The 72,089-nt window shown below is 32.4% G+C and overlaps 1 protein-coding gene across 11 annotated transcripts; it reads left to right on the top strand.

Annotated features, from left to right (window-relative positions):
- Window positions 1–25,613: 25,613 nt before the first annotated feature.
- LOC129288092 (pentatricopeptide repeat-containing protein At2g17033) lies at window positions 25,614–37,198 on the top strand. Of its 11 annotated transcripts, none has more exons than XR_008587926.1 (5): window positions 25,654–25,995; window positions 28,793–28,865; window positions 33,030–35,122; window positions 35,646–35,909; window positions 35,996–36,135. XR_008587926.1 is itself a non-coding variant. In XM_054924453.1 (4 exons), the coding sequence occupies exons 1-4, from the start codon at window positions 25,614–25,616 to the stop codon at window positions 37,099–37,101; spliced, it is 1,608 nt and encodes a 535-aa protein (XP_054780428.1). In that variant the 3' UTR covers window positions 37,102–37,198. The 11 variants fall into 11 exon arrangements, 6 of the variants coding, with proteins under 6 accessions (XP_054780428.1, XP_054780434.1, XP_054780432.1 ...); XR_008587927.1 differs by having other exon boundaries at window positions 25,726–25,745; XR_008587924.1 differs by lacking the exon at window positions 28,793–28,865 and having other exon boundaries at window positions 25,729–25,745; window positions 25,873–25,995.
- The last annotated feature ends 34,891 nt before the right edge of the window (window positions 37,199–72,089 follow it).

A 72,089-nucleotide genomic window follows, 5' to 3' on the forward strand; every position in this document is an offset into this window, starting at 1 on the left:
GAAGAGTTTAAGGGAACAAAATGACCCACATACCCTATGAGAAAACTTTGAGAGTAAAGATGACTTTAAAAGCCTTCTTTGATTTCTCTTTTTGCACATACAATCAAGCATCGTTACAGGCACACAAAAAAGATGACTTTTGGTCATAAATTCTTGGGGAATGATAAGGCCAAAACCCTTTGTTCTTTGATATATTTTTTGTATGAGTCGACTTAAATCATACTTATGATCTAAGAAAAACATTTCAAAATAGTCCACCTAATAAGTGCATAAATTATAAAAAATAAAGTAAATCCTTAAATGAACTAACCAGTAACTTCCCAAGCAATCCAAGATGATTTCTTCTCCTTTTACCCATATGAAAAAAAATTAATATTGGATTTAGATGGATAAAAAGTTATATAAATCCCTTAAGAAATTTGGATTGTAGTATTCCTTGATATATAAAATGAACTCACAATATTTAATCCAGTTGGCAATGATTTGACCTAAAATCTATAAGGTCGTTAGTTCAAATTTTATGGTCAATGTAATGACTTTGTTAATTGGTAGGCGATCTATGAGTACCTCTATAAGTGCTCATTGAGCTTGCAAGCATGCCTTGGTGAGCCCCTGGGATTCAACTCACCTAACTTTATTTGTATATATATATATAAAGAATTCACACTCGATTGAAAAAAAAATAAGTTTTAGTAGACAAGTTTTCTCTTGCCTATTTCTCTTTTAGCTACTAACTTCTCCATAATTAATTAGAGCACTAATTATTTTTTGTATTAGCATATATAATCTAACATTATTATGCCTTTTATTTCCTCTTTTTGTTTAGTGAGTCCAACATGATAAGTCAAATTGATGTAAGATTTGAATCCTTCATGAATTGAATACTATTTAGTTCTCTCCAAGTAAGTTGTGGAAAAGGAATAAAAACATAGAGGTATATATATTGGGTGTAATCTCCCCCAATATCCACTTGATATTAGGAGGGGTTAACCAAATCACCACATACAAAACCAAACTAAATCAATTAAGTTTATTTGAAAATGGCCTGGGACCCAAGGCTACATTTTTAAAATCATCAAAACTCTTTATACTTCAAACAATGAACAACGAATGATAGACACATGAATTTATCACTTCTAAGTCATGGTTTAAAATCAAGGAAACAAGGCCAAAAATGGAGCCATATGCCACAGGCTTTCCTTTCTATGCCATGCGCTGTGGTGTACATGACAAAATTTACTGTCAAATATCATTTCATAGAAGCAAACATTTGATGTGTGTCATTCCCAAATATGCCATTCGATTGAAGGAATTGAAGCACCTACATGAAGATTATTTCATAAGTAAGCTAATGAGACAAGTTCAGACATGATCCAATAGCCCGATTAAAATTTAAACACCTCAGTGTAAAAAGTCACTTTTTTAAAGAATTGGTGCACCAAAATGTTCAAATTTCACACTTTATCTCATTAAACTATTCTAGAGGTAGAACCAAGTCCAAAAGGACCTTATACACTTGATTGACCACACATCACATCATATACTCACATAAATCAACATTTGGCCATTCAACCACCCATTTTACAAGCAAAAGGGCTATATTTCACTATTAAACACAATAATATGTTCTTAGCCATTCTATCCATAATTTCTACACAAATTTACCACATATATTTACCACATATATTCACAACTAAATGTTAACCCTCATTCACATCATTCACATACAATAGGCTAAGATTCCACAAAAACCACTACAAATCACAACTCAAAACATGCATGTAAACCCTATAGCAACTTTTTATTTACAATGTTCATAAGAGACAAAGTCTATTACACAAACTCTAATTCACACGACTTTATCCACATTAAGCTTGTAACATCCTGGATTTCAAATACGGGAATTTTGTGTGTTTAGAAGGGTATAATGGTAAAATTAAGTTATTTTTTATCAATGCTATTTTTTGGAGACTAATATAGTTTTTAGATCCGTGGATAGCCTCAAAAGAGGGCTAGATTAGAGTTTGACCAAGTTGTGACATGGAGAAAGGCCCAAAACGGGTTTAGGGTTCTTTGTGCCATGTGTCGTAGTAGACTAGCTAATACACTGCGGTGCATGTGCAAAATTTACACTTATTAGTTTGTGAAATGAGACTGAAACTCAAAAAAAGGAAAGATAAAATGTGAAGAGACAACGAGCAACGACTGTTGGTACTAAGGATCGACCTTAGGATCACTTTAGAAGTATTTAGAGTAAGATTTAGCTTTGCGTAAGCTTTCTACACTTCTCCCTCTCCCTATATTCAAACTTTTCTAATGATTAAGGTATTATGAGGCTATGATTTCATGTTTTCTTGGATAATGATTGAATCCATTGCCTTAGCGAAGGTCTTAGGAAATCAAATAAAACCTTTAGAACCATATGTATGTGTGTGTGTATGATTTGATACATGCTTTATAATGCCACTTCACATACGCATAAACTGTTCTCACACATGAGTAGTTTGATTAGATTATTTGGTTATTGAGTCTTCGACTTATCTTGTGGTTACATTTTACAAGTAAAGGCTCCGATAAGGGTAAAGGAAAGGAAGGTGCATCAGTTCATCATAAGGACTAGCTAGTGTTTGTATAGTCCTATCTACTTTAGTTTGTAATGAATGAAATATGCATATGCCAACTTAGGTCATATATATTATTTTGTGATGCACTTGCATGATTCTTGTTGTAAACTATGAGTATCTCAACCTGATGTTGTATCTATATTGTAATGGCTATGAGAGGTTGAGATACTAGTATAAATGTTAGTTTTGTAATGACTTATGTGTTAGATTAGCCCTTAGATTGATTATGTGAGATTATTAGGTTTTGGTAGCCATTTCTTGTTTGGGTTGTTATTTTGTGATTTGAATGTTCGTACAGGTTGCTTATGGTCCATTTGATTTAGTTCAAGTGGTCTTATGGGTATTGGCACTTAGTTTAGAGTTTGGACACCTTGATGGTGGTTTTTGAAAGAAAATGTATCATTTTGAATTTAGGTGTCCAAATCTCATTTGACATAATCTTTGGGTATGAGACAGGTGCTAATAGCTAGATGGCTTTAAGAGCTACATGTGAATGTTTGAATCACTTGAATCAAACATCGGATGGTAAAATGGTATGCTCCAAAAGTTGGCCCGGTGAGCTATCATGATAGGGGATGTAGGCCACAGCGTATTATTCATTGCACCACAGTGTAAGGCACAAAGAGGGATGTTTTTTGTCTGAGCAGTTTGCCACGACGGACAGTGTACTATGCCTGTGTAGTTGAAAAAAAAATTTGTATATTATTTTTAAGCATAATGAATTTCCTACGCTTTCATTGTCTTATTTATTTTGTTTTAAACTATAGTTTAAGCTCAAATGATCTTTCAAAAAGGGTTTTCTTGGGATCCCATTTTCTTAAATACTCTTTTAACCCTTAGGTTATGATAATTATTTATGAGATTATTGTAATCTTAGCTATCATAATGTTATTCTGTGTTTGGTGTTTTTTAGGCTTGGTAATGTCAGAGCTGATGTTACAAAGCCAATCAGAGTCTTTCCCCTTACCTGGCTCACTACTTTGATAAGTAAAAATGTAATCACGAGGTGAGATAATCTCAATAATAGAATAACTTACTACTATTAACTATCACAAGTAACTATAAGTAAGTAATGCATAATATACATTTGAACATAGCATATAACATAAATTTCACTTCAAAACCATTTCACAACAAATCACTACAAATATTAGTATGATCACTACCATCCAAACCTCTAAATCACCACAATTGAAACCATAAGCTCTCATTAGGCCAAAGCATATTCTTTGACCTGAGTGTACCTTCAGTAGTAGAATTACCTAGCCAAAGGTGTTTTGTCTCACTTTCAGACTATGGTTTCCCCTTATCATGCACTAATCAAGTGTCATTACTCTAACACCACATTACACACATGGTAAGGAGCTCAAATCTCCAACACCGCACCTCAATAAACATTAAGGAGATGAAATTCTTTAACATCGCACTCCATTGGGCATTAAGGAAAATAATGCCATATGGAGTTTTCACTACTTCTCCTTATAGTTGAACTCCTACCCTCTATGATCATACTTCCATATAAAACCACAAGTTTGTATATAGAACCATATATGTACATATTTAAAATCAAAAAACTATACAATTTCACAAACTCTAATGTTTAGAAAATAATTTCATGCATTAAACATTCACTTAACAAATATGCACACTTTAAAACATTTTTGTGCAATAATATTCATACTCCGAAACAATTACGATAGATAATTAAATAGAGAAAGTTATTCAATTATTTCAACCCTTTTATCACAAGAAAGGTTACCCATGGATTCAACAATTACTAATGTGTCCCTACAAGACTCCTTTCTCACTCTACATGCAAATTATGCCAATCTACATACAATTAGCACTATTAGTCAACTAATCCAATTGATTAAAAACACTTAGCTACTACTCTAAGTCATTTTTAACCATCCATTGACTTCCATTTAGCCAATTGATGCTCATTACCATTCATTCACCACTTTCTATCACTTCTAGTGATTTCATTTCACATCTATTCAATTTCTACCTCTTTTTACCATTGATTTAGGGCTAATTTAAGCCTATAACTTTAAAGCTTTACCGTTCAACCCCAAACCAATCAAAAGCCTTAATTTAACTCCCAAGAACCTTTTCATTATGAAAGGATAAGAAATTAACCCCTTAAATTTCTCCAATTCAATTTTTCTATAATTTATTCCAAGAGAAATTATAGTAGAATTAAAGCTAAGGGCTATACAAAGCTTACCCGATAAGTTACAGGTCAAAAACTTCTCTTAATGCTTCAATACTTGATGCCCTAGCAGCCAAAACTCTCTTCTCCCTCTCTGTTTGTGCCTCACCTCCTTTTCCTTCTATTTCTCACAAGCTAACCATGACTTAATTAGCAAATTTCTATGCCATGCGTTGCAGCACATGGCATAGCGAGGAAAAATCCTCCTCATGTGTGCTTGCTCCATTCTGAAACACGGCTTTTCGACCTGTATCTATTCATTCAACATTCCAAAAAGTCAAATCATCAAGTTGTCATCCAAAATTCTAATCACTTACTAATTATTAATTTATTTTTAATTAGCAACTAATTTAAGGATTAGAAAACTAGGATGTTACATTAGGTCCCATTGAAATCCCTCTCTTTCTCTATTTAGAAAATTAAAGAGTAAATGAGCAAATTATTCCTTAAACTTTAGGTCTAGCAGTATCATAGACCTTAAATTTATTTATTACCTTATAAACAATGCAATATAGCCCCTGCTGTTAATAAAAGTTAACTTTGACCATTAATTAACAATAAAATGAAAGAAAATGACATCAAAATTATAGAAAATGATTAAAAAATTACAAAAAAGGATAAAAAAATTACAAACAAAAGGAGATAAGAAATTACAAAAAAGGACTAAAATTTTTTGTCCTTTTTTTATTTTTAAAGTCCTTTTATCTATTATTTTCTAGTCAACTAATAGTCAGTGTTAACTTATATTAATGGTAGGGGCTAAATTATATCATTTTCAAAAGTTAAGGGTACATTTTGCTCTTTACCCAAAATTAAAAGGGGTCCCTTTCTCATTTTCTCTATTTTTTTGGTGATATTTGGTATTCCAAGTCTTTTATAACATTTTGAAAATGAAACTCTTGACAATTAAATAATTAAGCATAAATAAGTGAAATTATGTGGTATGTGGTTAAAGGGGACTAGTGACTCATTTTTGGTGTGATTTCAGCCATAATTTTAGGTCTAAAGTGAAATGGAGTTACTTGAGCATCAAAGCAGGTGAAAAACAAAGGAAGAAGGTCTTTGCACCATATGCTGCAGCGTGTACGTGGTATGCCACAGGCTACTGAGCCAAAATACATAAAGATATCCCTTTTTATACCACATGCCATGACATGTGAAGACATGCGCTGCAGCATATGGTGTTCTTTCTGTAGAATTAGGTGTGTGACAAACTCAAAAAACCATGAGAGAAACCATAAGATTTGAAGGAGAGAACGAGAAAAATGAATAGAGCTTTGCTAGGGCACAATTTTGGGAAGGATTTGGGAGGGTTTGAAGCTCTCAATCACTAAGGTAAGTCTTCTCTATCCTTCCTCTTCTTCTCTACACTAGATTAAAGTTAGGGTTTATTAAATAAAGATTGATTTTCAGTCCATATAGGTTATGAGTCTAAAACCATTGACTTAAATGGAGTTAATAAGAGTTTTTTGATGTATTTGAACAAGTAATTGAGGGTTGTACACGTTTTTGGTGGGTGAACTCATTAATGTCTGGAAATAGGGCATTAAACTTGAGTTATGAGAGTTGTTGTGGTATTAATAACCTTATGTATGATTAATTATTGTTAGTTGGGGATGAATAGAAGTAATATACCTAATGGGAAGCCTAAACATAAGAGACAAGGGCTTTGGGTATTTTATGAATGAAAAGTGAAAGCTTGAAATGTGAATATAGTACTGTTAAGTTGGACTTGATTAATTATAGATTAATCATCCAGGCACCATATTTTGGCTTGGGAAAAAAATCTTGGAAGCCTATATTGAGGGGTAAACTTTTAACCTCTCAAAGATTTGAGGTAATTAGAGAAAACTTATCTTGGATAATTGTTTATTAATGGTATTATAATGTGAAAATGTGTTTATTTGATTGTATAATTGAGTTTGTATAGGTGAAAGCATGTTATAAACCCTATAATATTTTATTAACTTTGATTTGGCTAAAATGTGGAGTGGGACTCAAATGAATTTCAAATTTTGACATGTAATTAGATTAAGAAGTGTGTATTATGTGATGCAATGATTACATGGTTGTATTGACATATGAATACTATATTTGTGGTTAAAAGAGGATTTGAGATGTGTTATAGGATTGAAAGTTTAAGTTAAGAAGTTTTGTAAAAATAATATGGATGCTCACTTGGGTAACGTCATAGTATGAGCCTAATGTGTTATCATAGAGCATATAAAATTATGCAATGTGTAAGCATTATACATTGCATGATCATCTTGTAAGAGTTCATTTAGGGAGAGGAGTAGAAAAATTCATATAGTATTTATGGCTGCCTTTTGATGCAAGAAGGTATAGCTTTGTCCCACTATTTATCAAGGGACTATCTTATAGTTTGTTAAGGGACTAGAATCGAGCTATCTCCACCTATTTATCAAGGAGGCTAGCTTAAGGTATACAACACTCCAGAAATTTAAGAGTGGGGGAAGCTATGGTTTAAGAGTAAGTTGAAGCTGTGGTTCAAGAGTAAGTTATGTGATCTTTGACTAGGTCACATCTCACAATTGGTGAGCTTAGGCAGTTCAGTCATACAAATGGAACCATGTTTGATATTATAGCCCATGATTTCAATTGGAAGATATAAGGAGGGTATAAGGTGGAATTGATCATGCATATGTGTTTATCTAAGTGTCACATGGTTGTTTAAGTTTCCAGCAAGTCATGATAATAAATTGGGTCATTGTTACATGTTTGTGTGTCTGATGGCAATGTGTCATGTGATACGAGAAAAGAATTATGAAAATGAATTAAATTGAGAAATGAAAATTTGTGTTATAAGTAATAATATATATTTTGAGAAATCAACTCCATTCATGTTTATTTATTTAATTGATATACAATTACATAGGGTAGGTGTACCTTGGCTGCTAAGTGTCTAGACACCCCTCTATTTCAATATTTTACATGCTCTAACTCTAGTATGGAAAGGGAAAAGGCTTGGAGGCTTAGGAATTTGACTATTCCTATTGTAATGCTTCCTTACTTCATTTCTCTTTTGTAATGAACAAGTTTATTGCCAATTAAGTCACATTTTGCATACACTTGCACTTATAGAAGTTTATGATTTTTGAAATGTATTTTTGATCTTGGAATGTTGTATGTAAGTTTTTAAGGTATTGATAGTGTCAAAATATTAGTGCAAGTGTAGGAATGTTGATTTGATCATAACCGTGGATGTTGATTTTAAGATGTGATGCCAAAACCTCCCCCTTCTATTTTGTTATTAAAGGGATTAAGGAGTGAAAATTTGATATGATTGAGATTGTGTACTTATGGTATGTTGTATAGGTAGTCGTAAGTTCATTGAGTGTATTCTAGGTATTAGGAATGACTTTTGGCACATGTGTAAGGTTTTGGACACCCTTAGTTTTTGAGGAGTGAGAAAAGTTATGAAAACGTGTTTAGGTGTCGTATAGAAGTAAAACCCATACTATTAGTTAGATTATGAAAAGAACTTTCCGTGGACACCTAGATAACCTCATTTGGACATCAAACAAATAAATGAGGCACATCAAAAGCTGTCCCAAGATGCTATCAAAATGATAGCAGAATAGCTGTCAGAAAGATGAAATACACTGCTCTGCATAGTGCCTGTGCTATGGCACATGGCACAGAGTATAGCAGTTATGACGCATGTGCATAAGTCGCAATACACTGCTTTGTTTTTCACTCTTTAATATTTTTCACCTAATTTTAAATTTTTTCACTCCTATGAGGTATTCCATGCTTCTAAAATATTGTTTTATTCTTATTATAAGTTTAATAAATTATTTTGATTTATTTTGAAATATGAAAACTTAGAATTCTATTTCTTTAAGATTCAACTTGGTAATCCCATCAGGGTTAATATTTTGATTACCTTGGATTTAAGTATTAATTGTGTTTAGGAAGGGAGATATTACATCTTTGATCCAGACTAATTTTGTTGGCAATTTGTGAGCACTTCTTTATAGCCAATGCTCCCATCGAGAATTTAAATGTTGCTACATATTTAGAATCAAACTCAAAACCTCTGTTTAAGATGGATTAACTCTTTTATCAATGGATTCAAGTGCCTATTGATTTATTCTTATTTTCTTTCTCTATTTTTTTTTTGTTTATGAGGGCGAGCAAAGCTTGAGGAAGAGAAAAAGTTAGGTCCTACTAACCATGTCTATCGTAAAAGCAGTTAAAGTCATCCTTAATAAGACCTAATAACTATTAGGTATAGAAGGGATCAAAATAGTATCAAAACCATTCCTATGAGCTTCCTTGGCTAGGAAATCTGCACATTGAAGTGTTTCCTGCTTACTATAATGTATTTCAATCTCCCACTCATTATATAGCAGTGCTCTAACATCTTCAATCTCTAATCTAAGAGGATGATCCATACTACTATTCCTTGATAGGATTTTAAGTTATTAACAGCTTCAAGTGTATCAAAAAAATAAGTGAATCTTTGTGAAGTTATATCTTTTGCACACTTTAAGCCTTGTCTTAATGGCAAGAATCTCTACTATAGTAGGAGGGAGGAGTCCCAAATTTTTCTTAAAACCTAGGATCCACTCACCATTGATAAATCTTATGACTCCATTATAGGCCACTTGCATGTTGTGCCAGATAGAGCCATCAATGTCAACTCTCACGATGCCCAGAGGAGGAGGAAGCTAAAGGTTTAGTGAAGATAAAGGGTTGATAAAATAAAGATTTGATATTTAAATTTTTTGTTACAAACATCTTCCATGAGTCGATGAAGGCAAGTATAAACAATTTCATTTAGTCGTACACTCTTTCCTTTAAAAGCGTGTTTGTACCTTTCCATCCAAAGTAGCTAACATACATGGCTGAAGGTTTTATGTCATGGCCATCTACTAACACATTTGCTCCCTAGGTTATAAGTAGCATTCCAATAAATCCAATCCTACAAGTCAAAAGAGAAAAAAGCAGGTAAATGGTTAGAATTAATAAACACCTTCCAAATAGATTTTACTTGTTCACGATCTTGAAGTAAATGTATCACACTTTTCTCATTGTGACACTCAAAAGGGCATTCAATGGTGTTTGAGAATCCTCTCTTAGTTCTAAATGAGTTGGTAGGTAATCTCTCATGGACAATTTGCCATATAAACACTTTAACTTTTTCAAGGAGTTGCCAACTCCAGATTTTGCTCCACAAGGGATCAATATTGCTGTTGACACTATTAGTAATAAAAGAATAAGCAGATTTGACCGAGAACTGCCCATTAGATGCTTCTCTCCACCAAAATAAGTCCTCTATGGAATTAAATTATGTTTTTAGGTTTTTAGGTGATTGTATGATGTCCATAAGTAGGAATTAGCTTCATTCTTGTAGATTCCAATCTCCAGAAGGGAGAATAAAATGACTGACAACATCATTTGGATTGATGAATTCTAGATTTTTGTCAGTAAGGAGTACAAGAGGTTTGTCCAAAGGAGTCTATAGGTCACACCAAAAGTTGGTTTTATTTCCACTATTAATCTTTTTACCAACTTATAAAAGGAAGGAGTCCCAAACTTCCATGATTTTTTTAAATATTTGTACATATATATTAAAAAATAAAATTATATTTTAAAATTATGTTTAAATTTATTTCTAATAATTTATATTACCAAACCCTTTTAGTCATTATAAATATCATAAATATTAAAATTTTAAAATATTTTTAATATTTATAATTTTATTTTTTAAAACATAAGGACTAATATTTAAATGGTTGAAACTATAGGGACTGAGTTACAAGAGATGAAGTCAAGGATTTAGTTACAACTGAATTGAAACTATAAGAACTGAATTATAATGAATCAAAGTTTATAGACTGAGTTACAATTAAGTCAAAACTATAAAGACTAAATGATTAATGTCCCCTAAATTTAACATAAATTAACATGTAAAAAGTAACACTTTTTTTGTTTTTACCAAGATTGTTATTGAACCATTCAATCTCATCAACTAGCTTTGGTTGTGAAGATGACCAATTACCACGAACAATTTCCATTAGTTCAAGGTGGTCTAGCCATAGTAATTCAAATCTGAACTTTTTCTTAGCTTTGTCAATAAAAGGAGCCAACTCTAGGAGAATAGGTGAGTAGTCAGAGCCAATAGGTTCTAAAACTTAAAGAAGAGCATTATAGTGTTAAGTTCACCTTGATAGATTACAAACAACATGATCTAAACGTTTTCTGATAAAATCATGATCCTCCCTATTGTTAGCCCATGTGAATTTAGGGCCATTATAATGGATATCTATCATACCACAAGTATCTATGAAGAGATAGAATAGATAAGAGGATTTAGGGAGGGTGGGTCGACCTACTTCTTTCTCATGGCGATAAAGTAACTTGTTAAAATCTCCTATGCAGAGCCAAGGAAGGCGGTCACCAAGATTAAGTGTTCTAATTTGAGACCACCAAGCTTCTTTTAGATCATTATGTAGGGGTTCGTAAACAAAAGTACAGAGGCACTTCATCTGAAATAGGTGATTGCTCACTTCAACATGTAGCATGTTACAAGAAGAAATGAGCTTTTTAATAGTGCAGTTAGAATTCCACCACAGACAGAGACCACCAGAACGTCTAATCAGTTTAACTGAAAGACAATAATTGAACCTTAATTTTTTGTTAAGCTTACTCAACTTCCAATCCAACATTTTTGTTTCAAATAAGAAGACAATAGAGGGCTTATATTTATTAGTGAGGAATTTGAGATGTTTCTCAGTCAGGGAAGCCCCCAAACCCTGACAATTCTAAGCTAAGAGACTCATGGTTGATGGGTAGCCCTTGAAGGTGAGCCTCCAAGCCTCTAGATTGAGAAGAAGGATCCTGAGTAGAAAAGACTACCTTGTCCCATTAGATTCATTGGTTGTTCTTAGAGATAGGGACTTTGATGAGATTGTCAAAGTCTAGACGAGAGATCGCATGAGATCTGCATTTTTTACTCTTACCTTTTGTGGACTCTTTCCTTATGGAAGGAACTGGTGAGTTCAAAAGCTGATTTTGAAGGACTATCAGTGTTACTTGTCATTCTCTTTTGATGTTTAGCATTAGGAAAAGGCCATTTATCATCAGCCAACCTCTTCAAATTAACTTGATTTAACCTTTTACTAAGGTCTTCTTTAATGACAGTGGCCTATTTAATTGGGCTCAAAGCATATTCTTTGTCCTTATTGTCTTTTGAGGAGAGCTCCATAATATATTTAATGTTTATGGATTAAATTGTGTCTGAGAGGATAAGAATTTTACTCTAGGATTTTCCATTGGAGTTAAAGGAGTCATTAGGCCCAATAAGAACATCAAAGCTAATACTAGTAGACTAGGTAATAAGAGGAGTGGGCTGGGTTGCGGGGAATTATTGGTCCACAAGGGGGGGTGTAATTCTTGACAGTTGAGGACGTTATTTTATTTTTTAGGTTACACCATATCTTGTCTCCATACTCTGCAGAATCAATCGAGGCACGATTGTGCTTATCAATTAAGAGTGAGCTAGCATTAACAAAACTATCATCCGTTTTGAATTGCTCCTGTGGTGAAGTTACCACTCGCTTGCCTTTGGATAAAGACTCACACCCCGTCTCCTTTAGGCTAGCTTGTTCTGATTGCCAGTCCCCCAATTTAGTGATGTAGATGATTTTTTCCACTGGTTTTTGATAAACAACTCCTGTCTAACCACCATATCTTACCTTGGTCGGATCAGTTTCTAACATACTAGGTGGAAAATCATATGTGTGATTATCATGGCCCAAACAACCACAATTATAACAAAATAAATGGAGTTTCTCAAGTTTCACAGTTGCCCAGGAACTTTGCTAATTTAATCTTGCAAACCAAAAACCATCTACAAGGGGATTCTCCAGCTTTACGTTGACCTTGATGCATAAAAAGTGGTGATTGATACCACCAAAGCTATGGGGGCTTCATAAGCCAAAACATTGCCAACTCTACTATCCATAGTGATAATGTTATCATGAGTCATTCCCACTATTGGTGTGCCATGGATTTGAATCTAGAAAGGGCAAGAGTCAAAAATAACTTCATTAATAGTCATATCTAATTGTAGTTCTCAAATGCACAAAGCATAGCCTTAGATGATCCATGGTTGATCTCACAAACATGGAACAATTCATCTCTTCTTTCAAAGTTAAACAAATAATGATTATCAGAACTAGCATTTTGAAAAAAAAAAAAAACTTACCTCTAACAGCCCATGCTCGTTCTATAGTATTCTTAATAGTTGCTCTGTTTTGAGGCTTGAGGGCTATGAGTTTCCCCATAAGAGTTTTAACTTCTTCATCCATTTGCCATTGAAGTTGAATTTCATTATAGGGTCCTCCACCATAGGAGTTACTGCTATCAAACCGTTGCATTTCCTCTGTTTCCATGGATGGAAAATAGGGGAGAAAGAGTACTAAAAGGCAATGGAAGAAAACACCACGCACGCACACAGGAGCTTGAAAAACTCAAAACACACACAGATATAGAGCCAAAAGTTTTCATTCTGTGACATGCACTGTAGGGCAGATATCATATTTTGTTGTCAGTGACAACACACTGATACTAACTTCCAACGTGCGATGTTTGTTCAGACAGAGTCCGATTGAGGTGATTCAAGCATCCACATAAAACTTATTTGACAAGCTAAGTAATGACATATAATCTGATATTTCATTCAAAAATCAAACACCCAGATGCAAAATAACCACTATCATTGTCCATCCATTTGAGTGTCCTAAATTCAAACCACATGTCCTTAGCCATTTTCAAGGGTTTGACCACATCCAATGGGACATATTTCATCTGATTAAGCAATAAGACCAATGAAATCACATGTTCACACCAATTTGGCCATTAAACTGCCCTTTTCACACAATGAGGTTGTTTTCACAATTTTCTATATACAAAACATTCCTAGCCAAATTCCCACATGTTCACCATATTTACACATGCCACCATGCATTTACATCACTATCTTAGCTCATTGAATCACCATTCACCACATGTCATACATCACTATCTTAGCTCATTAAATCACCATTCACCACATGTCACACATTATCACACACTAAGGCTAAGATCCACACAAAACTATAGAAATTCATTAGATACTTTATGTTCATGCATTTCTATGGTAACTTAAATCATTTACAATTACATAAGGCAAATTCAATATACAAACTCTTATAGCACGATGGTAGCACCACTATGCTTATCTTAAGTCTTTTCCTTTGTCTCTTTCACTATTGGAACCTATAAAAATATAACTATAGGGTGAGATAAATATCTCAATAATAGAATAACTCATGTCTACCAATTAATAAGATTAATTATATACAAATAAAACTCATATGACACAACTAGTTCCATAAAACTATTTTCACACCAGCATGATCATTCCATCATTCGATCATCTGTATCATCTTGACTAAAACCATAGGCTTCCCTACTGGATTAATCACATTTGTACTAATTTGAGCACACCTTTATTGGTAAAATCACCCACCAAAGGTGTTCTATCCTATTTTCAAATTATGGTTTCCCCTATCACACACACGATCGAGGTGTCATCACTCTAACACTACATCACACAGATGCCTAGGAGAGAATCTCCAACACCATACCTAGATAGGCACTCAGGAGAAGAATTCTCCAACACCATAACCTGTTGAGCGCTGAGGAGAATATATGTCATATAGTCTTTTACTCCTTCCTACGAGTGAACTCCCACCTCTAACATGATCATGCTCACGTTGCCAAACACAATCCACACACACACACACACACTTTTCTACTTTTAATATTTCAAAACCATTTTCCCATAATAATAAGTCATATAATTCCAATTAATTCAACACAATTTATGCAAGTTTTCTAAATCATGTGAACGATTGTAAACATATATATTATACTATACAATTACTCATAAATAGTTAAAATCATTAATCAAACAAGGTGAATTATTCGATTACTTTAACCTCTCTGTCATTAGAAAGGTTACTCGTTGTATTCTCTTTAGCACAACATCACAACTTGCTTCTACTCTCTTAAGTTGCACACACAATACGTCAACTTACACAAATTAGTACTATTAGTCAATTTACAAATTGACCAAGAGTACTAATTATCATTTTTATCCACAATTAATTATTCATTTCCTTTCATTTAACCCTTTTTAGGTCTCAATCATCCTCTTTAATCTTTCTATCACTTCTATTAGCCTCATTACTTCTTACACCAAATTCTCACCCTTTTTAATTTACCCATTTTGTTCAAATTAAGCCTATCACTTAAAAGCTTAACAGTTAATTTCTAAATTAGTCACAAAATATTAGTTTGATTCCCAAGAATATTTTATTACCAAAGGGTAAGAAAACAACCCTTAAACTCCCAGATTTAATTTCTTTATAACTCAAACTAAAAGAAATTAAGGTAGAATTAGAGCTTAATGTGGTGCAAAACTTACCAGATAAGCAAATGGTCAAAAATGTCTCCCAAACCCTCAAAATTCCTTACCCTAGTAGATATTACCCCTCTCTTCCTCTCCTTCACACATTTCCCCTCCCTTTCTTTTTGAAATCCATAAGTTGTCCACGTATCAAAAGCAAATTTCTGTGCCAACCAAACAACATATATACCAAAATTTCAACACTCAACCCCTTGATTAGCAAAAACATAAAGACGAGTTAACTTTGCATGAATCAACATAACAATCTTCAATGTCAACCAATTACACAATACCTTACTTGCACTAGTATTTTGGCCATATTTAGCTTTACAACCACGTACCAATAGCCAAGGAACAAAATACACACATATAATTTCATCAATAGTGCAAGTAGTTAAAATTGAATTATATGATTATCACATCCCAAAATATGGGAGTGATCGGCATGAGGTGTGTGTACAAACACACATCCTTTAAGCCTTATTTCAATAAAAATTTTCATTTCTAAAATAGTGTTTATACTCGCATTGGATTTAGGATATTCTTAATAATTTTCCTTTTAACAAATGGCTTGATATCTTTATAACTTTTTTGGAAAAACTACACCTATAAATAGGACCTTTTGAAAATTCTACATTAAAATCTTCGAATAGAAAATCACAACAATTAGGAGCTTTGCTCCTTTTAGCTAACAAAAAAAGTATTTAACAAAATAAGGATCCTAACTATAGTTTATGCGAAGCATCTAATCATATTTTTCATGACATCATACATAAATTTCATATTTACATCAATAGGAGATATTTACACAGCAATTCTCCACTCATCTTCGCCAAAAGTCCCTTGATGGTCAGCATGACATACAACATCAACTACACTATCTGAGATCAAAATAACTTTTCAGTGAATAACATCCCGACTATAACATTTTGTAGAATCAGAATGAATAAAATATAATAATTATATAAATTAAATGAGAAAGCAATTTAATGTAAATAAATTTGTAAACTTGAAATAAGAATTCTACATACTTTTAATAATAAGAACATTTAAATCTATAATGACAAAGTAGCTTTAACATTTGATCTTGACAACATAAAATAATTAAATAAATAAATAAAAAACAATATTTATTAATTGAAAACCATTAAATAGGAAATCATCAATTAATTTAAAAATTCATATTTCTAGCGATTTATCAAAACAATTCACAAATATAGATAACTAACCAAATGTAACTTATGCCATGAAAACAAACGTAGACATATAGTACACGAGGGCAAGTAACCAAACACTGCTTGAGTCACGAAATAAATGTGAACACATAATCTATGAGGGTAATGCTAACCAAACGTAACTAGAAGCCATGAAAACAAACGCGAGTACGAGTCCCATGAATAACAAACATGAGAATAGAGCTCATGAAAATTAAACTAACTAGTCATTAACCATAGCATGCCAAGGGCTAACGAAACTAACATTAACAACCAATGTTTTGTATAAAATTCCTTTCAAATTCATTTTCAAACATGTAAGAAAATCATCACTATTGAAATATAACTTTCATTCTCATAATCAAACTCGCATGAATTGTTTTGAGCATTAAAAACTTGCCAAAATAAAATTTCATAAATAATGTCCATGTTTGACATTTATTGAGTAACCCAACAATTTCCAGAATGAATAAAAAATAATCTCATCAATGTTGAAAGTATCAGTCATAAGGAAAAACACATACACATGCCATAATTCAAAAACTCTCCACCATCTCTTTATAATTTCCCAAGATAAACATAATTTAATTAACAAAGTATTAAATTCTTAATATAATTGGTATTAAATAATATATGTAAAAGAAATATTCTAGTAAAAAAATTTTATTGATAACTTAATTGGGATGCTATCCACTTACTTGTCGAGTTCCCAAAACTCAATGATTTCTCCTTTCAACATTTATCAAGGTCCCCTTCTTCTACATACCCTATAAGAACATATATATACGTGGAATTTCAATCAACTTCCTATAACTATATAAAGTCCTTTTCACCACTAATGCAGTTCCCATCACTACAATCATTCAAATTCTAAAAAAATTAGGATTCATATCTTAAGGTTTCCTAAACACTACCACTTATTATCAATTTATCTCATATCACATTAGCTATAACTAACTATTTAAATTAGATATGATTTTCTTGTAGGCCTTATGTCAAACACCTCATGTACATAATTTCCAAACCATCCAACAAGGCTCTTTAACTTTCAAATCTCTCATCTAACAATTTATCACAACCCTATAATTCCCAAGAATTCAATTAGTTTCATATTTACTTCATAATCAAATTCCTTTGTAATGTTCAAGATAAAATTCAACTAAATAATATTTGAATCAACCTTGCCTTTTCACCATAACTAAGGGAATTTTACAAAATGCATAATCAAACAAAACTCTCCTAATGGCAATTTATCAAACACCCTATGGGCATTAATTTCCAAGTTTTAAGTTTAGGCTCTTCTCTTCCAATCTCATCCTAATAATTTTCCATAAATTCTCAAATTTTAGTATGTGAGCAGGCTTATCATTCATTCAATGTAAACAAATTTTAAATTTAGGAAGTAAATCCCCATCTTCCCCTTAGTCATAGCAACAGAGAAAAGAAGAGAAAATTCACTACCTCAACCCACAAATACATACGCATAGCAGCAAAAAATGGAGGATTAAATGTCCTCACCTCAAATCGTCCATAAGGCAGAAAGGAAAGGAAAGAAATAGACGAAATAAAGGAGATGTAAGTAATGGAGTTGTTTGAGCAAAAATGGAGGAAAGGACAACATCCTAATAGCCTATAATATTCAGCGTCGACGACAATAGTGAGGAACCCATCCACAATCACTGACCATCAGATGAAGAAAGGAGGATGTTATATGAAGCTTCTTGAACTCTCTCTCTCTCTCTCTCTCTCTCTCTCTCTCTCTCTTTCCTACTCAAAAAACTAAATAGAAAAAGGGACAAGAAAAAAGAAAAAAATAAAGATGAGTTGCCTAATGGGAAAAATGTTAATTTCGAGAAATTGAAGCAAAATTCAATTTTTTGCCCCTGCACCTTAGCATTTGAACTCAATACTTAAAAGGTAAACTACTTGCAAACTTTTTACTAAACTACCAATGTCTCTTATTATTTTATTCCAAAATTTATAAAAATAACTTTAAAATATGTTATTAATTAATAATAAATTAATTTTAATTTATTTTATTTTTTTTAGGGTCATTACAATGATATCTTAGTTGGCAAATAACAATTCAAAATACACATAATTTAAACTAAGAGGCCTACTAGTAGGATTATCCTCTGAATTTTAAGCCTTCAATCTTTTTTCCCTATCTTGATCAGATGAGCTAAGCCCTATAATATTAAAAAATGAGGGGTGAGCACAACCACTCGGTAACTAAAATCAATTTAACCTATACAATTGCATATCAATTAAGTATAGATGCAAATGGTAATTATAAAATTTTTCACAAACATCATATGCATATATTTTGAAGGTAGCCTTGACCACAAAACTAACAATCAAATGGCCTGGCATAAACGTATATCATCACATATGTTCAAAAATGCACATCTTGGGGTCTCAATAATAACAACTGTGCACCCCTAAAAATATGCCGAACCACAATAATAACAACATTTTGGCTAAAAATAAAAATGCATAATCAATGCCAACTTTATACTCTTTTAATACCTCTGATATGAAACTAATGGCCATTTAGTGGCTATGTCCATAACTCAAACTAACTCAATCTTCTACTCATGAGTAACTGCTTGGCCAAGGCTAACTCATTCACTTGTGATTCATGGTTTCCCTTAATACTAACAACCATAGGGTGCTGTAACCCTCATCTAGCCTCCTCATGAACTAATAAAAACTAGTTGGGTTCAAGTCCCTTGAAGAATAAGTGGGACAATCCCTAATCAACCGTAAGATAAGGGCTACCTCTTAATTCCAACGGTCATGCCAAGGCAAGTTTTTGATTTCAACAGTAAGTCACCCTTACCATATGGACTTACCAATCTACTCCTCTCCCTATTGGTGAACTCCCGCCATAACAATCATGCCATGCACACATTGACACATAGTATGCAAATGTAACAACAGTTATAACAACATGTCAAATTTATCACAAATTATCTACATTATACTCCCCACATCTCATTATCCATTTTCAAACACAAACATGCCTACTCAAGCTTCAAATAGACATGTTTAACATATATGTATTTTCACTTTATAAGAATTGCAATCGTCACATAATCATGCCAAAATTTGCATCCATAAGCTTACAACCATTCAATAAGTATCAATAATTTAGTTCAACAAATAATTAATTAACAAGAAATTATGCAAACTAAATCTTCCCCTAATTAACTTAAACTTTTAAGAGGTCAAAGGTTTTTTCCTCAAACACAAACTTCTAAAACTTCTCCTCAAGCTTGAATGATGCTAAAATATTTAATCTATAATTCAATCACAAGGATATCCATTAATATCCTCATTTGAATGTTTTTCACACTTTAATCACTCTTTCCAACTCACATAAAACACAATATCTTATTTCTCATCATACCCAATAGATTTACTAGGTTATAATAGCCCACATTATCATTAGTGAGCCATTAAACCACCATTAATGGCTTCAAAACAACTCCAACCTCCTCAATTGAATGTCATTTTTGGCCATTAATGGCCGTTACCAACCAGGGACTTGTAAAATTATTAATACTAGGTTTAAATAATACAAACAACTCTTATTAACTCTATTTTAGCTAATGAGTTTGGACCCATAACTTATATAAACTAAAAATCAACTCTCAAACGTAAATGCTAATTCAAAAGTTTAAGAAAATTGATTGGGAAGGAAGAAGAATAGGTTAGCAGACTTATTCTTAAGGTTTGCTAGCTTCAAAATGCCTTAAACCTTCTTAAAATCAAAACCCTAACAAAGTAAATATGAGTTCCTTCATTTTCTCCTTCTTTCTTTATGTTTTTCACATAAGTTTTACGTCTTATTTCTATAGAAAATGTACCATGTGTTGTGGCACTGTGGCATGTGGTATAGAGATGAATTTGTTTTTCACCATGGTATATGGCACAAAGCCATTCCACTTTGTTTTTTCTTACTTTTTGATACTCGGGTGGCCTAACTTTGCTTCTGAATCTTAGGGCTAAAAACACAACCCTAACCCTCCGTTAGCTCTCTATAACCACACACCAAATTAATCTTTAGTTTTCTTTAACCGCCAACTAACTTCATTTAACAAATTAAAATTAATTATCCTGTTAATTAACTACCTACCATTTTACCATTTATTTACCCTTAAATTCCAAGTTTAAAGTTTGAGGATATTGCACTTGACTTATTGGAACTGCTATACTTTAATGTGCTTTGATTATATTCTTGGTTACTAAGATTGTTTAATCTCACTCTGGTTACTAATTTCCTAATTTATGTTAGTCACCCACACCATAAATAGAGGACACCAATGGAAGAAAAGCACACATACCAGAATCGTTTCCCCTTCCCTCCCTTGCTTTCTTTTGAGTTGTATTTGTTGTTCCTCATAGAAAAGAAAATACTATAATAGTCCATTCTTTGTGTGGGTTTTTCATGTTAACTACCCCATACCTAAATCCAGTATGTCTCACCCCCAACCAGAGATAATCATATGGGTCGAGTTACATGAGTTAGCCCATATAACCTATTATAAGGGTCGGGGTTAGGTTGGAAAAATTGAGCCAACAAAAACAAATCTTTTATTGTCAAAACTAGATAACACATGAACCAAATGGGTTTAGGGTTAACTCGTTTAAACCCATATTATTTTTTAAAAAATAAAAAATAAAAAATTTTAAAATGGAGGGAGTTTTAGCACCGTAATCCCACAAGACAAGCAAATCTATAGTGAGTCATAATGAAATAGATCAATATCATAGATTGATGATGTGAATTTTTTTTTCCTACTTTCCCCAACCCATGTGATGCAAGTTGACCCATATTCTTAACTCTACTCCCAACTTTATTTAATTTATGAATATTTATTCATTTATTCTCTTGATGGATTTCATGTTTGTGAGCAACTTTCTCCTCCCTCTCTAGTCTTAGAATTTTTAATTTGAAGTATGGCAAGAAGTTGGTTACTATATCGGTTATTACTAAATCCTCTGTTCTTCATTGCTAGAGAAAAAAATACTAAACAGCTTTACTAATCCTTCCAGCAAATTGCTGGTCTAGGTGTTCAATGGATTTCATGTCATAAAACTTCTTTGGCATCCCTAACCTCTTTGAGCTTTGGGCCTATTTGGGCCAGCCCAAGTACTCGAATTGTTATAAAAAGGATGATGTGTAGTATTTGATTACTCTTGAGATGGATGAATTTGTCACTGAATGTTTTGTTACTCCCTCCAACATTAACTAAGATTAAAAGCATTATATAAGGCTTGGGTTATTTTGAGAGAGAGAGAGAGAGATTTCAAATAGGTTGTTGTCTAGATAGATTTTGCTTTTGCTAGCTACTATCAATTTAATATTGAGAGACAACATTAAGAATCATCGGGAATACAAGCCAAGCTTGAAAAGTTGCTCGCCATGTGACAATCAGACAAGTTTAGCACTTGCAATCCAAGATTTTTAAAACTTTTACAGATATATCTATATGGTTTAAAACATTTTTATATTAATAATTTAATGTCTTCAAGTATCATTAATGCTTTCATAAGGTTTGTTATTTTCCCAAAAAATAAAGTAAAAATCCCCATTTTTAAACAAATTTTAATTTTTTTACTTTAAAATTAATTATTTTTATTTGATAAAAAAATATAAACTATACTTTTTAGGACACTTAAAAATGTCGAAGACTTAATTTTTTTTTCAAAAACATGAGTCTTAAAGTTCAAAAGTCAAGATTAAAATGCATTTTAAATATTATTTTTGAGATATTTTATATACTAAAAATATCTAAAATATAATAATTTGAACAATTTTAATTTTTTTAAAGAAAACATCTATAATAATGAATTTAAATACGGGATTTCTTAGTTTAAAATAAACTAAACTTTAAAGTATTAAATAATATTTCATATATTATATGTATATTTTTTTCAAAAAATATCTTTTGGGTATTTGGGCCAAGCTTGAACATGATCAAGTTCGGCTTGAGTTTTTTCAGGCTTATTTAGGTCGCCTAAATAACATATAAAATTAGAAAAAAATATTTTACTAAATTCAGCCCTAATTTTTTTTGAATTTATTTTAACTTGCCTGTCATGTTTGGTCTAAAATACTGGTTCCAATTGGTAGGATAATTGATGGTTCTCTTGTGATTAAGAGAGTGTGTCAGAGAAGAAAAATTAACATGAATAATTGGGAAGCTAATCTCCTAGAAAAAAAAAAAAAAAAAAAAAGCAAATCCTCCAAAGCGACGCTTAATGCTCATATTGCCATCATTATTGGGGAAAAACAAAGAAAAAGATATTGCTCGCTGGATTTTCACAATCTGTAGCTAACAAAAAACATCCATCTTCCATTTACACAACAATTCCCAAAAATCATTCTAAAGCTTTTTGGGTCAAGAAAGGAAGGAAGAATTTCTCAAGGAAATGAGCTGCAGGAAAAACAAACCAAAGATGGGACATCTTTTTTAGATGAATCTGCATGCTCTAATATACAAAATTTTGTCTCTATTCCTGGGTTAAGTTGATGAATAACAAGAGATTTGTGAACACTTATAAAAAATGCCAGATAAAAAACTAAGAGAGGCACTGTTTGAACTCAAAGAAACAAAAGGATGTTTTTATCTTTTGAAGATTATATATTTGAGACATGTTTATTAAGAAAAATGCCGAAATTTTCAAGTGATCAAAATGATACAGCTGTTAAGCTCTGCTTTATTCTTAATGTTTCTTCTTATTCACTCCATTCTTCACCCTCCTTTGGTAATAAAAGACAACTTGAAATAACTTGCACTTTTGATCTTATATCTCTATCTTAAATCAATAAGAAAAAATCAATCCCTTATACTTTTATTTTATTTTTATAATTTAATATTTTAATGATATTTTTTTATAAAATATTAAATGTGGTAAGTCATGAAGAATATTAAATATGAATAATCTAAATTTCATTATATGATGGAAACAATAAGTGAAGATAAAGGTTAGTGAGGTAAATTTCATTTCAAATATTTTTCCTTCTGAATTCGCACTAAAAAAATCTTGAAAAATAAATTTTATTTTATATTATTTTAAAAATATATTCTTAAAAATGTTAGTTTGCCAGGTTTTTTTTTACATATAAATGAAAATTATATTAAAGATAAAAACGCTAATACATAAAACCCAATTAATCTAACAAGATAAATTAAGTGGGTCATTGCAAGCACACATAACCCATGAAACCTATGGCCCAATATAATCTCATCTCTGATCTTACTGGGGCCGCACATTTATACAGAAACAATAAGAACAGATAAGCAAACGGAAACGTACAAGCTTTTTTTTTTAAAAAAAAAAAACAGAAGCTTTTTGTCAAAAAATAAAAAAAAAAAGTAACAGAGACCAAGATCTTTAATAATATAATGAACCAATGTTTAAATTTTTATTGAAAGAGTTGTTCACATTTATTACTCCTACACCTCAAATATACTTGTCTTTGAAAAAAAAAATACTTATATGATCTTATTTATAGGGTAGAAAGAGAAAAACAAGTTTTATTCTATTTATAATGTATTTATCAATTTTTAATGCTTTTCTTTACATATTTTTTCTTATTAAATACTTTGAATAAAAATATCAATTATGATATTTAAGAGTATTCATTAGAGATAAAGGTAAAAACTTGTTACATTTTAAGATAAAGTTAATAATGTTTAAAATTTTTATTAATTCTTAAAAAACATAATTAAAAATAATTTATAAATAAAATCAGAGGCAATATTTGTCAAATCAAAATCTGGTAAAAGTTCACAGGACAATTTGCAAGTGAACCAAAGTAAAAGAGGGGGTTGCATGTTCCCTTATAAAATTAGAAATATTAAAACATTACTCAACATTTCAAAATAAGCATCTCCTGCCTCAAGTCGTATACATTAGCAAGAAAAATATCAATAAGAAACGTTTATAAACATTAAGGCTTTTACACGAGAAGCATTTCATTTCAAAGGAGAATACCGAACCCCAATAAATGCCAACTACTAAAATTGAACCAGTGCTATTTACATGAGAAGCATTTCGTTTTAAAGGAATCCAAAACTTTAAGCTGGGAAAATGACCAAGTGCTATTTTCCATTGTAACTTCAACTTGAAAAATTATTAATTTCTACCATAAACAAAAAATCCAACAACATCGATCCAACTTCAACATTTTAAGCTGACATTTCTAGCTAGCAAAGTTCTTATACTCGCTAAAATTGAAAACCACAACATACTACAAGTTTCAAACTTCATAGATAAAAATCCTCACCTTTGCAGCTGTGCGCAGTATAGGAGACCTCAAATGCAAGCAATGGTAGTTGAAGCTATGATAGAGAATGCGATGGAATAACACAGAGGGTGCAACACAAATGGGACCAATACTGGAGCTGACCTATCACCGGCGATTGCGCAACTTTAAAGCTAATATGGAGAACTCAAGGAACGACAAAGAACATGGAAGAACCATGACAAGAAGCAACTCAAGGCAGATGTCGAAACAGAGCAAATAGGGCTCTAGTGTGCGTGAGTATATTTGTTTTTTCTCTCAGGAGCATTTTTGACAGTTTAAATTGTTTTTATCCTAATTAAGGGTCCTTAATTGAGATTTTTATATTTTATAATCCTCAACTGGAATTAATATTTTTAAGAGGTCTTTAATTATTATTTTTTCTTTTAAATTTTTATTAATTTTTAAAAAATATATTAAAAATAATTTATAAATAAAATCAGAGGTAATATTTGTCAGATCAAAATTTGCGGTAGGGTTTTGAAACCTATTGCCACACCGTAGGAGACAATGATTGAAAAGACGGAACGGAAACGTGGTGGATGACACGGCTCGAAGAGATGGCTTTGACAAAAACATCAGAAATTTTTTAATCAAAAAAAAAAATCAGATATTTTTAAAGTCCTCCTATATCCTCCATTCGCATTATATCAATGCAAATAAGACATTTTAAATCTGACGGTCGTAATCTTCACCAAGATAACTATCTAATCCAACGATCCATAATCAATTCTCCTGCGGTTGAAGGTTACTTCAAAAAATGCAGATAAGAAAGAATAAGATAAGGCGAAAGACGCAGAGGAAAGAGACGGAGCGTGAGGAAAGAAGCCGAGAGAGGACAGAGAATTTGAAACAGAGACAGACCGGAGGACTCCACATTCGACGCCAACCGGTAATGGCTTCTCCTTTCCCCTTGTGAACCCTTTCTATCAACTTATTGTTTTGCTAACTCCGATTTAACTTAAAATCCCCAAAAAAACACTCCGATTAAACTTCAATTTGTGGAGCGAACCCTTTAGGAGGCTCACCAGCCAGGTTTTCTCTCTGGTTTTCACGGCGTCGTTTCAGTCTCATTCTTAAGAATTCATCCTGTACTACTCTTGCACAGTACAGATTTCAAATTGAAATTCCATCGGCAGCAGGTTCGTAACTGATTATTCTCTTCCTACTTGTCCTTCGCCTCCTGCACCGTCTCAACTTTTGTTTGACTTCTGTTGAAATATGAGAAAATAAGAAAGTCAATTATTTATTTTTACTGTAATGTAGAAAAATATGCCGCGATGATTTCTATATTTTTGTTATCCATTTCTATTTACTTAGAAAAAATAATAATAATTTTTTTTAAAATTATATAAGTAATTTTTAGCCCATGATATAATTTCATTAAAATTTTTAGATATTTTTTTATTAATAAATTTATATAAATGATTAAATTATTTTTGTTAAAAATAAAATGATTATAAATTTTGTTTAAATAATCATAATTTTTTTATATTCATAATACTGTAATAATAAATTATAATTTTGCATGTCAAATTTTTAATATTGCTATAAGTATTAAAAATAACAAATAATGATAATAGATTTTGTTTAAATAATCATAATTTTTTTTAAATTCGCAACAATACAACAGCAAATCAAAAATTTACATGTAAAATTTATGATATTACTTTAAGTATTGTAAATAATAAGTAATGATCACAAGTTCTATTTAAGTAATTACAACTTTACTTCTTATATTTGTAACAATACATATTAAATTTTTGATATTATTACAAGAGCAATTTGATCATTTATATAAATTTATTAATAATAGAAAAATTTTTAAAATTTTTTGTAGAATTATGATAGTTTGAGAGATTAAATTATTGTTTAGATAATTTAAAAAGATTTTATGTTTTTTTATTTACTTATTAGCTTTGCATATTTGAAGAAAAATAACCAGTGAGATCACCTGAAGTGGTCCCTATAAATTTACGTTTGCTAGCAGTTTTGAATATTATATTAATTGTTAAAATAAATTTTATAAAATAAATAGAATGTATTAGTTAGTTTAATTCTAAAACAAAAAAATAATTTGTTTTCAATACTCTAGTTCTCACTCTTTTTGTCTTTCGCTCTCGGTAATGATCAACAGCTAACAAACAGATGTTTAACTTTTAGTAGCATTTTGTTTTGGTATTAGAGGTATTAGAATAAGATATGTTTCTAATTTGTATTTTGTAGTGCATTAATTTAATACTCAGATTTTTCATTTTTTAAAAAATTATGTTGTAATTAAATAGAGAATAATTTTATTATTAGAAGTAATAAAAATTAAAAACCAAGAAGGAAAAGGAGAAATTAGAATGAGAGAATAAATGAAAACTTTCTTATATTTTAATAGGTAGAATGCAACCGAGATTCCCCTATTTATAAGCCTATGCTTATAATTCAAATTTAACAGTGTTTTGAAACCCATGCTGAAATGGTGAGCTGGTCGGATCAAGGTATGTAAAATCGGATCGGTCATTGAATCGATCACGACATTGGGTCACGGGTTAGTGGTTCAACCCCGTGTCAAACCGGTCATAATTAAAAGAATACAATTCAAATAAAAAGATATTAATTATACAAAAGTCAACCAAATCCAATCACTCAAAAGTCTAACAAAAATAAAATATAACACTTCAAATATCAATCTTTAATTCCTTACAATTACAACCCTTTAATCATTAAAAAGTCTAAAAGTCTAAAACTAATATTCACCAACACCAAAATCATCATTAACTTCATTCAAATCTTCGGGCATTAAGACATTAGGAGTTGAATGAGAAAAACCAGAACTACTAGCAACATCAGGCAAAGGTGGGGACTCTAAAACATTCATATATTCATCACCTACAATAAATAAAAATTAATACTAATGAATGGCATTTTAAGAAAGAAATTCATATGCTTGTATTAGACATGATAGTAGATTTAATAAACCTTTATAATCCCTCACAAGGGTTGATGGAGCAGCTATGGTTTCATTGTGAATGACACTTTCAAGACTTGCAACATCTTGAGAATCAAACTCAGGAGCTGGCTCTTCCTTTTTTTCAGCCACCCAAAAGTCAACTTTGTCAATTGATTCATAATCAATGAGATCATAACTTTTATTTTTCCTCAATTGACTCCTTGAAAAAAAATAAAGCAATTAAATATGATAAACAATAAAAAAAATACAGCATCATGAAACTGAGACGCACTCAAAACATATGAATATGTACATGCACATGTAATCCCTTCCCCGTGCATCATGCATTTTGAATTCGTTATGCTGTCCATCTCCCCATAATAGCACATAAAACCACATATTAAATGTTAAGATAATAATAATCTATCCATGCCATTAAAAATAAACTAATAAGAAGAAAAGAAAAGAAACATCACATATAAAAGCATTGCCATTCAAAACTCTAATTTTTACCTATGTTTCAATCACAAATTATAATTTGTAAAAACTAAATCATTCAATCTTTGATGTTGTAATCTATTTCGTCTTTTGGCATGGAAGCGTTTAAACAAACTTCAATTTCTTTCACAGTTAGAAGAAGAAGAAGTTTGGCTAAGAATGCGCATTGTAAGAGTTTGCAATTTTGGAACAAAACCTCTATAGAATGACCACCATTCATCTGTAAATAAAAAACATTTAGTTAGGTGTTAATCATATAATAACTAGAATTACCATGGATATGTTAAGTAATAAATATGAATACTCACAAGGATCTAATTTCTAGGCTGCTCTCTAACATGAAGTTTTGTCAAAAGACTCTTTACGATCACGATACAAACTCAACTGCCTCATCATCACAATATAATCAATTTCTTCACTTTCATTGGACTCAAACACATCAAGCATTGCATCCATTAACCTTCTCTTGTGAATAAAGTTCTCATCAGACAAGAATGCAGGATTCAACAAATACGTCGCTGCATGAAGATTTGTTTTAAAGTGCTTATCCCATCGAGCTTGAATAATGTTTGTGTAAGGCTTGTAATAATCTTTCTTATTGTTGAATGTTTTCTTGATTGCCTTTTTTGCCCTTTGCATGCCTTCATAAACATAAGGCAAAGAAAGCTTCTCATCTGAATCCACAATTCTCAACAATTTTATAAGAGAAGACACTACCTTCACAATTTCTAAGCAATCACCCCAAAAGCCATTTTCTAATATGATGGCAGTAACAATTATTCCAGCTTGAGTCTTTAACAATTTGTGATCTACAAAGTGCTTATCAGTCACCAAAGCTTGCAAGTCATGGTTATGCATATATATGCTATGCAACGTGATAAATGTAGTAGCAAATTTTGTTGCACCAGGACACACAATTTCTTTCCAACCTGGTCTTTTCCTAAGCCATGATAAGAAGATCATATAATTATAAACAAAAACAGTTATCTTTGATGCCTTAGTGGCAAGTGCTGACACATTGTCTAAACTTGCTATATCTTTTAAAGTAAGGTTCAAACAATGTGCAGCACAAGGTGACCAATAAATGTTTTTATATTTTTCTTTAATCAACTTGCCACATGCTACATAATTTGCAGCATTATCAATCACCACGTGAACAATATTCTTGGGACCAACCTACTCAATCACTTCACAGAACAACGAGAACAAAGTCCTAGCATCTTTTACCAAATTTGAAGTATTAACAGATTTCACAAAAACCATTCCATATGTAGAATAGACTAAAAAATTAGTCAAAGTTTGCTGCCTCACATCTGTCCAACCATCAGCCATGAGTGTACATCTAGTGTTTTTCCATTTAGCTCAATGACTCTCAATAAGTAATTGACATTCTTTTTTCCAATCTGTCAACAAATTGATTCTAAATTCATCTGGCCCAATTGAAGCAATAGCATCTATGGCTTTTTAAAATAAAAGGACAATCTAATGCATTAAATGGAATACAATTGACGATAGCCCATTCAGCAGTAGTCATTTTTGCATTGTACTGTGCTTCTTTTATTGCAAGCACACTCTTGATGCTAGGTTGGGAACCAGGAGTTGTCTTGGGGGCACAATAATTCTCAACTGAAGCAGTAGAAGCTTGCCTCTTATTGGCACTTCTCTCAGGGACTATCTTAAGTGAAGTAGAAGCAATTGGATCATTAGTTTCGAGGTCCCCAATGTCTACTCGTTCTTGTTCTTGTTCTTGTCTATCATCAACCTTCCTTTTTCTCCCACCTTTCAAAAACTCAACCATCCTGTGACGTACATCATGAGGAACTTTCTTACAAGAAGCTACTTGACTACTCACACCAGCAAGATGCTGCTTCATTCTGTTAATCCCACCTCCTCCATAACTTGATGCACAATAAAGGCAAGTATATATATTTTTCTTGCCCTCTTTTCTTAAGGCAACATGTGCCCAAGCAGGATCAGTTTTTCCACGCACAGATAGGGCCTCACATGTTGAGTCATTACCACTAGGAAGAGGATCATTGGAATTGGAAGTAAGATTCTCATTTCTATCACTAGGACTAGTTCCAATATCCATAATCAATACAATGATTATATTTTATTCTGCAAGCTAAAGACAAAGCTTCAATTTTATTTTTTAACACAAATGCAAAATTCAAATAACAAATTAGCAATAAAGTTGCATCGAGAAACAACTAGGCACAAGAAGAGGCAAGCTGAATCATATCTAAAAACAACAATAACAAAAAGAGACAACAATCACGAGCAAAATCTTTAAATCTGTTCTCAATCATACAATCATCTGTAGTATGTGTCATGGAGTCAGTGAGAAACCAATCACAACACCATAGGAAAACAAAGATAAAGGTGAAATGATATGCAAGGGCGACATAATCTGATACTTTACATTCAAAATTCAGAACTCAAATTTAGAATATCTTTAAATCTATTCTCAATCATACATTATTTTTATGTAAGACAAGCACATCTGATATCTCCCAGTGATCTGTTATGAAACAGATCCTACAGTGAAGCCTGACCAAACTACAAAAACTTCCAACAAATATAGTTCAAGAAAGCAATCAGCTTGCTTAACAGCAAAAGCAATATAGTTCAAGAAACAACAATCAGGTAAAGAAACAATAATCAGGAACTGAACCAAGAAATAAAAATAGAGTCCAGCACGAGATACAATGAAACTGACACTGACCTGATGCTGAAAGTCGAGCATGAGCTGCTGAACCACCGCAATGGGCTGAAGCTGAACGCTCAATGCTGTCGAAAAGAAGTGAAGAACTACGGATCGGGATGATGAAATGTGTCTCCTGTGTGTGCTTTGCCTCTGATTTCAGATCAATTAGAGAAGAGGAGAACTAGAGAAGAGACAGAGGTCGGAGACAGAGCGTGAGGGCGATTGAGTGAGTGGACGAGAGAGGAAGAGACGACGCAGATGATTGAGTGATTAGTGATCTGATATTCTGAGTCAGCAAAGTGGCGAAGGCGAGTGGGCGACTAAGTGATGCTGATGCTGATCTGAGTCTGATGCTCGTGCCGTGCCCTTTTTTTTCAAAGCCTCAACGAAGTGGCGACTGGTGAAGGCGAACCCTGTTCGGCTATTGCCTGTTCCTCATTTCTTGAGTCATTTTTCATTTCTTCAGGGTAGGGCTTGAAAAAAAAAATCCCTCAAAACGACGTCGTTTTGGAGGTTCAACTTGAAAAAAAATCAACCCGGTTAACCCAGTCAACCCATCGGGTTGTTCGGTTCATACCGGGTTAAACCTGGTCAAGCTCACATTGGTTTAGCCATAAACCCAAACCGGACAAGGGACCGGGTCGCTGGTTTCTGGGTTGACCTGGTCGATCCTGTTTGGGTTTCCAAACCATGGGTTAGATGGTCGACTGGACATATCAACAGTCCGTGTCTCACCTGAAAACCTTTTTTGAGGTCGAGCGGGACTGAACCAATTAGAACCAGCCTTGAACCCGGCCTAATTTTAGTGAACCGGATGGGTCTTGGGCTCTTGCATTTTTTGAAAGATGAGCTTTCTTAACACCAGAATTTATTTTTTTAAGGGGAAAAAAAAAAAGATGGAGGATGATGAGAGAGAATATCTGAGCAGAAAGAAAGTACATCTAAACAGATTTAAGGACCAAATGAAAATATTGAAAACATATTACTACTATCATTTTTCGGACACATTAAAACGCTGGCTTGTCTCTCTAAAGTCTAAATCACAGCTCTCCACAACAGTGCGGACAACAACTTCTGTTGTGGTTTTGTTTTTTGTTTTTTTTTCCTCCCGAGAAAGACGAAGAAGAAAGATGAAAGAGAAGTACACTTGAAAAAAGGGAGTGAGGAAAGGACAGAATGTGGAGGGAATAAATGAGTAGGGTGACTTTTAAACTAATCAAAATCTGCAAATTGATGATAATCTAATGAAAATATTATGGAATGATGTTGGCAAAAAAAAAAAATTATGCAATAATAAAGACATTGAAAAATAATGATGAGATAATGGATATTCATATAATATTATAATTATAAAATTTTCATTTTTATTTAAAAATCTTGTGGAAATTAATTCATCTCTAGCGCATATTTCTAAGTGTGGTTTTCTTTAAACAAACTTTTTTGTTACTAAAGATTAAAAAAAAAAAAATTATCATCAAGTGTGTGAAGTATGACGCTTAGCAAAGTGTACCTTCTTCCCGTTTTCCTCCATTATCACTCACACTCCCTTACTGCTATGTTTCTTTTCTTGCCACGAATTTTCATAAAGAATGAGAATCTGGGCCTGAGATTAATGACGTTTTTGTTTTTGGGTTTTGTAAAAAATCATGAAATATCTTTCTAAGGGAAAGACTGTGTACTACTTCTCCTAGATTGTTGTTTAATCTTAGTTGGAACTTGAAATTTGAGTTATTCATTTCTATGAGCCAAAGCTTTTAACGTTCTTTTCTCTAATGCCCTGCATATCTTGAATTTTTTTTTTTTTTTGTGGGCCTGAGATATCTTGAACTTGAAATGTAGCTTTTTATTTTTTACAGTTTCTCAAAAATAAAGTTTGTCATTTTGATATTTTTATTTTAAAAATAGTAAAGAAAATACAAAAAGGAATGCGGAGTTTTGTATTTTGTTTCTTGAATTGTGGAGTATCATAGAGTATGTTCTATAGCCGAAAAAGATTATGGATTTATAATAGTGTTTCTTATGTGTTCCAGGGCCTGAATTAGGAGCTTAAGTTGAAATCTCACGGTGAGAATTGGAAGCTCGATTTCGGAGCTTAATTTATGTTCAGACACTGTTTTGAAACTAGTCATTTTGAGGAGATAAAGTAGTTCTAGATCTGATATGGCCATATATCACTTTGAGCTATTAAAAGAAGTTCTAAATAAATGATCTTCCCGACAGCACAACTGACGTAGCTCATCAAATTTTGATTTATTGATGCTTGTGTGTGTCAATTCACGCCAGCCATGGAGTTCGATCACGCCAACCCTCATCATGCTTCAGAAATGCAGAACCATAGACGACGTGAATCAAATGCATGCGAGAGCGATCACAACTGGGCTAATCAACAACTCTTCTTTCACTACCAAACTAATCCTCACTTTTGTTTCTTCGCATCAAGAGCCTCTTGTTGAGTTCGCTCGCTACATCTTCTTCAAGCATCGTGCTCATCATAAGCCTCGAGAGCAAGACGACCCTTTTCTTTGGAATGCCATCCTCAAGTCCTACTCTCATGGTTGTTACCCAAGAGGGGCTCTGGCAATACTCTGTTTGATGCTTGAACTTGGAGTTTGTTTGGATAAGTTCTCATTTTCTCTGGTTTTGAAAGCTTGCTCTCGAGCAGGTTTGATGAAAGAAGGAACGCAGGTTCATGGATTGCTGTGTAAACTACGAATTGGGTCTGATATATATTTGCAAAATTGCTTGATTGCATGCTTTTTGAGATTTGGGTGTATTCAATTTGCCCGACGATTGTTTGACAGAATGACTTGTCGTGATTCTATCTCATATAACTCAATGATCGATGGGTATGTCAAATATGGGATGGTTGGAAGAGCACGTGAATTGTTTGACAATATGCCTCTGAAGGAGAAGAATTTGATTACATGGAATTCAATGATTGGAGGGTACTTGAGATCCAAAGATAGATTGAATTTTGCCTGGAATCTGTTTCTTAAAATGCCTGAAAGAGATTTGGTTTCATGGAACACAATGATTGATGGATGTGTAAAGCTTGGAAATATAGAAGATGCTCAGGTATTGTTTAACAAGATGCCAAAGCGAGATTTGGTTAGTTGGACTACCATGATAGATGGTTATGTTAAATCAGGTAATGTTCTTGTTGCAAGGAGATTGTTTGATGAAATGCCCGAAAGAAACACCATTTCTTGTAATACCATGATGGCTGGCTATGTTCAAAATGGTTATTGTGTTGAAGCTTTGAAGCTATTTCATGATATGAGAATAAAAGCACATACACAACCAGATGAGACCACCCTGTTGATTGTTCTTACAGCGATCACGCAGTTAGGACATATTGAAGTTGGAGCTGTCATACACCGATATTTAAAGGATAACAATAGCAAATCTTTGAGTGGTAAACTTGGTGTTGGCCTAATTGACATGTACTCCAAGTGTGGTAGCATGGTGAATGCTATCTCAGTATTCGAGAATATTGAAAAGAAAAGTGTTGATCATTGGAATGCTCTGATTGGCGGCTTAGCTATTCATGGTATGGGTGAAATGGCTATCAATTTTCTCTTCCAGATGGTAAAGGATTATGTCAAACCTGATGATATCACGTTCATTGGAGTGTTAAGTGCTTGTGGACATGCCGGTTTGCTGAAGGAGGGACTGATCTGTTTTGAGCTCATGCAAAGAGTTTACAAGGTCGAACCAAAGCTGCAACACTATGGATGCATGGTAGACATCCTTTGTCGAGCCGGGCATGTTGAAGCGGCCAAAAAACTTGTTGAGGCAATGCCTATTGAACCAAACGATGTGATTTGGAGGACTTTGCTTAGTTCTTGTCAAATCCATGAGAACTTCTCAGTAGGAAAGCCAGTTGCTGAGCAATTGATTGAGCTAAACTCTTTCAGTCCAAACTCCTACGTGCTTCTATCTAATGTTTATGCTAGTGTGGGCATGTGGGACAATGTTAAAATGGTCAGAACAGTAATGAAAGAGAGAAACCTGAAGAAAATTCCAGGCTGTAGTTGGATTGAATTGGAGGGAGTTGTTCATCAGTTCTTTGTACAAGACAAGTCACACCCTCAAGTTAAAGAGATTTATTCCATGTTAAGTGGTTTGTGAATTTCCCATTTAGAAACAGATAGTAACATTGCATGCAATATCTCTGTTTCTATGTTAAGTGGTTTGTAAATTCCCATCAAGTCTGGCTACTAAGCTTGTCGAATCAAAGGATCCATTGGCAGATATCCTTACCATGCCTCAGGGGTCCTCATAATATATATGTAACAAGCTTGGTACATATGATTTATATGCCCCCATTTTGACGGGGAGTGACGAGGAGTGTTATTATATATGTTAATATTTAGTTGGTAGATGGTAGTTAGGCAGTAAAAGCTTTTATTGCAATTTATATTTACTTCTTTGTCTATAAATAAGCCATTTGTATCCTTATTCAATGTAACATGCCGAAATTATTCACTCTGTTGCATTCTGTGTTGTGCATTTGGAAGTATTGTTTTCTATTATTGTACAATTATTCACTCTCCAGCTAACCCATTGTGTTTCATGAAGCTATGTGGAAGGACATGATTTTACTCTATATATTGATGATTGATATTGATACTTGTTACTGGTAGGATCTGACATTGAAGATGATGATGAGCAGCGTCCAACTATGGTGGAATCAACAACCAAACCTTGGACTTAAGGTTGAATGTGTGCTAACAAAACAAGGTCAGCGATTTCTAAAGAAGGTGATGACCTCTGGAGACCCCTCGGCCACAAACAACTTGATCCGAAGATTTGTACAAAATTCACCTAAATCAGTGTCTCTCACCACACTGTACCATCTCCTCTCTCCTTCTTCACTTCAACCCCATGTCTCCTCACTCGCCTTTCCAGTAAGTACTTTGTTCTCTCTCTCTCTCTCTCCCTCCCTCCCTCCCTCCCTCCCTCCCTCCCTGAATTGGTTATTACAGTCTCTTAGTCCTGCAAGTTTTGCAGCTTTATGCAAGAATTGCTGAAGCACCTTGGTACAGTTGGAACCCTAAGATTGTGGCTCAGCTTGCTGCTTTGCTGGATAAACAGGAACAATATGCAGCCTGGGAAACTCTAATTTCGGAAGCCAGTTCCAAATTAGAGTCTTGCTCTCGAGATCTGGCTCTCTTCTATTGTAAATTGTTAGAGTGTCACTCCAGGCAAAGTTCAGAAAGAGGTTTTGGGATTGCTTACTCTTACCTAAGCCAGCTTCTTCATATTTCATCGTCCTCTATGTACATTAAACGCCGTATTTATGAATGCATGGTCAGTAGTTTATGTTCAATGGACAGGCCTTGTGAGGCAGAGAATTTGGTCAAGGATATGAGAATCAAAGGACTTGAACCTTCACCATTTGAATTCAAGTCTATTATGTATGGTTATGGAAGATTGGGATTAATTCAAGACTTGGAGAGAATTTTGGTTCAAATGGAGAAAGAAGAGTTTGCCATTGATACAGTTTGTTCAAATATGGTTCTTTCAGCGTACGGAATTCATGGTGAGCGCACAAAGATGGCCTTGTGGCTTCAGAGGATGAGAAACTCATCGATTCCCTTCTCAATAAGGACATACAATTCTGTTTTGAATTCATGCGCCGTGATCATGAGAAAATTGGTGGACTTGAATGGCTTCCCATTGTCAATTGAAGAGTTGAACGCTAGTTTGGAAAGAGATGAAGCCATGGTGGTCCAAGAGCTAATGAGGTCAACTATGATTCTTGAGGAGGTCATGGTGTGGGGCTCTAAGCAAGCAAAGCTGGATTTACATGGTCTGCATTTAGGTTCATCCTATTTAATCATGTTACTCTGGTTGGAAGAGATGCGACGGAGGCTGAACGGTGACTCAAGTTATGCAATTCCTGCAGAAATTGTTGTGGTGTGTGGGTCTGGAAAGCATAGCAGTGTTAGGGGAGAATCTCCTGTGAAAATGTTGGTGAAAGAGATGATGGTGAAGATGAGAAGTCCACTGAGAATTGATAGGAAGAACAATGGTTGTTTTGTTGCCAAAGGTAAAGCTGTGAGAGATTGGTTATTGAGACATGAATTAAACCAATAGAATGGCCCATGCTAGACAGATTGATGTTAGGATCCTAATTCAAATGTTTACAGGTAGCTTTGATGCTAGTACAAGTCAACTTCAATTTCTTTGCTAATATTCTTCTAGCTTGATCTGGAATTTTTAATTTTATTTATGAATCATTTTTAACATATTTTGTGAAAACCAAGGAAAACTTTAAACATTATTAGTTTTATCTTAAAATTTGACTAGTTTTCACCCCTCTCCTGACAAAAATAAGAAGAATTATTTTTAATAATTTTTTTGGCATTTAATAAGGGCATAAATATAAAAATAAATATAGAAAATAGTGAAGTGTTTTATAAATAGAGTAAAAATTAATCTTCTTTTTTTATCCTATAAATTGAATCAAGGGAGTGACACTTGACAAAATATTGAATATTTAAGACGAGTCAAGTAGCCTTATGGTGTCATGACCTTCCAATATATATAAAGGTAAACCCAGCTTCTCTCCATTTTTTTCTTTCTCCATTTTTTCTCCACTTTCTATCTCAACTGTTAGATTTATTTTTGAATGATTGAGATTTGATGTTTCATAAAATTATTATTATATTCATTTTTTTATAAAATTTTATATTTTTATAATAATTTTATGAAACATCAAATCTCAACCGTTCAAAAATAAATCTGACGATTGAGATGAGAAGTGGAGAGAGTGAAGAGAAAAAGAAAATGAAGAGAAGCCAAGTCCATTTAAAGGTAGCCTTATGGTGTCATGACCTTCCAATATATATAAAGGTAGGTACTCTGTTTATAGACATGGACATGTATCATTGAGAGGAGGATTGGATTGAAAAGTATCCTTAATATTGATATCCCTTAACATTAAACTTGAGATTTTTATTCCCAATAAACTTGTACATTTGAATATATAAAATCTAATTGAAATTAAAATTTATATTATTTATGAAAAAGTAATTGTTTTTAAACTTTTGAACTAATTAAAGTTATAATTTGAAACTCAAATTTTCATTAATATTAATTATTTTAATTGAAAACATTTTTTACTAATTTTTTAACATTTTGAAAGAATTAATCATTTGGTTCTTATAATATGAGCTCAATTGTAATTCAACTCTTAATTTTTATAAAAATGGAAAGTTTTAGTAATTTTAAATATTAGCCTCTAAATTTTAAAATAATTTTATTCTTTATAATTTTATTTTTTAAAATATATGAATTAATATTTTAAATGGTTTAAATTATAGAGATAGTGTTGTACCCTATCAAAGTTCAAGAATTAGATTATAATCGAGTCAAAATTATAAGAAATAGATTATACTAAATTAAAATTCAAAAATTAAGTTATAATTGAGTTAAGATTATTAGGATCAAAAGATTAATTTTTCATAAAATTTTTTACAATTAAATTTATGTTGTTCAACTTCAACATGAACCTATCATCCTCCAAAGTTCAAATTTGCTCTGCTACAGTTTTATTTCATATCGAGCATGAAGATATAAATTGATAAATTTTTGATTAAAAATTTTAAAAAATAATAATAAAATCTCTCCAAATTATGTAATAATAAATTGGTCCTTAGGGACCTCTTTGTCAATAAATTTTAAATTAAAAAAATTATTTTACTCTTATTGATAAATTGTAACTTTATATTTAATTCTTGTGATTTTTTTAATAAAATTTATGATTCTTTAAATAAAAGTTGTGAATAGGGCTTATTATTTAAAAAACTTATTTTTTAATAATAAAAATTATACTTGACAAATTGTAATTTTTTATTCAACTTTTGCGATTAACAGAATAAAAGTTGTTATTCCTTAAGAAAAAATTGTGATTGGGGTTTGTTTTTTAATAATAAAAATTACACTTGATAAGTTGTGATTTCTTGCTCAACTCTTGTGATTTACAAAATAAAAGTTGTGATTCTTTAAACAAAAGTCATGATTGAGACTTGTTATTTTCAATAAGGATAAAATGATTTTTTACTTTGAAATTTATTGACATAGAGGTCCTTAAGAATTTCATTAGAATTGACATTTTGAGAGACTAACTTATCATTTATATAATTTGAAAAGATTTTATTATCATTTTCTCAAAAAATTTTGTGAAATAATGGTTATTTTAAAAGTTATACAAAATACGAATGTTGCTTACACTTTTTTATATCTATCGTTAATATTACTCAACGTTAGGCGTATACTTTAAAAATTCAAAATATTCATAATAATAAAAAAATAAATTGTAACTTAAAAAGTAAGAAAAATTCTCCAATAAAGAACCAATAATCAATTTTAAAATCTTTTTTCTCTTTCTTTCTGCCTATCGTTGCAAGCAATATTTTAAAACCTGAACCAAGTGTCACTAGAAAGAACAATAGGTCATAATTCTTATGGTTCAATTAGTTAAACTAACAGTTAAATCGGTGACATAAAAATTAAATAAGAAATAATACTTAAATACATAAATATATAAATAAAATATTAATTTGTGAAAAAAACCATAATATATCAACTATCAACCAATCATAATTAACTAAGAATATTAATTAAGAATTAGGCAATCAGACAACTCACAAGCTTCTAATATTGATGCTAAAGACTGGATTGTTAGAGCTAGAGGTAGAGGCTAGATGAGAGATTAGAGATTGAGCCTGGCCTATGGAGGAGGAGAGATTAGAGACTAGAGAAGAGAAGACATAAGACAATTAGAGATTAGAGAAGAAAGATTCCAAATTTGAGTAATTGAGTCTGAGTTTCCTTTTTTTTTTTTTTTCCCTTTTGAGACTTTGAGCCGCTCCAATTTTCGAGTTAAATTTGGTTCTCTTAAAATCGCTCAAGTCAACTCAGTTCAAATGTCCAAATGGTTCAAATAGTTGAATTATTTACTTTATTTTTTCTAAATTTTTAATAAAATCATTTATATTTTTTAAAATAATTTTGATATTTATATTTTCAACTTGTTAATTTTTTTTAGCACATCAAGTTGTTACACATACTAAGGGCAAGTGTCATTTTTATTTAAAACAAGTAGCTAGAGTTTGAATATCAACTCTTGAATGTGCATTATATGATTATTTATACTGGTAAATTAAATTTAAATTTGATATCAATAAAATATATATCATTTGTGTCTTGCCAAAAATAATTCTACTTCATTGATCTTTGGGTCTTGGATTCGCCATTGAATATATATTTATTTAAAAAGTTCATAATGCTTTGTTTGGCTTAACAAAGGGAAAGAGAAGGAACTTTAATGATGTATTTTTTGGATTGATTGGAGGAATAGGATAAAAAATTGACTATTTTACCCTTATCAAAATTTAAATGATTTTTTTATTTTAATTTACCAGCAAATAATTATGTATAATACAGTTTATCAACTTTTTAATCTATTATTTGAAAAAAAAAAGTTGCACAAAAATTAAAATAACAAAATCTCTCAAGCATTTCCCAAACACAACTACAATAGATAGAAATCAGGCAAAGGAATTATGAAATGCTCATACCGTGGAAACGGGTCTGCACTATTCACCTCCGTGTATAATACAAAACAGTTACAGTGAAGCTAATATAAGGTTGACACGTATAAACGTAAAAATACAGAAATGATAAAGAGGTACAATTGTCCTTATCCACACGAGTAACTAATCACATAATTAATATACAATGATTATGTTCTAACATCCCCCGTCAAATGAGAGGGGGTTACAAACACAGTAAGTTTGCCATTGCAATTTGAAAACTGAGGATGGGCCAAAGCTTTAGTAGCATATACTAATGAGTTTCAAATCATACTTACTATGAGGGAACTAGAGAAGGATGATTTAGTTTATTTTTATCTTAATTTTTTTCAATTCATTCCATTCTATTCTAGTAAGCAAATGTGACTTAAAAGTACCAGTTAGGACTTGATCTTGAACAAAATGAAGATCAATCTCTATATACTTAGATCTAGCACCCTGAACAGGATTAGAGGCCTAAGCATTATCATTGATGTTATCACGCTAGACTATGGGAGGACGACAAGGTGCACATCCCAATTCATTCGGCAATGAGCACAACCAATTACCTTCTGCTGTAGAGATTTCTAAGGCCCTATACTCATATTATGTACTAGATCTATAAACAACTCTTTTTTTTTTTTCTGGAAGCCAAGCAACAAGAGTATTCCCCAAGTAAAGGAAAAAGCCAGCCATAGATTTTCCATTATCAACATCGGTAGCCCAAATAGCATCAGCAAACAAATTAGGATGATGTTGAACAAAGGGTTTTATGTGTAGACCAAAATGAAAAGTCCCTTTATGATATCTGAGAATTTTCTTGGTAGCTTGAAAATGCACATCAATGGGCTTGGACATAAATTGACTCAATTTGTTAACAAAGTAAGTAATATCTGGTTTGGTTGTGGTCAAGTATTCCAAGGCTGCTATGGCTTCACAATAGACAGTGATATTGTCTAAAGGTAGACCATCCGAAAGTAAAATTTGTCTCCCAGTAACCATGGGGTTGACATAGGAGCTGAATCAAGAATGTCAAATCTTTTTTAAAATATCAAACACATTTTGCCTGACTATGAAATATTCCAGACCTATCTCTAACCAACTCAATGCCCAAAAAATAATGAAAACAAACAATTAAACTTTTTCAAGAAAAGAATTCAGATAAGAAGGATTGTTACCCGTAGCTAGTTTGTCATCCACATAAATCAACAAGAAAACAGTTAAGCCATTTGTCTAAAGCAAGAACAGAGAGATATCGCTTCTACCATTTGTAAAACTCCATTGAAGAAGAGTCAGTCATAATCGATCATACCATGCCCAAGGGCTTGCTTCAAATCATAAATCGCTTTCACCAATTTACAAGCATGATTTGGCTGCGTGGAATCAATAAAACCTTTTGGTTGTCGCATAAACACTTCCACTTGAAGAAAATCATTTAAGAAGGCATTATTGATATCTAATTGATGGATTTCCCAATTGAAAGTAACCGCAATTGTTAAAACGATATGCACTGTGATAGTCTTCAAAACTGGACTGAAAGTTTCACTATAATCAAGCCCTAGCATTTGTTGGAAACCCTTCACCACTAGACGCGCCTTGTGCTTCAACAAAGAGTTGTCGGCCTTAAATTTGGTTTTAAAACTCCAAAGACAATTAATGATCTTTTGAGAGCGATTGAATGGAACCAATTTCCAGGTCTGATTCCTAGTACTTTGAAGACTCCTAGCAGTGCTGCTAGAACAGGTTCTCTTTCGTGCAACAGGCCAGATATCTCCGTTGTTAGTTGGACTGTGGTTTTCAAGAAGCTTTTTGCACTTCTCCTTCGTCATCTCAGCAGCAAAGGATCTTCTATTCCTACAGGAAAGCTCTTTTTACTTCATACTACTCCTTCAACTCTTCAAAGAGTTCAAATGCATGGAGGTTGAGAAGCAGCATTTCAATCAAGCTCAATGGTGTCAAGATTCTGCAAGATCTGAAAGGTGTTATCTTGCTCTGTTTTTTCATGCTTTCCCGTCGTGTTTGTTGAGTCTGTTTTTTGGTTTCTTACAGTTTTTGGGCTTGGTGTTTTATATTTGTAGTCTCGTATTTAGTTGTTTCAGTGTGTTTGTTTTTGGGCTGTGTCTGTTTTTTTTTTTTTAAAAAAAAATCCTATGCATTAACCGTATATTAGGCATCATTAATGGTCAAATTATTTGTCAATTGTTAGTTAAGACTGGCATATATTTATGTATGTGTGAACAACAGCAATAACAAAGGCATTTTTAAATTTAAGAAAAAATTAATCATTTAATTATTGTACTTTTTATTAAGTTTTATTAAGTTTAATTCAGTTTTTGAGCTTTGATTTGTTATAACCAAGGTATGTAAAACCGGATCGGTCATTAAACCGGTTATGACACTGGGTCACGGGTTAATAGTTCAATCGGGGTTGAACCGATGACAAACCGATCATAATTAAAATAATATAATTTAAATAAAAAGACATTAATTATAAAAATATTCAACCAAATCCAACCACTCAAAAGACTAACAATAATAAAATACTATATTTTTGGACTTAGCATGCTCTGCCTCTAATTTTTCATTTTTGAATTCAATTTCACTTTTTTTTGTTATCTTATTTTCGAACTCAAAGCTTTGAAAAATTAAAAATGAAAAAAAAAATAAAAACGACTTCATTTTGGGGTTAAAAGTCTGAAAAAATAATAATCCGGTTAACCCGGTCAGCCCACCGGGTAATCCGGGTTATACCGGGTTGAACCCGGGTTGACCGGGTTACATCGGTTCACTCCCTCACCGGGTTAAGAGTAAACCCAGACCGGACAAGGGACCGGGTCATCGGTTTTTAGGTTGACCCGATCGGTCTGGTCCGGTTTTCAATACCATGGTTATAACTCAATTCTTGAAGTTTTGACTTGATTATAACTCAATCTTTATACTTTGATTCTTGCAACTCATCCTTATAGTTTTAATCATTTAAATATTGGTCCTTATATATTAAAAAATAAAATTATAAATATTAGAATTATGTTTAAATTTATTTCTAATAATTTAAATTATTAAACCTTTTTAATATTTATAAATATTATAAATATTAAAAGCTTAAAATATTTTTAATCTTTATAATTTTATCTTTTAAAACATATAGGGATTAATATTTAAATGGTTGAAATTATAGAGATTGAGTTACAAGAGGAAAAGTTTAAGGATTTAGTTACAACCAAATTAAAACTATAAGGATTGAATTATAACAAATCAAAGTTTAAAAATTGAGTTATCATTGGATCAAAACTATAAGAATTAAATGATTAATATTTCCTAAATTTGACATGAATTAACATGTAAAAAGTAACACTTTCTTTTTTTGACCAAAATCAAATGGAAAAACCATCATACTCAAGCGATGAAATATTCAATTTATCTACATTCACACATACTATATAACATTTCAACTACACGCTCTTACTATTAAGAGAACATTAATTTATTAGCAAAACATTAAGTTAGGATGGCTACAACCCATATTGTATTAGATTTGGATTCTCTTCATTGAGCACCATTCTATTGCCTCTTTTAAAAGGGCCATTATTCCAACGCTCACTACTACAGAAATAGCCTTTGGTAGTGTTTAAAATTTTAGTTTCGTGGTATTTATAAAACGCTATAAGATCTAATGCTATAATAAATATCAGGTGGCGTTTTATTAATTATTAAAACACCACAAGACTTATGATAGAATGAGGGCATTTTCTTTTGCAAGCGCCACCTCTCTCACCTTACTTTTTAAAAAACCTTAAGAGAGGTGGCCTTTATTACATATTGAAACGCCACCTATGTTCTTCACAAAGGTGGCATTTTCAATAAGAACAAACGTCACCTCTGTGAAACAAATTTTAAAAAATTAAAAATCATATAGAGGTGGTGTTTCTTTAATCTGTAAACATCACCTCTGTCATTTGAATTTTTTTTTAAATTTAAATAACATAGGTGGCATTTTTGGAATATAGAAACACCACCTATGTTATTTCAGAGAGGTGGCGTTTCTTCATGGATTTCAGATAGGTGCCACCTAATGTGTTTTTTTAAAATATTATACATCAAAATTTTTTATGAGAACAATAGATCCAACAATATAAACCAATCCAGTAATTTGCAAACAATTCAGTTATACAATAAAAAATTACAAAACATATATTTGCAGTATGACAAAGTAGTTTACAACTATATTAATAAAGCTCCCTAACTAGCTAGCTAGCCCAAGACATATTTTAAAAGCCTCAAATCTTACAAAAGTATTCAACAAATACCAAAGTTCTAGTGTCCGAAATTCAAAACAAATGATGACCACTCTTTAATTAGATCATAAATTTGTTCATCACTATATTTTAAGCATTTTGTGTTCTCAAAGTACTACAAAATATATTAAAAGAAGAAGTCATATACATATATAATTAAAAATTGTTATAACCCCAATAAAATTAAATAAAATTAGATAACTTTTCATACCCCAAATGGGATAAAAGTTTGATCATGGGTGATCACATCCTTCATGTATTTCATAATGTAGTATCCACAATCATTATTATTTGGTTGGAAAGGGCACTAAAAAATTACCAAAAAGTAATATAAATTTATGAAGCAAATAAATTTATTTTTCATAATTCAATAAAATCTTTCATGTATAAATTAAATATACCATAATCTTTATCCATTGATAACTCTTTGAGAAATCTTTATTTTTGAAAAAGGGGAGCTTTTTGTGACCACGAAAGCTGTTTAATGTCCTACCAAAATAGAAAAATTTAATCAATGATAATTGATGCAAATACATACATATATATATATATATATATATGAATATGTAAAATGATTCTTATAAATATAAATACTTATTGAATAACCTCAATATATTAGGATGATTTGTCGGCACACCTCCAGATAGAGGATCGAGATAATAAATTAAAGGCAAAGGAGTAGCCACAGGATTGAGGACAATCAAAATCCAATGTTTCCTAAAAAATTTAAAATTTTATTATGTCTTAATAAAATTGAGGCATCTAACACAACAATTAATTAAAAAGGTAATTAATAAAATACTTACTTTGTATTGTAAGGTATTAAGAATAATATATTTTTTTCAACTTCAGGTTTTTTTGTGAATATTTCTTTTAGAAGATCTACTTGTTCAAATGCACTCAACATCGACCCATGACTAATATCATGAGGACTAATAAAAGAAAATCTATTCTCTTTCTTAGTGTCTTTCAAAAAAGAAATGTACTTGATAAATAAAAAAATGTATTAAAATCAATTACAATAAGAAATAAAATAATCAATATGAAAAGATGTTATGAAAAAAGTACCTTATCCAAGTGATGATAGCAGAAGCACTTGCCCATTCTTGATCAAGTATTTCCACAATAGTATTTCTATCAAGATATTTCCAACTGTCTTTACAATATATTTCTTTTTCAAATTTTATTTCAAGTATTTGACCATTAGCAGTAGCCTTTGGCAAAAGAGACCAAAGAACTTCACAACAATTATTAGCTCTTTGCATTTTTGAAGCTTCATGATATACACTTTTTTGTTTATGCAAGATATTAGATTCCTTAGAAATATTACCATGCGCATTAATATTTTTTTGTTTTTTGATTTTGACTGAGTCTGTAAAAATAAAAAAAATTAAGTCGTAATTACAATTACATCTACAATATTTTAAGGAAGTGTGAAATATAATTATTTTATCAAATGACTCAATGAGATATAAAGGCCATGTAACAAAAGTTCCTTCAACATCTTTGACCAATACAATATCTTCATTAAGAGGTATTAGTAACTTGGCATCATCATTAGTGCAAATGTCCATAGAAACTTGCAATGTATCAGGGTGTAACAGAATAGTATGTAAAATATCATCAACAAAACTATAAACAGTGCCTACTTGCAACTATATTTTTGAATGGAATTTCTATGTATAATTTGCATTTTGATTCCCCCTAGAAACAAATAAAATATTCAGCAATTTATATTGTAAAAATGATAATAACTTTAAAAGTTGTCTAGAAAAAGTATTGCCAAAGGGAGAGTGGGATGGTTTGACACAGAAATGCAGCTATCTCTCAAACTAGGGCTTTTAACTATTGGAACTCTCACAAAACCTTGTTGAATCATAGCATTCATTTGCTCAAATAATTTTTTATTTTGTTCTTGTAACTGATGATATTGTTCTTCATAATGTAGCTCGAGCATATTTCGTTCCAATAATTGTTGCCAAAATACATTCATTTTCTCTTTCAACTCAGCAAAGACACTCTTGTTTGAGCGTCTCCGACCACTGAAATAAGTGGTTTGAATAACACCAAAACTGACCCCTTTGACACAATCAGGGACTTTTGGAACATTTAAAGCTTTGCTGAGGATGTCCTCACGACCAAATTGTTGTACTGCTTTTGGCATTTCTTGTGACAAAGTTTGCTATTATATAAGGATCATAACAGATTATATATAAAATGAAATCATGTAAATAAAATTTTAAACATGAACTAAATACTAATACGTACACAAGTCTACCAAACTTGCCTTACACCTTTATCTTCAATTTTACCTTTTGAATTTAATCATCCTTCTACCCACACTTTATGCCGCGTAAGTTGTTCACAATTTAAATTATCTTTTTTAATCTACATATTAAAATAATTAATTGAATTTATGAATCACTCAAACATATGCAATAATTATTGAATATAAGACATACTTTATTTTGTTCAGTGAATGCATATCCTTTTCTTCCACTTTTGAAGCGATATTTTTGGCTTTTAGCTAGTTGACGATATCGCTCGCTTTTCACCTATTCAAATGCAAATTGAATTCATATTAATTTTATATGAGTAAAACTATATATAATTGGCAAAATCTTTCATTATTTACCTTAAATTCTTCTACTGTGTGGTCTAGAACAAATTAATCCCATTCTTCTTGAGATATGGTCCCATCATAAAGCTTCAGTGGGTATTCAATGATATTATGATTACTATCTATTAAATACCACTTGTAAAGATCTGCATGAAATTTTCTAAGAAGAACTTTGGCTTTCTTGAGGACATATGTTTTGTGAGACTCTTCGAGATCAAAATAAGACTATAAGAAAGAAAATAATCTGGATCAATATAAGCATAAGAAAAAATAGTTCAACAGATAAGATATTAATGACTTTTTTTATCTCAACTTGTTCCCATATGAATCTCTTGTATTCATTGGGCACTTTTCTCCAATAAGTAAATATAATAGGCACATGGTCTCAAGCCATGGCCCCAATATAACTGACTAATTTTTCTCCATTTGGCTTTATTGGCTGACCCATGATATTCCAACCAACTTTTAGCTTTATTCCTATGCTTCTATTTCTAATCAACTTGGCCATATAGTTTTACCACGATGAACATCTCGAAACATTTTCTCCTTTGTTACTTGAGGATTATTGTCATTTAAACTAGTGTGAGGCTCATCGTCGCTATTGGAACTCATTTTCCCACAAGTTGAGATCAACACATTAACACTTGCATAATATGAAATATGAAAAAAATTAAATCAAGTAACATGAGAAATTAAATTACTTTTTTTTTGTTTGATTTAGACTTGATAGGTCGACCAATATCCCATCTCTATGATCATCTCTCATGTACAAATGCTCCTCTTTAGTGAAATCATAATCAAAAGATTGTATTATTTCATGAAAAGGATCATCTTCAATATTCATATCCTCATTAACTTGAGCTTGATTATCATCTTCATGTTTTTTGTTTGATAAAAGTACAATAGACCAATTCTTTTTTGTAGGATTAGGAACAAAAAATACTTGTTTAGCTTGTTCAGCTAAAATAAAGGGGTCATCTCTATATCCAACTTTAGATAGATCTACTTGAATAAATCCAAAATCATCAATTCAGAATTCACTATAATTGTTAACCCACCTACATCCAAAGACAACCATCCTAAACATAGAGTAATCCAACTCCCATATATGTTCAATGATACCAAAGTATGACATTTCTGCATAGACAGGGTTGCTATCTTTTAAACCGGGTACATGTAAATTACCAGTAATAAGCATTACTCTACTATTCTGCATTGTGCTTTAATCATCTTGTTCTTTGGTATAGAAGGTGTAACCATTGATTACATAACCAGTGTAAGATAAAACATGTAAACTCTGTCCTTTGGCCAGCCATCTCAATTTTTCAAAAACATTACCTGGATTCTTCCCCGATTCTTCAAGGATGTGACTTTTAAACCACTTTGCAAAGCATTAATTGTGTTCTTTTGTTACAAAATTCTCATTTCTAACACCAAACATATCTCTGAGAATATCTTTATGTTCTTCCACAAATGGCTTAACCTCTTTAGTGTTGTGCAGAACATATAGGTGAGCCTGTTTTCAGCTGCTGAAATGCTAATAACTTTATTTCCAATTATTCCTTTCCTTGATTTTCGTCCATCATGACGAGACTTTGGAATCCCTAGTGTCAATGTTGGATAAATAATCTATACACAATTTAGCTGCTTCTTTGATTATGTACCATTTGGCAATACAGCCCTCGGGTCAACGTCTATTTTTCACATAGCCTTTTAAAATTTTCATGTAATGCTTAATCAGGTACATCTATTGTAAACAAGCTGGGCCATACATTTGAACTTCTTTTAGCAAGTGGACTGTCAAATGAACCATGATGTTAAAGAATGAAGGTGAAAAATATATTTCAAGTTCATAAAAGGTCAAAACAACTTGCCTTTGTAGGGTTGAAAAATTTGTAGGGTCAATTACTTTATTATGAATCATCTTGAAAAACAAGCATAGATTTATGATGGTGCATTGCACTTTCTTGGGCAAAATTGATCGAATACCAATAAGTAAGAAATTTTGTATGAGCACATGAAAATCATGAGATTTAAGACATTATAACTTCAAATCTTTCATTGATACAAGGTTCTTCACATTTAAAGAGTACCCCTTGGTCACTTTGACACTATAAAGAAACTCAAGAAAAGATTGTTTCTCATGCTTAGATAGATTGTAAGCTACTGGTGGTAGATAAGTATGATTTCCTTTCTCTAATGGAGCCAACTCTTCTCTTATTCCTATAGAGACCAAATCCAATCTTGACTTCACATTGTCCTTACTTTTTCTTGGCAACTGGAGCAATGTCCTAACCACATTGTCATAAACATTTTTTTTTATTTGCGTCACATCCAGAAAATGTCTTACATGTAAGGACTTCCAATACGGCAGATAAAAACAATTGATTTTTTTCCAACCACTTGTTGCAACATTTTTTTGCAAAAGGTTTGCCAAAATGGTTATCAAGGTCTTTCACCTTTTAAAAAACATTCATGCCTGTCAATGACCTAGGTAGTTTCCTTTCTTTGGAGTCACCATTGAAAGCTTTTCTTTATTTCCTCTAGCGATGTGTCAAAGGTAAGAATCTATGGTGTCCTATATAAACATTTTTCTTACAATGATCTAACCGTATTGAATGAGTGTCCTCTTCACATATAGGACATGCACCATGTCCTTTGATGCTATATCCTGAGAGATTGCCATAAGCAGGAAAATTATTGATTGTGCCAAATAACATAGCTTTCAAATTGAAAGTTTCTTCTCTATACCCATCATAAACCTTCACGCCAGTGTCCCACATTAGCTTCAAATCCTCTATTAAAGGAGCTAAATATGCATCTATATCATTTCTCGATTGTTTAGGCCCAGAAATTAACATATACAACATTATAAACTTGTGTTTCATACATAACCATAGAGGTAGATTGTAAATTATTAATATTACTAGCCATGTGCTATAGGTATTGCTTTGAACACTATGTGGGTTGATTCCATCAGTAGATAATGCAAGCCGAAGATTCCTTTCTTCATTTCCAAAATTAGGGTACTTAAAGTCAATTTTTTCCATTAAGGATAATTTACAGGGTGCCTAAGCTTTCCATTTTTAATCCTTTCATTCTCATGCCATGTCAACAAGTTGGCAATTTTTGCATTTCCATACACACACCTAAATCTCGATATAATGGGAAAAATACCATAGTGCCTTTGCATGACCTAATTTCTTTCCATATCACGATGTTTCACATTTAGGGCATTTCTCTAATGAAGCATACTCATTACGAAACAAAATGCAATCATTAGGACATACATGTATTTTCTCATAGCCCAAACTAACTAAGCAGAGCATTTGCTTGGCCTCATATGTCTTAGTGGGAAGTTCATTACCAATAGGAAACATATCTTTCAGAGCATTAAGCAATAAAGTGAAACTCTTATCAATCCATCCATAAGCAGCTTTCAAATTGTACAATACCAGAACTGCTGATAACCTAGTGTATTTAGTACAACCAAGATATAGTGGTTTCTTTGAATCACCTACCAACCTTTCAAACATTTGAGGACAATCATTAAAATCATCCTCTATTGCATTTAGCATTTCATCAAGACGATCAGTCTCATACCCATTACTGTCAACATCATCACATGCATCTTCTCTCTCAAAAGACCTACTGATATACACCCTTTCATTAGATACATCATTTTTCTCTCCATGCCTTGTCTAAAGTGTATAACTTTGATCAATTCCGTGACATATTTAATGATCTAACAATTTAGTTTGAGTAATTCTCTTTCCATAGCAACAAGCTAAGCAAGGACACAAAGTTTTATTTGGATCTTTCGCATGCTGACTACAAAAGTAATAAACTCTTCAATCCTATCCTTATATTCTTTTGACAATCGATTAGCAAATATCCACTTCTAGTCCATACCCTATACCTATTGATATTCATCTATATCCATCAAGTCAAGTAATAAACAACCATTGATATCTAATGCAACTAATTGATTAAATTAGGATACGATGTAGCTAATTAAAAACATGACAAATTAAACTTAAACAAATATGAACAAATTAATTTGACATTTAAAAAAAATTTGTCAGCATGACAAACTAAAAATGAAAAATTTTCAAGTATCAAATCATCTATTTAATAATCTTAATTTCATTAAGAATTAATTTAACATTTTTTTATATGCAAAATAATTGTTTTAGGTAAATTTAAGTCCCACCAACCACATTAATATTCAACAGTTGATAAACAAATAAATAAAATTGAATGATAATAAAAATTAGATTATTTTAGGTAATTAATGAATAATTATCTAGGTAAATTCAAGTCCCAACAACCACAGTAATATTCAACAGTTGATAAATAAATAAATGAAATTAAATGTAATATATTTAGAGTTACAAAAATTCATAAAAAAAAGGTACCATGAGGAGGGAACAAGATGAACCACGGGCTCCTGGAGTTAAGGAAACAAAGTTGGGACCATGAGTTGAAGATCAATATGAGCACAAGCAAAAATGAGGGACCACAAGATAAAAAAAATTAAAAAAATTTGTGGGGACCTTGGAGCATATAAAGATAGAGATGGGAAAATAAATATGATAGAAAGAATTACTTTACACTAACGAGCTTAGAGTGAAGCAAGGAAGAAGGGAGAAGTTGTGGGCAAGTTGAGAAGGATGAGCTGAGGGTGCTGAGAGGCGAGAGCTGGGGGGTTAGGGGAGCACCGCGAGCTGAGAGGGAGAGTTAGGGTAGGGGGTGGCACGATGAGTTGAGAAGGAGAGCTAAGGTAGGGGCGGAGCTGAGAGGGAGAGCCAGGGAGCTGAGAACGATAGTGTGGGGAGCTGGGAGGGATAATTGAGAGCTGTTAGGGGTGAAGGGGACCATGAGGTGAGGGAGAAGGATTGAGAGGGAGCCGTTAAGTTGGAAAGCTGTTGGGGAAGGGAAAAAGCCACGTGAAGAGTCAAATTTGGCAGGAGAAAAGATAGAATTAGAGGTGGCGATTCCCAATAGGCAATCGCCACCTCTCTTACTGATTTTAAAAAACAAAATTTAATACATTATATATATATATTTAATATATAAGTATATGTAATAAATGTAGATAATATATATTTAGTATTAAAAATTATTAAATATATATAAATCACAAACCTTATTTTATTAAATAAAATATATCTCTAAATAATTATTTAATAAAAATATATCTCTAAATAATTATATCAAATAAAATATATAAATAATTATTTTATTATATTAAAAATATATTTATGATAAAAATAATAAAATATGAGAGAGGTGGCATTTCTTTCTCTTGAAAATGCCACCTCTTTCCCAATATTTATTAAAAAAATACATCACTAAATAATTTCATCAAATAAAAGATATAAATAAATATTTATAATATTAAAATATTTATGTAATAAAAATGTGAAAGAGGTGGCATTTCTAACACCTAGAAACGCCACCTCTATTCTAGTATTTATGAAAAAATATATCACTAAATAATTTAATCAAATTAAATATATAAATAAATATTTATTATATTAAAACATTTGTGTAATAAAAATAATAAAAATATGAGAGATGGCATTTATAACACCTAGAAACCCACCTCTCTTCTATTATTTAATTAATAAAAATATATCTTTAAATAATTTCATCAAATAAAATATATAAGTAATTATTTTATTATGTTAAAATATATTTCTAATAAAAATAATAAAAATATAAGAGAGGTGGCGTTTCTATCTACTAGAATGCCACCTCTCTTTCAGAATTTATGAAAACATACATTACTAAATAATTTCATATTATCTATTAAATTTTTTAATATGATTAAAAAATTATTTATAAATATAATTTTTTTAACAATTAGAAGAGAGGTGGCGTTTCTGGTGATTGGAAATGCCACCTCTCTTAGTTTATTAAATGTATATATTAAAAATAAGAAAGGTGGCATTTTCATGTTCTAAAAACATCACCTCTCTGATTTTAATTAATTAAGTATGAATATATATATTTTATTAATGAATTAAATAATTATGTTTAAATTATTATACGATCTAATAAAATAATATAGGTAAGTTAAAACAAAATAATAGGTGGCATTTTATTATTGAATCACCACTAATAATGTTACTGAACTTAAAGTTGTGGACAGTGCATTTAATAAACACCACCTAATATTATTTATTTAAATTAAAAATAAAGAAAGTAATTTAAAGTAGTGGCATTTGAACAAAGAAATGCTACCAAACATTTTTAGAGTTAATATTAGTGGTGTTTCATTTTTTTATTGCTATGAAATGCATGCTACTAATTCTCATTTTTGTAGTAGTGGCTTCAATCGATCAGTACTCTACATTTTTTTTTTAAATTTGAAATAACCAAAATATTGAACTATTCAAATATAATTTAAATGTCCATATTTTAAATTTCATATTCTTGGATTTTGAATCAAAGTAGGGAGAATGTCAAAAAATATCCCTCAAATATGCAAATAACATTTAAGTACTACCAAATGTATGTAATAATTATGGGAAAATTTTAGCCAGGGACCCTTGACCGAACTTAATCAAAAAGAGGACCCCAAAATTTTTAAAACTTCACTGAATGACTCGTACAGAATTTCTCCTGAATTTGTGATCAAAATAACAAAATTTCCCTCATTTAAATGAATAACATAAACGAATTATTTATTCCCATACTCTATATTATTCATTTATTTATAGGCCTAGTTTCACTTGATTTCATTTCGTGTTAGTTTCATGATAAGATAACTTGTTCGTTCTCATATTGTATGTTGTTCATTTACTTACCAAATATTGTTTGTTTCCCTACTTCACTTATTTATGGCTCTTGAAATGAAATCAAGTGAAAGTAGGCTTACAAGTAGGGAATTGAATAACATTCTGTAAGTAAATAAATAACATACAGTATGGAAATGAATAAATCATTTATGTTATTCATTTAAATGAGGGCAATTTTGTCATTTTTGTTACAAATTCAATAGAAATTCTGTACGGGTCCTTTAGTGAAATTTCAAAAAATTTGGGGTGCTCTTTTTTATTAAGTTTATTCAAGGGTCCCTGTGTTACCAATAATTATTAATTAGTCCCTATGAACTTGTGTAGCATTTTAATTTTGGCTTAACATGCAATTTGGACCCTGAACTATATGTCTAGAGGCGATTTGAACTTTAAAAACATATTTAGTATATTCTAAACCCTAGACAATTAAACTTGGGGCAATTTTGCCTCCACTATTAAATTAATTCAAACATCAGTTAATTTTTAAAAAATTAGGCATGATGTACAATTTCCCTCAAAGGAGGGTAAGAGAGAGAGGGAGAGTAGAATTTAAGATAAATTGCACATTAGGCCCCATTTGTTTTAAAAGTAACAAACATTTGGTTTAATTTAATTGTTTAGGATTCAAAATATACCAAATACTAGTTTAGGGTTGAAATTGCTTATGAATATATAGTTTAGGGTCCAAAGTGTATATTATTCTTTAATTTTTGATGAAATGACATATAAGGCCTTGATGACTGTTAGGCATTGGGAAATGGGGAATGATTACTTTGATTGGGTCATTAACTAAAATAAAATAGAAAATGACTATATTTTCGTTCTGCAACTTTTGTTTATCTATCAAATGCAAATACTAAAAATCAATGACAATTATACGTTGAGAAATGACTACTTTAGTTGAATTATTGATTAAAACATAAGATATAGAAAATGACTAATTTCTTTATGCAAATTTGTAATTTATAAATGGATTAGAAAATGACTATTTCATTTCCTGAAAATGATTACTTTAGTTGCATTTTGTTGGTAAATAAATTTACAGAAAGAAAGTAGTTATTTTTTATTACGTTAACTTGAGTAAAGTAGTCATTTCCTAAACTATAATAGTCATTGATGGCAAATATATTATTTTGTCAACAATTCAAATGTCAGACAAGTCTCCAGGAATTGAATAATAATTATCATATTTTGCAATATTTAATTTGACATTTGCGTATTTTAGGGTTATTTTTTTTCTTATTTTCCAATTAAAGTATTGTTTTTATATTTGATATATCGTCAGTTATTTTTATTTTATAGTTTAATATATTGAATAAAAAAATTAAATTTATAAAATTAAAATAAAATTTACATGGGAAAATAAAATAATGCCATCAACAACTTCAACTCGTAGAACTCCAAATTATGTCAACATCTTGAAATGCAAATGCTCAAATGCCAAGTGCTTTGAAAGGAGCATAGAAACAGTGGTGATGCCAAGATCCTAGGTCAGGGGTGCAATATTTTGTTGGGCTTTGGCAAAAAATATTTAAAAAAATTTTGAAACTCAAATATTTTTAAAATCAGGCTAAAAGGTGCAAAATATTTGAGTGAAGAGGTGCAAAATAGTGAAATATATAACCCCTTCTTGCAATTTTCTCCAAGTTTAGGTTGTACATTTGCTCCCCCAAATTATACCTAGCGCCGCCCATGCATAGAAAGCCAAACAATTCAACCAAATAATTAGTGTGTGTTTGGTCTTGCTTTTGTTTTGATTAAAACGTGATTTAAACCATAGTAATATAAGACTAGCTTTTATATTAGCTAGAAAGTAGTTTTTAATGGTTTTGATTAAAGTAATATAAGACTAGCAATATACTCCCTTGGTCCTTATATATAAGAGGTCTTCTTCAATATTTTTTTTATCCCTAAACATAAGATGTTGTTAGCATATTTTTTAATGAATAGACCATTATATCCTTATTAAATTGGAAAGAAAAAAAGATAAGTACTTTCATTAATTTACTTTAAAAAATTATTTTTTATTTAAAATAATTAAGGGTAAAATTGAAATGTTGTTATACTTTTAATTAGATAACCAACCTTTATTGGTTTGCGTAATTTGATTAAAAATATCTTATATATAATGATGGAGGGGGTATGTATTATCAACATATATAATATTATAAGCAATGTAGTTTTGGCATGGAAAACTATTTTTCAAAAAGGAAATGAGAAATATATTCGGAAAGAAAATAAAACACACATTTCTCATCTCCTTTCTACAACATAAATATTTACCTCTATAAAATCTTGTATTAGTAATTACTATATGAGACTTGAAAGAGAAACTTTTATTCACAAGTATATATTTATTTTTAGCCCTTGTTCAACAAGGGAAAATACTTAGCTTCAAAACAACCCACCCTATAAGTGCATAAATTATATTATACATAAAGTAAAACCTTAAATGAAATGACTTCTTGAATAATCTGAGATTGTTTCTTCTCCTTTCACCTCCTCAGCCTTTTGTCCTCTTGCATGCACCAATTACTGATTCATAAAATAATTTTTTTATTATCTATATGTATTTTTTTAAAATAATTCTATTTGAGACACTGTCGGGTACTAAATGTGAGCACCTCTCCCAACAAGAATTTCAAATTTTGGTTCACCATTTTATGAGAAATTAGTTCTTTCTACTAGACTTAACCTTTTAGTTACTCATTTGTAAAATAATGATTCATTGGGAAGACGTACATAAAAATTTTCAGAAAATATGCAAAATAAAAAAAAATATTGGATTTGGATAGCTAAAAATTTACATAAGGCCCTAAAGAAATTTGGATTGTAGTATTCATGGATATGATAAAATGAACTCACAATCGAAAGAAACAAGTTTAGCAGAGCCTAGTGATTAATTAACTAGAGTACTAATTATTTGTTGGTATTAGCATATACAGTCTAGCATGATTAGTCTTTTATTTCCTCTTTTTGTTTGGCGAATCCAACATGACTAGTTTAGTTTCTTTCAAAACCTTAATTGTTAAATTGGATTAACTCCTTTATTAGTTAATCCGAATGCTCGGTGATTTTCTTACTCTCTTTATCTAACCCTGGGTCCACTTTGAGAGAAACTAACCAGTGATATTTTTATCAACTTTTTTGACCTTTTCTAGTATTGTGGTAGGGGTGAGGAGTGCAAGCACACAGAATATGTATCAGCAAATACGAAAATCCTAAAATGAGATTGCCTAGGATCATGAAATTAACCATATATATATATATATATATATATATCGACAGAAAAACATGATGAACACAACAAATCATTGTTTTTAAAAAATCTGAGATACTGACTTTGGATCGGCAAGTTAAGGCTGCTTTTGCACGACATATATTTTAACCTGAAATAATTAATCATACAATATGACTATAAAACGCAAGCTAATAATAGCAGAGATATGATTCCTCCAAATTCAACAATTATATATCAAGAGAATTTCAGTTAAGTACCTGGGAAGACATATAATTTTTGGTGGGTCCTCAAAAATTCTAAAACTTCGGTTCAGTCCTCAACAACTAAATTGAAAAAAAATTGAATGCAAAAAAGATGAAAATACCCTTCGTTTAAATATTTAAAAAATCAATAACTACCATCGCCAGAGCACCATTGCAGGTGACTGGAGCCTCGCTGGTGATGATGGCCACTGAACCTTCATTGTTGGAGCTCTAGCCAGTAGCTAAACCACTGTCGGCGGTGGCTAGAGAATTATGGAGAATTAATTCTCCAAAGGTGGCCAAGGTGGGTGTAGAACCCATGACACCTTAGCTCACCAAATGGTTATGGACCACCAAGCTATTGAATCCATTTAATCATATAATGCATAAAATTGTATATATAATAAACCTTGTTTCTAAACTACTTGATTATTACATTACTTGCTAATTGCATAACTTTACTTATTAATATCTTAACAGGACTTGTTAATTACTTAACTTTCCTTGTTAACCCCATGACTCCCATAGCAAAACTATATTACTTGTTAATCACGTAACTATACTTGTTCATACTTTAACAGGACTTGTCAATTACTTAACTTTTCTTATCAAGTCTGTGACTCTTACAACAAAACTGTATTACTTGTTAATCGTGTAATTGTACTTGTTAACACCTTACAAGACTTGTTAATTACTTGAATTTACTTGTCAAATCTATGACTCTTTCAACTAAACTGCATTACTTGTTAATAATGTAATATTAGTATTTTTTTAAATCAAGGCTGAAAATGATATTAGATTTCAAAATTTATTTTTTGCTCAGACCATCTGCAATATACCTTTAAAGATTTTCAGCCGCTATTTAACCTTTCCCTAGTAAGTTCAAAGAAGAGGATTGAGTCATCCACATATAATGGGTGAGAAATATGGCTAGCGTTCTCGCAGATTTTAATTCCTTTCCAAATCCCTGACATATCTTTTTAAAGAATCAAAGCAGAGAGCACATTAGTGGCCAAAATATACATATAGGGTGACAGAGGATCGCCCTGTCTAATTCCACATGAAGGAAATAATGTTTCAGACATCTGGCCATTTAGGAATAGATTTGGGAAACCATTAAGGTGTATCATTGTAAATTTATAAACATTTATAATTATTACATGTAAAATACTAACTATTATTAATTGTAGCTCACCTATGATATTCTAAATGATAAAACATGTCAGAGACAGTTGATAAAATATTGTGGGGAATGTTGGAGCGGTTTCAAGACTAACCTTATGAGGAAATTGATCCATGTCGAGTTAAAAGAAGGTCAGCCTTATCCTAAGCTCTTGAGACATGCCAATTTTAGGATGAACAAATTTGGCAGGAATTCTACAAGATTCAAACTTCTAAAAAAACTATGGTTAGTTAATTTCTAATTGATTTAATTGTAGTAATTTAATTCAATTGATTGTATTAATTTGTTAATTTTTTATTAACATGAGAAACGGGCAAAAGGTAAAGAAATTGCTCAAAGAAATGATTGCCTCCACACAATGTCTTGTAGGGGTTATGATCATGTTGACAATATCTTAATAGATAAGAAGTTGAAGAAGAAAGAAGAAGAAGGTAAATCCAATCCTTCGATTCTCTTATCCCCACAATCGTCTATCTCTCGTGAGAATAAGTAGAGAGATGGTCATCAATACAAGAAAGGAGGGTATATAAGCGAGAAGGCAATTGAAGTTGCCGAAAGAATTATAAGTAATGTTTAATTCTTTAATTTTTTATTCAATTATCAATACAAAATGTTATGATATTTATTTTGTTTGTTATAGGAGGCTCTTAAGGAACAGCAATCTCAAGAATCCTTTATTCTAAAGGGTAGAAATGACATCTTGGTGGTTGCTACAGGCAAACCAGAGCATCCCAAGCATGTTAGAGGTATTGAATTTGGTTGGGAATTAGAGATTACTTTGGAGCACTTAGATGCCCTAGTAGCTCGAGTGTTGTTACAAGAGAGGAGCTTGAAAGGGTAATGATAAATATAAGGTAACAAGCAAGAAGGATGCTGAAGCTTCATTTAAAGCTCATTTAGAAGCCTCTTTAGAAGCCTAGCTTGCAAAAATGAAAGAGAAGATGATGACCTTTATGACCTCACGACAAGAGATGACTACCGATACACCTTATACACAGTCTCCTGGATTTCACATCATGAAAGGGAGTAATATTCTTGGACATATGTCAAAGGGTCCTTCAGCAAGAAACACCGGTGAATCGTGTGAGTTATATCTAGAGGATCCTGATAAATGCTTGGTCACTCTTGGCAGCATTCACACTTTAGGACAAGCTATCCACCAAAAACAAATGTAGCAAGATGAAGTGAGAGTGGTGGTAGAAGATGTAAAAGTAGTAGAAGTGCTTGTCCCATTCCCTACTAACGAGGTCAAAATTGTGTCTGAAGCTGTTGGTACTTTTATCATATAGCCCAAGAGACTTGTCAGTATGGTTCAAGTTGTGGTACATTTTATTAAATATTTTATGCATTTTATTAAATATTTCTTTCTTATCATGTTTTTTGATTAATTATCTCTTACCTTTTTAGCTTCCCTTGCCAAATCTTCCACAGCCATTGCAATTGACTCCTTCCAATAAATAATTTTACTAGTATACGATAAATCATTCAAAGAACAAAAATTATAAAGGAAAAGGATGTTGTGGGCATGGAGAATCCAGTGGTGATTGAATAGGAAGACTTGAATTGACTTCTCTCGAAAAGTTAGCTTACCATAATGTCAATTGAGTTATTTATGATATAAGTATGTTTTGCTTGAATATAATTAACTTATCAATTCCAATCAACTAACATGATTGTATTATTGTAGGTATCTCTATCATTTGTGCATTACATTAGGCAAAGGTGATAATTTTGGATTTCTTTACCTTCATCACTTGACGAAGAAAGGGAATACTCTAGAAATAAGATCATGATACCTCTAGTAATGAATATGTGAAGTCAAAAAGGATGTTTTCATCGCTCCATATGTACACTCATAAGGACCAATTTATGACATATAGTTTTTTATTAAATGTGAATTTCTTCTAATAACTCATCTTATTTTGTAAGGACTACTAGTAGCTAATTGTTCTTTCATTAAAGAGTAATATTGTCCTATTCTTATGCTCCCTCTATTACAAACCAAACAAGGACATAAAGAAAATGACAGACTCATAAGTGTATTTGTACAAAAATTATCAATTTATATGGATATATTACTTACAAATCTCATGATGTTGATTTTAAGGTAATGAAAACATATCAAACAATGGTCTTGAAAAAGCACGCACATGAACTCAAAGATCCTACATGAATTGAGCTAAAGGTAAGTGAAATTAACACTTTATTAACTTATTCAATTATCACGATTTATTGCCAATCGCTTATATATGTGTTTTTATATAGAGTCGTAAGCAACCATAAAAGACTACTTTGTGTGGTGTATACATGATGAGACACATGCTCAACATCATCACATTAGGAATGACTAAATTTATAGATAAGGTAACTATATTTTTGAAAAGCCAATGTTATTGTTATTTGAATTAGCTAGTTAAAGTTTTACTTGACATTTTATACTTTAACTTAGATGTTTGACATTGCAAATCCATTCTCTAAGCAAAAGGATGATGACATCCCCATAATATTTTACAGATGGCATGTGAGGTTCAGATAGTGTTTTAGGAAATTGTATAGACCATTTGAGTTTTATGTAATTTCTTTAAAATTGAAATTTGAATGATTTATGCAATGTCCACCTTGACATTACCAAAATTCACTACACAATCACAACAAACAATCATAATTAGGAGTAAGGATTGCTCCTAAACTCGCATTATCCATATAAGGGTTGAAACTAATAATCTTTTGAAAATAATAGAGGAATATTTGAGATCCCATAAAAACCCTTTAAATTGATAGTTTGAGCTCAAACTTAATGATTTATATAGGCATTAGAAGCATGGAAAAGTTTTGGGAAGCAAACCACTTCAAAATAAGGCCAAAAATGTTATTTTCGAGTGTTTTGGTCCAAGTGCCGTGGCTTATGGTCCGTGCACTGTGGCATGTAGCATAAAATGCCAAAATTTCTCACTGTACCGTGCACCACGGCTTGCGCGAAATGCGCCATGGCGCACTTGTCCATAATAGTAATGCTGTCATGATAGCTTTTCTGGACAAACTTCAAACGAGCGCCATTTTCACATCCGATGTTCGATTGGAGTGATTCAAGTGCCCACGCGAAGCATATTCAATAAGCTAACTAATAGTACAAGTTTTGTTTCGATCTGATACTGTATGAGAGTTTTAGACACTCGGATATACAAGTCAGTTTTTTAAAAAAAAAATTTCAACCATCCAAGTACCCAAAACTCATAACTAATACCATTAATCCATTGTGAGGCTTGAACCAAGTCTAATAGACCAAAATACACTTGAGTGACCAATCAAACACACAAAAATATACCAAACACAAAATTTAGCCACTCAATGGCCATTTTGCCTAATATGGCCAAAATACTAAATCAACATCATATATGCTATTTGGCCTCTATTAACACATAATACACTTATATTGTCACTACATAGATAAAACATTCCTTGCACTTGTATTAGTATTTTAGCCCATCACCACAAAAATTACCACATATTCACCTCATATACAATATTGGGCTAAAATACACAACAACATAGTATGAAACAAGTGCAACCAATCAACATGATATGCATTCCTAGTTGGCAACATATAATATCATATAATAAGTTTATGTACACCACTCAAACCAAAATCGAGCATTACTAAGAATGTAGCAGATATGCTAGCCCTTGCCCGATTCCCTCCTTAGCTCAATCTCACTGGTAGCACCTGTAAAATGATAATCCACGTGGTGAGATAAAAATCTCAGTAACTAAGATAATATACATTATTGATTAACAAGCCAAGTTATAAACAAGCATTAAAATAAGTAACGTAATCACATCATATAATATCACCACAAATTTACATGCATGATCCCTAACCATCCGGTCCTCCAATACTCTCGACCGAACCAGTAGGCTATTTCACAGAACCAAACCACATGTATTGTCCCCAAGCTCACCATCCATGGTAGAACTACCTGACTAAGGTGTCCTAAACCACTTCAGGACTACTATTTCCCCCTATTACAAATAATTAGGGTGTCGTTACTCCAACACCGCATCCTACGGATGCTAAGGAGCATAGTCTCCAACTCCGCACCCTTTTGGGTACTAAGGAGAGTGAGTGTCCAACACCGCACCCTTTTTCGGGCACTAAGGAGAGTAAATGCTGCATCTGGCGTCCCGAGGTACTAGCAATGCCATGTGGACTTAATCTTCACTATCTCCACTAGGGTGATCTCCGACCCTCTAATATGCCACATTTCACTACATATCTCCACTTGACCATGCATAAACAACTTTTCAAACAAGTATAACAAAATCTTTTCATTTACTTCAAAAATATAGAATTTTACAAACCAAAACTCCACTTTTTCTAAAATAGTTAACCTTTAAAGAATTTATGCATATATACTCAACAAATTATAGAAAAGCAACTTGAAAATAACTTATACAAGGTAATAAACAATGCAAATTATCTAGTTACCTCAACCCTTTTGTTACTAAAAGGGTTACCCATGGTACTAATTCTCTTATTGTGTCAAGGTAAGTCTTCCCACACCACAATCTACATCAACAAGTACTATATGATAATTTTCAATTAATACAAGCACTATTAGCTAATAATAACCTCCCAATTCTCCCACTTCTTACTCAAATTCTCAACAAATAGACTTGTCAAGATTAGAATTTGTTCACATCATCCCTTTAAGTCTCTTTCTAACTCTATCACAATATAAAAATCAATATCTCAACTTATCACACTTCAACACCTTATGATCAAGTTGGGGCTTGATCCAAAATTCACCAAATAAGAAAGTAGCTTCCTATTACTACATATCCAAGATCAATAAACCTAGATTAAACCTTTATAGTCAATAAAAACCTTCAAAACATTGACTCATGACTTAATCCAATCAGACCAAACTCTCACTCTTCCAAATCCCATAGAAAATGAGATGAAAAGGTAGAGAAGAAGGATAGGAAACTTATCCAAGAGTTTGAAGGCTCAAATGATCTTCAAAATCCTTCCAAATTGATGCCATAGCAATGCCCAAAGTTACCCCTTTTGTGTTCTAGGTTTTCCACCCCAAAAACTGTCCATTTCTGATTATTCCAGAAATTTTAAGTTACCTGCTGTGCCGTGCGCCACAGCGCATGCCACGCAAGCTGCGGCTTATGACCCAGCAAGTAATAACTTGATTTTGCTCCCCTCAATGCCTCCCGACTTGATCCGACTTTCATCCTATCTCAATTTAGAGCCAAATATGACCTAAAAATCCAATTAGCCACCGAAAAATATAATTAAATAAATTAATCATATTTTTAACTAATTTATCCCTTAATTGATCCATTTTTCTAGATTTGAAGTTTTAGGATATTACAGTTCTTCCCTCCTTTAAAGGAACTTTGCCCCCAAAATTTAAAAACAACCACAACACATACCTAGGGAAAGAGATAAGGATATTACTGCTTCATTTTGTCCTCTGTTTCCCAGGTAGTATTACCAGGAGCCATTGCTTTCCACACCACCTTAACCAGTCGAATAGTCTTGTTTCGCAATTGCTTATCTTTAACATCAACTGTTCATTCTGGCTCTGCTCGATATGTCATAATCTCTTGCAGCTCTACCTCTTCGGGTTCAATCATATGAGATGGATCAAGTTGATATTTCTTCAGTTGAGAAACATGAAAAACATCATGAATCCTAGATAATTGTGGTGACAATGCGATTTGGTAGGCAACCGGCCCAACTTTCCTGAGAATCTTAAATAGACCCATGAATTGAAGAGATAATTTCTTTGCTCTAATTGACCTCCCGATTCCCGTCACAGGTGAAACTCTTAGAAAAATATGGTCACCAACTACAAACTCCAACGGCCTTTGCCGTTTATCCACATAACTCTTTTGCCTACTCTGAGCCGTTAGAAGTTTTTGCCTTATCATTTGAATCTTTTGCATCATTTGATCCACAATATCAGGACCCATCATGCTTCTCTCACTCAGTTCAACCCTACAGATAGGAGATTAACATTTTCTTCCATATAGTGCCTCATAAGGAGCCATCCCTATACTGGAGTGGAAACTATTATTGTAGGCAAACTTAGCCAAAGGAAGGTGGCTATCCAAGTTGCCTCTTAGTTCCAAGGCACAAGCTCTCAACATGTCCTCTAGAGTTTGTATAGTCCTTTCTGTCTGTCTATCAGTCTGTGGATGATACGCTGTGCTGAATCTTAATTCAGTACCTATTGCTCTCTACAATGGTTTTCAAAAGTTTGAGGTGAACCTCGGGTCATGGTCAGAGATAATGTCCTTTGGCACCCCATGCAATCTCACAACTTCTCGAATATATATCTTTGCCAACTTCTCTAATGAATCACTTATTCGTACTGGCAAGAAATGGGCTGACTTTGTCAACCTATCTACAATCACCCAGATAGAATCATGACTGGATTGAGTTCTTTGTAATCCTGAAATGAAATCCATAGATATACTATCCTATTTCCACTTCAGTTTCTCTAGTGGTTGTAAAGTTCTTGCTGGTCTCTGATGCTCAATTTTAACATTTTGACAAATTAAACACCAGGCACAAAATCTGTGACATCTTTCATTCCAGGCCACCACCAATACCGCTTCATATCCTGGTACATCTTAGTTGCTCCAGGGTAAATTATATATCTACTCTTATGTGCCTCATTTAGAATTTTATTTCTTAAATCACCCTCATCTAGTACACAAACCCGATCTCGATATACAACATATCCATCATCACTAAAACTAAAGTCTGTGGTTCGCCTTACTTCTATATCTTCTCAAATTTTCAATAGATACTCATCCTCAAGCTGTGCTATCCTTAACTCTCTCCAAAACTCATTAGTAATCTCTGTGGAATGTAGGCTACACAAAGTAAATTTCATAGAGTCATGCTAAATATCCAGGTAGGATTCCAGCAATTTGTGCTCTTGCACCATTAGATAAGTGACATGCAATGACTTTCGACTTAAGGCATCTGCAACCACATTTACTTTCCCCGAATGGGATTTAATTTTAAAGCTATAGTCCTTTAAGAACTCCATCCACCTTCTCTGCCTCATATTAAGTTCCTTCTAATCCACTAAATACTTCAAGCTCTTATAGTCACTGAACACTGCTCTATACAAATAATGCCACCAAATATTTAGTGCAAGTAAAACTGCAGCAAGCTCTAAGCTGTGAGTAGGGTAATTTTCTTCATGTGGCTTGAGCTATCTAGAGGCATAAGCCATTACCCGTTCATCTTACATCAACACACATTCCAAACCCTTTAGAGATGCATCTGTATACACTTCATATGGCAATTGCGGATTAGGAATAATCAACACTGGTGTCGTAGTCAGTTTCTTCTTTAAATTTTGAAATGTGATCTCGCACTTATCATCCCAAATGAACAGCTAATCTTTTCGGGTCAACCTAGTCAATGATGAAGCTATCTGAGAGAAACCCTAGATAAATCTACAATAATATCCAGCCAATCCCAGAAAACTTCACATTTCAGTTATAGAACTAGGTCTTTCCCATTTCAACACCGCATTCACTTTATGCGGATCCATCGCAATCCCTTCCGTCGACACAACATGTCCTAGAAATCAAACCTCTTGTAGCCAGAACTCACACTTGCTAAGCTTGGCATAAAGCTTGTTGTCCTTCAAAATTTGTAGCACAATTCTCAAATGCTTCACATGCTGCTCCTCATTTTCAGAATATATCAGAATGTCATCAATAATATTACTACAAACTAATCCAGGTAAGGCCTAAATATGCGGTTCATGTAGTCCATGAAAATCGTAGGCGCATTTGTTAACCCAAATGGCATGACTAGGAACTTATAATGCCCATACCTAGTACAGAAAGCTGTCTTAGGCACATCCTCCAAGCGCACTCTTAATTGATGGTATCTTGACCTCAGGTCAATTTTTGAGAACACCGAAGCTCCCACCAATTGATCTAACAAATCATCAATCCTTGGTAAAGGATATTTGTTCTTCACTATCACCTTATTCAACTGTCTATAATCAATATAGAGCCGTAAGCTACCATCCTTCTTCTTAACAAATAGCACGGGTGATTCCCAATGTGACACACTAAGTCCAATAAATTTTTTTTCAAGTAACTCCTCTATTTGCTTCTTTAACTCAACTAACTTCATTGGTGACATCCGGTATGGTGCCTTTGAGATTGGTGCAGTTCCTGGCACTAGGTCTATAGTGAATTCCACTTCCCTTTCTGGAGGCAAACCGGACATATCATCCGTAAATACCTCAGGGAATTCATTCACTACCTTAATCTTATCAATATTTCCATCATAGACCCCATGCATTAAGAAGAAAACCATATAAGCCATACACCCTTGTTGTATTAATTTCTCTGCTTATACCATTGATAAGAGCTTAGAATCATTAGGACTATTAACCAGTGTAGTGTGTACCGGTAACAAAACTATCTTCCTAGCACAGTCTAAGGTGGCATTATTTACCATCAACCAATCCATACCTATAATCATGTCCAAACCCTTCATAGGAATTTAGATCAAATCTAGAGTGGTGGAATGATTTTTAAACCTTACTTCTACATTCAAACATGCTTTACTAGTCATATCAGATGACCTAGATGGCATAGACATTTTAATCACATAAGGTAATTCATGTAAAGGAAGTCCCAACCTCTCTACACATTCATATGAAATAAACAAATGTGTAGCACCAGAATCAAATAATGCTTCAAGTTTCTACTCACAGATAGAAATAATACCTTTTATCAAATTCGATGACGCTCTTGCCTCCTCCTGAGATAGTGTGTAGACTTATCCTAGAATGGTAGATCTTTGCTCTGCCATCTCCACTCTTCCCTTAGGGCAATGCCTTGCTAGATGGCTAGGTTTCCTACATTTAAAACATGCCCAGCACCTCCCAGGATGTGATCGCCCACACTTAGCACATAGTGGTGGTTGAGTTATACTCAAGGTCGGGGCAGGCATATTAGAAGCCTATTGGGATGGTTGTGGAACACCAGAACTCTTAAATCCACCTTTCTGAAATGTTCCCCGAGACTGTGATCCTCTAATAAAACTTTTCTTACCCGATGCTACAAAACTACTCAAGCCATAACCCGTCTTCTTAGAGGCTGCTCCAGAAGGGCATAGGGAGGATGAGAACCTTCCATGACTATCTCGTCTCTTTTCTGCTTCTACTTCTCGACCCCTTCTTGCTACAATTCGGAGTCGATTGCACATGTCAGCATATGTGGTTACTCCTAGCAGAGCAATTTACTATCTATATTCAGGCCTCATCTTTTCTAAAAGTCTCTTGGCCTTCCACTTGCTATCATTAGTCTCATTCATATAAGTAGAAAACTTTGACAACTGATTAAACTTCTAAATGAATGCTTCCTCGTCAAGGTCTCCCTATCGAAATGCATGAAACTCGGCCTCCTTCTCATCTCTAAATGCTGAAGGAAAATGATAATCAAAGAATATTTACTTGAATTGTTCCCATGTTAGTTGACATCCATCTACTAGTCTTGTAAAATTCCACCAATGTTTAGCATCTTCAACCAGATACACTGAGGCTATGATCACCTTTTGTTCTGTGGAACACGTTACCACCTCAAAGATGGTTTTAACTCTCTCTCTCTATCCATTTCTTTGCTTCTCCTTCTTTCATAGTTTCATTAAAGGTTAGAGGGTTAAACTGAGAGAAAGTCCTCCATGCTTGATTAATAGCCATCCCTTGAACATCTCCATCTGCTCTCGTCCTAGATGATCCAGGTCTATTACCAGAACTATGAGATGGTTCCAATCTGCTCTCATGAGCTTCCTCTTGTCTCCTTTGTTCCTCCTCACGACCTCTATTTCAGAGCAGAACATCGTGGTCTTGAACAGTTCTCTAGATATTCCTCATCATATCTCGCAATTCTTCTAGAATTGTATCATTACCCCAGGGCCTTTATTGTTGTTCTACTTGTATCTCTGGTTGTACCTTTGGTATAGGCCCATCATTCTTCAGTAAATTACCGACATTTTAAGTACTTCTTCTAACCATTTTTCTCCCCTCCTAAGGAAGAAACCAAGTAGAAAAGGGGAATTGGTAGGAATAAAGGAAATGAGACAAAGAGAAAGAGTTGTGTACATAAAGTTACCAACTAATGAGAATGAATGCAATACACACATCACCACAACCAAATCTCATAACCTGAGAAACTAATACCAAACTGTAATGTCCACCTTAACATTACCAAAATTCACTATCCAATCAAAACAAACATTCATAATTAGGAGCAAGGATTGCTCCTAAGCTCACATTATCCATATAAGGGTTAAAACTAATAATCTTTTGAAAATAATAGAGGAATATTTAGGATCCCATAAAAACTATTTAAATTGATAGTTTGAGCTCAAACTTAATGATTTATATAGGTATTGGAAGCATGGAAAAGTTTTGGGAAGCAAACCACTTCAAAATAAGGCCAAAAATGTCATTTTTGAGTGTTTTGGTCTATGCTCCGTGGTTCATGGTCCGTGCGCTGTGGCATGTGACACAGAATGTTAAATTTTCTCACCGTAATGTGCACCGCGGCTTGCGTCAAATGCACTGCGGCGTACCTGTCTATGACGCAATGTTGTCATGACAGCTTTTTTGGACGAACTTTAAACGAGCTCCATTTTCACATCTGATGTCCGATTGGAGTGATTCAAGTGCCCACGTGAAGTTTATTCAATAACCTAACTAATAGTATAAGTTTCATTTTGATCCAACACTGTATGATATTTTTAGACACTCAAATGTAAAAGTCAGTTTTTCAAAGAAATTTTCAACCATTCAAGTATCCAAAACTTATAACTAATACCATTAATCCATTGTAAGGCTTGAACCAAGTCTAATGGACCAAAATACACTTGAGTGACCAATCAAACACACAAAAATATACCAAACACAAAATTTAGCCACTCAATGGCCATTTTGCCTAATATAGCCAAAATACTAAATCAACATCATATATGCTATTTGGCCTCTATTGCCACATAATACACTTATATTGTCACCACATAGATAAAACATTCCTTGCACTTGTATTAGTATTTTAGCCCATCACCACAAAAATTACCACATATTCACCTCATATACAATATTGGGCTAAAATACACAACAACATAGTATTAAACAAGTACAGCCAATCAACATGATATGCATTCCTAGTTGGCAACATATAATATCATATAATAAGTTTATGTACACCACTCAAACTAAAATCGAGCATTACTAAGAATGTAGCAGATTTGCTAGCCCTTGCTCGATTCCCTCCCTGGCTCAATCTCACTGGTAGCACCTGTAAAATGATAATCCACGGGGTGAGATAAAAATCTCAGTAACTGAGATAATCTACATTATTGATTAACAAGCCAATTTATAAACAAGCATTAAAATAAGTAACATAATCACATCATATAATATCACCACAAATTTACATTATTTATTTATTTTGTCTACGTTATCTTCCATGATTTTTGACTCATAATTGAGAGGATCTACTACAATTATTTCATATTGAGGTTGGACCATGGCAATCCTTGATTGATCAACCAAATGTTGATCTTCATAATTTGTGCCTTTTGTTAAGACCTTAGTTGAAGCAATTGAGTCTATATTTTCTTAGTTAAAATAAACCTAATCAAAAATGGCTTTTTGGGTAGAAGTAATGGTTCCTGAAGGATTTGTGTATGCAATCCCTTCGACTCTATTGGTTGTAGCAAGTGGTTTTTATTTTGGTAGTGAAGGAAGAGGTGTCCTGATTGTTAAGGGTTTTTCATGTGGTTTAGTAAAGGATGGTGAGGCTTGTTGTTCTTGTGGTTTAGTATAAGGAAGCTTTTGACTAGAGGGTGGAATTTCTATATGAGATAAAGGTGTTTTTGGGTTTTAGGATGACTTTTTCTAGGCTTTTTTGAGAATAAGGTATGACATTTTGAAAGCCTTACTATAATCTGCCTCTATTAGGTAGGTAGGGTGTATAAAAGTATATGAAGGGAATTATTTAACATGGTTGAATAAGTGGGATAGGATTCATAAATGGTCTTAGATTGATCATAAGCTAAATCTACTTCTATTTGCTGCAATTGCCTTTTTACTTTAATTTTTTCTTTTTTCTTTTTGAAGAAACTTGGTTTACTATACCTTTATTAATATACTTTTAAAGTTTTGTATCAAGATATTGTTCTTATCTATAGATTCTATCATCTAGGCTCTTAACTTTTTCATCCATATGATTCACTTGTAGAGACAGATTATCTATTCTTATTGTGAGATGTTCAAGTTTAAAGTCAATACTGTGAAGGACTCTATTTAGGCTGATAGCATTCTAAGATTGTTAGTTGAGGACTTCTTCTACTAGTGAGACTAGTTTAAAAGTACCTTTAGGTGTTACCTCTAAAAGATCTACAAGTAACCTTTACTCTATTATCAGTTCTTTGTTCAAGGGGAGGAAAATTCTTCCTCATAGGGCCTCATCATATTAATATGAGGCAAAGCTTGTACTTGTATAGGCAGGAGTTTTGAAATAACTTGTTCTAGCCTCTCTAAAGGGAGAAGGTCTTCATTACCAAGTTTTATAAGGATTTCAAAGAGAGTGTTCCTTTTAGTGGGTAGCTTTGGGATCCTATCCATTTTCTTTTGGTGGTTTGTTTTGGGCTATGATCATCATCATCATCCTTAAGAGGATGCTGGTGCTTATAAGGAGATATAGGTCACTTAGGTTCTTAGAAATTTTTTGGAACTTGAATGTTCTTCATCTTCATTAAAATCATTCTAAAGATAATAATCATAATTAGGATCACACATTTCTAGTGCACAATCCTAGATAAAGTGACCATTGATATGAGAGATAAAAACAAGCTTGGCCTCCTATATAAGCCATTAATCAGAGGGTCTTTTTTATCAGTGTGATTGATAAGATTTTTCCAAAAATTTGGTCTAGATCTTGAGATCTAGGCCTATTAAAGATCAATTTGACTGTGCCATCTTGGAGTTTGTAGAGAAGAGGGGATTCAGTTGTCTGGATGTAACCCACAAGTAATGTCCACCTGACATTACC

Source organism: Prosopis cineraria, unplaced genomic scaffold (assembly GCF_029017545.1).
Source record: "Prosopis cineraria cultivar Desert tree isolate PC_DT_omini unplaced genomic scaffold, ASM2901754v1 PC12, whole genome shotgun sequence".
NCBI lineage: Eukaryota > Viridiplantae > Streptophyta > Magnoliopsida > Fabales > Fabaceae > Prosopis > Prosopis cineraria.

Coding starts and splice junctions, on each gene's coding strand:
- LOC129288092 (XM_054924453.1), top strand. CDS start 25,614: ATGCAGATAAGAAAGAATAAGATAAGGCGAAAGACGCAGAGGAAAGAG. Junction 25,746..25,872: donor TCCACATTCGACGCCAACCG/GTAATGGCTTCT, acceptor CGAACCCTTTAG/GAGGCTCACCAGCCAGGTTT. Junction 25,996..35,645: donor TGAAATTCCATCGGCAGCAG/GTTCGTAACTGA, acceptor TGTTACTGGTAG/GATCTGACATTGAAGATGAT.